This window comes from Chenopodium quinoa, unplaced genomic scaffold (assembly GCF_001683475.1).
Source record: "Chenopodium quinoa cultivar QQ74 unplaced genomic scaffold, ASM168347v1, whole genome shotgun sequence".
NCBI lineage: Eukaryota > Viridiplantae > Streptophyta > Magnoliopsida > Caryophyllales > Amaranthaceae > Chenopodium > Chenopodium quinoa.
Genome location: NW_018742966.1, coordinates 824013 through 890476, shown reverse-complemented (window position 1 = coordinate 890476; position 66464 = coordinate 824013). Strand labels below are relative to the sequence as shown.

At 36.7% G+C, this 66464-nt stretch overlaps 5 protein-coding genes and 1 pseudogene across 7 annotated transcripts; 4 read left to right on the top strand and 2 right to left on the bottom strand.

Moving 5' to 3' along the window:
- Positions 1–25360: 25360 nt before the first annotated feature.
- On the top strand, positions 25361–31911 carry LOC110728983 (serine/threonine-protein kinase Nek2-like). 2 transcript variants are annotated; one of them, XM_021908672.1, is made up of 15 exons: positions 25361–25557; positions 26617–26755; positions 26870–26936; positions 27245–27310; positions 27719–27765; positions 27877–27922; positions 28046–28126; positions 28226–28268; positions 28350–28399; positions 28486–28567; positions 28661–28710; positions 28946–29019; positions 29205–29256; positions 29925–30389; positions 30783–31911. In XM_021908672.1, exons 2-15 carry the CDS (start codon positions 26670–26672, stop codon positions 31395–31397), a joined length of 1824 nt encoding a protein of 607 aa, XP_021764364.1. In that variant the 5' UTR covers positions 25361–25557; positions 26617–26669; the 3' UTR covers positions 31398–31911. The 2 variants fall into 2 exon arrangements, with proteins under 2 accessions (XP_021764364.1, XP_021764365.1); XM_021908673.1 differs by lacking the exon at positions 25361–25557 and adding an exon at positions 25583–26405.
- Positions 31912–32151: 240 nt separating this feature from the next.
- Positions 32152–40123, top strand: LOC110728980. 2 transcript variants are annotated; one of them, XR_002512796.1, is made up of 4 exons: positions 32152–32655; positions 33866–35217; positions 35530–35599; positions 40101–40123. XR_002512796.1 is itself a non-coding variant. In XM_021908670.1 (2 exons), the coding sequence occupies exons 1-2, from the start codon at positions 32389–32391 to the stop codon at positions 34982–34984; spliced, it is 1386 nt and encodes a 461-aa protein (XP_021764362.1). In that variant the 5' UTR covers positions 32152–32388; the 3' UTR covers positions 34985–35464. The 2 variants fall into 2 exon arrangements, 1 of the variants encoding a protein (XP_021764362.1); XM_021908670.1 differs by lacking the exons at positions 35530–35599; positions 40101–40123 and having other exon boundaries at positions 33866–35464.
- Positions 38898–49161, top strand: LOC110728979 (VAN3-binding protein-like). The gene is made up of 7 exons (XM_021908669.1): positions 38898–39754; positions 40101–40247; positions 46339–46786; positions 47199–47417; positions 47503–47552; positions 48494–48548; positions 48722–49161. The coding sequence occupies exons 1-7, from the start codon at positions 39413–39415 to the stop codon at positions 48961–48963; spliced, it is 1503 nt and encodes a 500-aa protein (XP_021764361.1). The 5' UTR covers positions 38898–39412; the 3' UTR covers positions 48964–49161.
- LOC110728981 lies at positions 42663–45049 on the bottom strand (annotated as a pseudogene).
- Positions 49162–49808: 647 nt separating the features above from the next.
- On the bottom strand, positions 49809–52647 carry LOC110728982 (BI1-like protein). Its single transcript, XM_021908671.1, has 4 exons — positions 52103–52647; positions 51433–51546; positions 50462–50619; positions 49809–50368 (listed from the first exon to the last, which is right to left on the bottom strand). Exons 1-4 carry the CDS (start codon positions 52344–52346, stop codon positions 50162–50164), a joined length of 723 nt encoding a protein of 240 aa, XP_021764363.1. The 5' UTR covers positions 52347–52647; the 3' UTR covers positions 49809–50161.
- A 10670-nt stretch (positions 52648–63317) lies between these two features.
- On the top strand, positions 63318–64993 carry LOC110728901 (hevamine-A-like). The gene is made up of 2 exons (XM_021908567.1): positions 63318–63850; positions 64201–64993. The coding sequence occupies exons 1-2, from the start codon at positions 63393–63395 to the stop codon at positions 64625–64627; spliced, it is 885 nt and encodes a 294-aa protein (XP_021764259.1). The 5' UTR covers positions 63318–63392; the 3' UTR covers positions 64628–64993.
- The last annotated feature ends 1471 nt before the right edge of the window (positions 64994–66464 follow it).

Here is a 66464-nt window from a genome sequence, read left to right as displayed (position 1 = left end):
ATTTTTTTTGCGAGAAACTACCTTATAAAAAAAATGTTGTAAAAAACTACCTTATAAAAGCTAAATGTTGTAAGATACTACCCTTGGTCGGAAAGTGAGAGTTGACTTAATTTTTCCGGCGCTGACCTAATCATGTGCCGGTCACGTGACGTTTAATTCATCTTTCCCCATTTTTCCCTAATTTTCCCCGAGCCTATCCATATAATACCCAAGATGAATTAAATGTCATGTGACCGGCACATGACTTGGTCAACGCCGGAAAAATTTAGTCAACTCTCACTTTCCGACCAAGGGGTAGTATCTTACAACATTTAGCTTTTATAAGGTAGTTTGTTACAACCTTTTTTTTATAAGGTAGTTTCTCGCAAAAAAATTACTTTAAAAGATAGTTTCTCACAAAATGTCCTTTTTATTGTAATTTTTTAAACTTGCACTCCTTAATAGTACTTGTCCATATTTATTTTGACTTAATAAGCTTAACTTATCAAAATTTATATTTTATAAAAATAACTATTTGACCCTAATAAAATTGTCATATTTGCATTCTTTACCTACAATTTTTATCATTTTTTAATAACTGCAATTTTATCAATTGAAGTTGTAAAAGTGGACAAAAACTGATGATGTGATATTTCACTTAATCAAAATTGTCTCTAAGTAAGATTAACTTTGGATTTGAAATTATGTCTCAACTAATAAACAACAAAATTTTATAACTTTTTTTTTTTTATCTCGAATCCTAACTAATGTTGGCCACCCAAATATAAATAATACCTTAATTAATTATTTTACAGAATATCAATTTAAAAGACCGACAATAATCTACCAACTATATATGGAGTCATCCAGGGCAGCTAATAATTGGTTAGATGAAGGCACAAGGTTGCAAATTTGCAATGTATAATTGTGTAATTCTATAGTTATTTTCTCAGTGATTTAACTTAACATGGTTGTAGCAAAAACTTGTATAGTCCGTACATCATTATTCATTCTACTTTACAAAGATAAGGTTCTTCTTTGTTTGAAGTATTATTGCCCATTTGTAGGCCTGTAGCCCATAACAATAAAGGTATGTGCACATGCATAGTTAAAAAGTACAACCTCTGCTTCTTTTTATCTGTTTCGTTCAGAATAATTCATTAAATGTAAGATATTGTTGAATTTATCTCAGCATGCTTTAAGATAAATTAGTTGTTACTTAGTATATTTTGAGTATAAATTTTCTTTTAGGTATCTCATTGTAATAAAGGTTGTTTCGGGGTTTTTTGATGTGTCCTGCGGGAGAGTTACAATTCCAAGAATGCCCTTCGACGCCTGTGCCTGTAAAATCACGAAGACTCCTGGGGGTAGGAGCTCCGCCTCCGACGATCAAGTTAGTAAAGATACGGGAGGTAGAATGCACGTAATGTGGAAGTTACTTCTCGCGTAATGGGAGAATTCTGCAATTAATATTGCTCGGGGTAAGTGTTTTTCTTTTTGAGGAGTATTCAATGAGAACAACAAATGTTCCAGCCCCCCATTAATGAGGGTCCTTCCACTATTTATAGTGGGGAAGGGATGGTTTCCCTTTTAGGGTTTAGAGGACACGTGTCAGCAGAGGATTGGAGCACTGCTGACCAACGGCCGGATGCCACGTGTCACTAGGCCATTGGGCCACGTGTTTAGGGTATTTTTACCCCAAACATTTGCCCCTCACTGGTGCTGACGTGGCAGGGTGCCACGTGGCGCCGGTGAAAGGTTGGTTTTTTTTTTTTTTTTTTTTTTTTGAAGGATGGAAAAGCAGAAGGCGAAGAGTCACGACTTTTCACCTTCTGGGACAAATTCTATAAATAGGAGAAGATGTCCCCCGAGCTCTCATTTACAAACTTTGCCAAATTTCTGAAAATTTGAGAGCAGCCGGCAATTTGAGAGTTGAGAGCATTCGGAGTTGAGATTCGTTGGGAGCAACCGGTCTACAGACCGTCTGGGTCGTTGCAAGCTAGCCAGAGGTTTTCGAGAGGGTAATCAGAGAAACCCAGCCGGATTTTGAACCGCCTGCGTCTTCGCAAGCATCCCAAAGAATTTCCAGATTTTCTTCTAGGTACCGTCTCTATTCTTTCTAGCTTTTTCATGTATTTCCGTTTGAGTCTTTTACTCGCATTTTTGTTCATTGGTCCCATAAGTAGATGGACCCCTTATACCCATACCCGGAACCTAGCTGTGAACTCAGCCGGTTTATTAGTACGGCTGAGTCTAGAACTGGGTTTGCCGCCTCTGTTCTTTGGGACAACCCTTTTTCAACACCCATATCGACCGACTCTGTGTCTGTGCAGGACACAATGGCCAGAATCCGGTCTACTGCCAGAGATCCCAACTACAGAAGTGGGAGCTCAGATGAGCAGCCGCCTGAGGTCCCAGCTTCAGGCGGTGAAGTAGAGCAAGGAGAGGTAGAGCAGAGAGGCTCACCCGGGGGCGCTCCTAGCACCCCGGGTGATAGCATTTTAAACGAAGAGAGTGCTCCCCTCCAGGAGACCAGAGAGCAGGTAGGCTCTGATGAGGAGGTCTCCAACTCCCCAGCCGGCTCTGATGCCGGTCACGTTCAAAGTAGCAGTAGCAGCTACTTAACCGAATCTGAGGATAGCGAGGAGGCGGAGAGGCCTTCTTGGGACAATAGGAACGATCCTCTCATGATCGCCGTCTCCTCTAAGGACCGCGAGCTCATGCGGGCTGCGCTGCCAGATTTTATCAAACGGCGGCCGCTGGGGGGTGACTATTCAATAAAAATCCCGGCTGCTCTGGGAACAATATGGTGGGAGGATGGACAACCGAACGCGAACGCTTGGTTCGGGTGCTACGAGGCGGCCTTCGTGGCCGGAGTCCGCTTCCCTCTCCACGACACAATAAAAGCCATACTTAGGGGGTATGGCCTAGGTCTCTGGCAATTAACCCCCAACTCATGGGTAAATATTTTAGGGTATATCGCCGCCTGCGAGATGCAGGGCCTCAACCCCGGCTGGGAGGCGTTTGCCCACATGCATTACTTGAGTAGGAGCCCAGGCGGCTGGAGAGCCTGGTATACCTTGACCACCCAGCCCAAATACCTTATGACCTTGGACAAGCCATCCAAATGGTCGGACTGGAAGCACCGGTTCTACTTGGTTAAGGCCCCAACTACGGCAGAGAACAGAGAATTCCGGATCTACAACCGGAAACCAGAACTCTTGGGGACCAAGTGCTGCCTGCCCCCTGTCCCGGAGGATGATAGAGAGACCATCCTTGACTCCGGGTTTTTTGAGTTAGTTCCTGACACCCTCTCATCCGGAGAGATAGTAAGGGTACCTAGAAACTGGGTGCCCAAACATGATTTTTTTAGGGACGAATGCTTCTTGTCCGCTTGTGGTCTAAGCAGCATGTTTAAAAAACGTATGTATTCGAAACTCAGCCGGTTTCTTTCGAACCGGATGCTTTTATTTCCTTGCTTATTTATTATTCTAACCGTGTGCCTTCCTCTGCAGAAGAAGCCAAGAAAATGCTGCCCACCGAGAAGACACCGGCTAGGTCGGCTGCCGACATCCGGAAAGCCAATCTCGAGAAAAAACTTGCTGCCCAGGCGGCGAAGAAGGTATAACCGTCTGATCCTTCTCGTTTATTTCAATCCTTTTATCCCATAACTTATATTTTTCTCGTTTACAGGACGGGAAGCAGATGCCCCGGTCCCTTCAAAAACAGGTCAGGCCTCCGCCGACCCAACAAGAGTCTGCATCCAAGGTGCAGAAGACAGCCGACCGGCAAACTACCGGCGGCAAATCAATAAAGGTCCCAGGCGGGCCTGGATCTGCGGATGTGCTTTCTGCCATCCCATTGAGGACCGCAACCGGTCCCTCTAAAGGCCGTTCGGGCCGCCAAGGTAACTTCGACCTTACACTGCTTGATCTGCCCATGCGGGTCAAGTCTTATTCACAGTCTCGATCGCAGCCGGGGGATTCTCCAATCAGCCGGCAATATATAGGCAGAGCATATGCGAGTTTCTCACCGTCTGTTTCTGGTGCAGATAATTCTCCCCGCTGGCCGGACGGGGCACAATATGCCCGGGCCATGCTGAAAGCCGTCCCCAGGGACGAGAAGGAGGCGATCCCTGGGATCAACTCCTTTAATGCCGACCGGGTGCTGGTCGACCTGGCCGACGTATGCTCCAACCACCATGCGGTAATTTTCTTGACGTGCATTTTTAAATATGCAGTATTAACCGGCTGTACTTTTGCAGGCTATGCTGCGCGTAGAGGGGCTCAAACGAGCTTATACCCGCAAGTCTGAGGAGGTAAGGAGAAGCAAACGGGCTGTTGATGACGCCCATAATGTTGCTGACTACTCTTTGTACATGCATGGCTGAGAATCTAAATCTATACGCATGGAACAGGCGGAGAAGACCAAGGCCCTCCAACAGCAGATTGATCAGCTGAAAAACCAAGTTGACCAACTGCAGGCGTCCCTGGATGATGCCAATAAAAAGTTGGAGGAACAGACAGAGCCCCTCCAACGGCTGAGCAAGGCGGAGACTGAAAATGGCCGCCTTGCCAAAGAGAATGAGCGCCTGCGCAAAGAGGCGGCTGCTGCCAATGAGAACTTCAAGGCCACCTTGGAGTCGGAGCAGGAGAGGCTCATTGAAGAGAATGAGCATGACTGTGCAAACCGGATGCAACGGGCGTTTTCCCTCATCCACCCGGAGGCGGACTTCACCGTCTGGGAACTCGCCTTCAAATATTCTGATCTTGCCATTCTGGCCGAGGAGGCGAATGAGCCGGGGCCCGGACCCTATGACGCTTGGGTTAGGGAGGAGATTGCGCGACGGCAGGCGGAGGCTGCTGAAGAGGAGGAAGTCGTTCCTGAAGCCGACGCAGCCGCTCACCCTGATCCAACCCAGAACCAACCGGAATAGGACCGGTTCACTGTTCGTCTGGAGTAGCAACTACTTCCCGGCCTGCGCGCCTTGTATTATCTTGTAATAGCACCGGATGAGATGGGCTAAGCTGTAATAATTTTTATTTTGAATATTAACATTTTCACCGGCTGAGCCGGCTTTTGAATGCTTTTTATGTTTCTGCACTTCAATACTAGAATTCTTGTTATTTTTTTTTTGTACATATTTCTGCGAGGATAACCAAATGAACCCCGCCGGTAACACTACCGCTTGGGTCTTCGCCAACTAGGCGAAGAAATTTACTAGGGTTGCCAAGAAGACCCCACCGGGAACACTGCCGTCTGGGTCTTCGCAAACTAGGCGAAGAAATTTGCAAGGGTTGCCAAGAAGACCCCACCGGTAACACTGCCGTCTGGGTCTTCGCAAACTAGGCGAAGAAATTTGCAAGGGTTGCCAAGAAGGCCCCACCGGTAACACTGCCGTCTGGGTCTTCGCAAACTAGGCGAAGAAATTTGCAAGGGTTGCCAAGAAGACCCCACCGGTAACACTGCCGTCTGGGTCTTCGCAAACTAGGCGAAGAAATTTGCAAGGGTTGCCAAGAAGACCCCACCGGTAACACTGCCGTCTGGGTCTTCGCAAACTAGGCGAAGAAAATTCGACCCAAAACCAAACCGGATGGCGTCTGGGTAATTGCCCCTGGATAGCGGTCTGGGTCTTTGCAAGCCAGGCGACTATCCATATGATATAGCTCGAATATACACTAAGTGTCAACATTAGATTCGGGAGCCAGTCGGTTTATACTGAATTACCGGTCGGGACTTCGCAAAAGAATCACGCCAGATTAGGATGTCCATTCACCGGTTGGGCTTTTGCAAGCATACCCCTGAATGAATTATGGCCTAGACCAAATGTTTAGGCCTGCTCTTAGAGAGTCAGGCGGCGGTACTGAGTACCGGCTGTCCTTCCAAAAAGTGAGCCGGCTGCAAGTTTGGGGTTGCTAGCCTGCCCCTTTTTTTTGGTGCGAAGGATCGTCAGGCGGATTTGTCCGCCTGTGTGATCGCTTAGAACAATTTACCACCCAAATGGGAGATGTTCTCTTCGATGAATTCACCCGTATGGGTGTCACCGGATGAAAAAATTAGTTACTGGTGCCGCTTGTGGTAGGCACAAGACATGGCGGCTGTATACAAAATTGAATGTAATTCTCATTAATCATTTGAAAATTTTCAAAAGATGTACAATACTTAGAAGTAGTATTTTTTGAGGTTATCTACATTCCAAGTTCTAGGCAACTTTCTTCCGTCTGGAGTTTCCAGGCGGTAAGTGCCGTCTCGTACTTCTTCAAAGATCCGGTAGGGTCCCTCCCAATTTGGGGTTAATTTGCCTTGTTCATTGGCCCTACCGGTTGCCTCCATTTTGCGAAGCACAAAATCTCCTTCTTTCAAAGGTCTTTTACGAACCCGCTTGTTGTAGGCTCTAGTCATACGCAGACGGTAGATCTCATGACGCAAGGCAACATTCAACTTGACCGTTCGCCTGAGGACGGCCAACGGATGCAAAACAATGGGAAATTCCTTGGTCTCCCAACCAGGTCTTCAGGACAGGCGTTTCGAACTGCGGTCCGTTGTCGCTCTAATCGCTGAGTCAAGTAGGTCAAGCTGAGTCAAGTCAGAGAAAATAGTTGGAACCCCGAACCGGGTGATGACGTTTCTCCAGATGAAAGAAATCACGTCTTTCGTTTTAATCCCTTTTACCGCCTCTGCCTCAACCCATTTGGTGAAGTAGTCTACTGCTACAAGAATGTAGCGGCGGCCGCCTGACGCGGGCGTATAAGGTCCCAAAATGTCCATGCCCCATTTAGCAAACGGAACCGGATTATGGATTGCCGTGAGTTCTGTTGCCGGTTGATGTATCAACTTAGCGAATTTTTGGCACTTGTCGCATCTCTTTACTAGATCCATGGCATCCGCTTCAAGAGTGGGCCAGAAGTACCCTTGCCGTCTGGTTCTTCTTGCCAGGGACCTGCCGCCAATATGCGAGGCACAAAACCCCGCGTGCAGATCTTCCAAAACTTCTCTCCCCCTATCCGGGGTTACACATTTCAAAAACGGCTGCAGGTATCCCTTCCGGAGGAGTTCCCCTTGATGCATAACAAAACTTGAAGCACGCTTCTTGAGCGCTGATGCTTCTGAAGGGTCATCCGGCAAGGTACCATCCGTCAAAAAGGACCAGATGGGATCCATCCAGGTAGCAGTTCTGTCCAAGACTCCAATGGGATCATTCTGAATACTTCGTTTTTCAATGACTTCCCAAAAGACCGTCCTAGGAGCATCACCGGAGGCTGATGATGCCAACTTTGAGAGGGCATCCGCCTGATTGTTTTCAGACCGGGGCACCTGTCGCGGACGAAATTCATCGAAGGACCCAGCCTCCTCTTTGACCGCCTGCAAATATTTGATCATAGCCGGATGGGTGGCTTCGTAGTCACCAAGGTATTGGCTAACGATCAGCTTTGAATCTGAGCAGGCGTCGACCTTTCTTGCACCGGCTGCCTTACACATGCGCAATCCGGCTAGCAGGGCTTCATACTCTGCCTCATTGTTGGAGGCTTGGAACTTAAACCGTAGTGCATATTCAAACTTATCCCCTTCCGGGGAATGACAGATAACACCTGCACCACAGCCGTTCACCGTAGAGCTGCCGTCTACAAATAACTTCCAGACCTGATCAGGGTTTTCCGGGTGCACCGGCCTAGTCATCTCGACAATAAAGTCGGCAAACGCCTGACCTTTCACTGCCCGCCTGGGTTCAAAAGTTATCTCAAGGCCTTGTATTTCAACAGCCCACTTGATCATTCTGCTGGATGACTCTATAGCAGTCATCGTACGCTTGAGCGGCTGATCTGTGTATACCACAACCGGATGTGCCAAAAAATAAGGCTTCAACCGCTTGACTGCTACGAATAAGGCCAACCCAAATTTTTCGATCATGGGGTACCGGAGCTCAGCATTTTTTAAGACATGGCTGATGAAGTACACCGGCAGCTGAATGCCGTCTCCCTCAGCGAGGAGAACGGCACTAAGGGCGTGATCAGAGACGGCTAGGTACATGTACAGAACCTCCCGGGGTAGGGGGCTCACTAGCCTTGGCAAAGAATGCAAGTGCTGCTTAAGCCTCTGGAATGCCGCCTCTGCTTCTTCACCCCATTCAAACCTTGACCTCTTCCTGATTGCCTGAAAGAAATAGAGGCACTTGTCACCTGACCGGCTGAGGAACCTCCCCAATGCCGCCAGACAACCGGTCAACTTCTGGACTTCTTTTACAGTGCGGGGAGACTTCATGTCAATTACCGCCTGTATTTTTTCCGGATTAGCTTCGATGCCTCTTTGGTCAATCAAGAATCCGAGAAACTTCCCAGACTCAACACCAAATACGCATTTCTTTGGGTTAAGCATGACCCGGTGCCGCCTGAGTGTGGTGAAGGTTTCTCGCAGGTCTGCTAGGTGATCCGTCTGTAGCTTGGATTTGACTATCATGTCATCGATATACGCCTCTACATTCCTGCCAATCTGGTTGATAAAAACGGTGTTTATCATGCGCTGGAATGTAGCCGGTGCATTCTTCAACCCAAACGGCATCACCGTATAGCAGAATAACCCCTGATCAGTGACAAAAGCCGTCTTCTCCTGATCTTTCTTCCAGAGAGGTATTTGATGGAAGCCGGAATAAGCATCCATAAAGCTCATTAACGCATGGCCGGCTGTTGAGTCGACTAGGCTGTCAATCTTTGGAAGCGGGTAGCTATCTTTTGGGCATGCTTTGTTCAGATCTGTGTAATCCACACACATCCGCCAAGTACCGTTCGGCTTCTTTACTAGAACGACATTTGCCACCCAATCCGGGTAGTAGCATTGCCTAATGAATCCAGCATCCAACAGCTTTTTGACCTCAGCCGCTGCCGCTTGAGATCTTTCTCCACCATGATCCCTCTTTTTCTGCCTAACCGGCTGCTTTTTGGGATCTACGGCTAGCTTGTGGACAGCAAGATCCGGGCTGACGCCTGGCATCTCTTCCACTTCAAAGGTAAAGATGTCTTTGAATTCCTTCAGCAGCTGGAGCAAACCTTCTCCCAACCGTTCGAAGGCTACCGTCCCGACCTTGACTGTTCTTTCAGGACGGCTGTCATCTAGGATGACATCAAGGCAGTCACCAGCCGGCTGAGGTCGTTGGTCATCTGACCTTTTCCCCGGCTAGTGATTGCTATTTCTCCTTTTTGACGGGTGCCAGTTGGTCCGCCTTTCTTTTCATACCGGCTGCCCTTGGAGCCGGGACTGCTGGGTCGCAGTTATCAATATCTATGGGCTCGCCCTGGCCGGCTGCACCCATAGTTGTCTTGACGTCAGAGAGATAGCACTCTCTTGCCGTCTTCTGGTCCCCGCTTAGGGCATCGACTGTACCATCATCCTTTTGAAATTTGACCAACATGAGGGACGGGATGATGACAGCCTTAGATGCGTTGAGGGTAGGACGACCAAATATCATGTTGTAGGCGGACAGCTCCTCCACAACTAAAAACTTGACTATCATGTGGCGTCCTTGCCCCTTTTCACCCAGCCGGATCGGAAGATCTATGCTTCCGACCGGATGCACTACTCCACCCCCAAAACCGACTAGTGGGTGAGGAGCCTGGTGCATGTTACCGGATGTGTACTTGAGCTTGGTCAAGCACTGATAACTGATTAGGTCAGACGAGCTCCCGGTGTCTATTAGGATCCGGCCAACCTTCTGGTTGGCAACCTTGCATTCGATGACGATGGGGTCATCATGAGGCCGCCTGACCTTGCCCCGGTCCTTTTCAGAAATAAGGACCTCAGGGAAGATGTCTTTCGACGCCTGGCCCTCATCCACTGAGTTGACCAGCTTCCTGATGTTGTCTTTGGTGCCCCGAATGGTGGGACCCCCTCCGGCAAAACCGCCTGCTATGGTGAAGATGGTCTCTTCATCCGTCTCGGAGTTTGCTGGGCCGGTTTTTGCCGCCTGCCCTTTCTTGGCCTGGGTATTACCCTTAGCCTTGGGTAGATAGGATTTTAGGGCCCCCTCATCTGCCAGACGGTCCAATAGCCGCCTGAGGCTATAGCAGCCATTGGTGTCGTGGCCAACATCCTCGTGGTATTGGCAATACTTGCTCTTGTCCCGTTTATTCACGGGGCTTTTCATTTCAGCCGGTTTGTCGAGAGACATCCGGTCTTTGATTTCCAGGAGGATGGTGGAGCAATCTTTTGTGAACTCGTATTTGGGGACATATGGTTCTGACTTCCGCCTGATCTTCTGGGCCGGCTGTCCTGATCGGTCAGCTGCCCAGACCCCTTTTCTCTTTTCTTCCTTTCTTGCCGGCTGATGCTGTTGCCGGCTCTCTTTTTTGTCAGACTTTTTATAATCTAACGGCTGCTTGACAGCACAAAGCTCCGTCGCCTGTATATAGGCTTCAGCTTCAATTAACGCCTCTTGGAGGGTAGCAACCCTCTTCCGGACGAGGTCAAACTTAAAGGTCGACCTATCCTTCAGACCTCGAAAGAAGTCTGTATAGGCCACTTCGTCTGATAGTCCTGGAATCTGAATTCTCATCAGATTGAACCGTCTGACGTACGACCGGAGGCCCTCCCGGTCGCCCTGCTGTATTGCCCCTAGGTCGAGGCTAGTCTTTTTGGCAGGAATATTCATTGAGAAATTTGACGTAAACAAGTACGCCAAAGTTCGAAAGCTGTTGATGCAACCGGCTGGTAGGTTACCAAACCACCGCTGGGCTATGCCCTTGAGGGTAGCCGGGAAGCATCGACACCAGACGACATCATCTAACCCCTGGAGGTACATGAGGTTAGAGTAGGCCATTAGATGGTCTTCTGGGTTGGTGGTGCCATCATAGGCCCCCACCAAAACATTCTTGATCTTAGGCGGCTGTGCCGCCTGGGTTATCTCTGGTGAGAACGCCGTTGGCTGTTCCCCCAAATTTAGCAGGCACAGCTGCCAGTCCGTGGGTTGGAACGGCTGCTGCGCTTGCCCACCGAAAAGACCCGGTGACATGAAAGGGGATCCACCCAACCCATTCGGTGTGCCGAATAGGCCAGGCTGGATCACTTTGAGTCCAGACCGGGCAGAAGCTTCGCCCGTCTGGCTCCTAAGGTTCGTTCCCGTACGCCTGTGTGAGACGTCATGGAAACTGTCCGGGAAGGTCGACGTTGAGGCCGACGCAGACGCCTGACCTCGCTTCTCTTGGAGAAATGTGCGGGCGTCTGAGAATGTTTTCTTGGAGCCATCCGGCTGTACGTGCCGGATGGCCTTTCGCAGCTCCCCTTGAGGAAAACGGAGTCTGCTTGGATCAAACCTTAAGCCCTCCCCCTCCTTTGGCTTGGGATGAGGGGTAGGAACTCGTTCTTTGACCGCCTTCTTTCTAGAAGGCTTCTTGGCCGACTGACCCTTCTTTGGAGTAGCTGACCGGATGAGGCTCTTGATCTCACCCTTGAAACTATTCATGAAAGACATGAGTTCGTTTCTTGTAACGGGGGCTGAGCCCTCCACCGTTTGGGCAATTCCAGCCGGTTGCCCGGCTGGGTTGTTGGGAGCATCTTGGCTGATTTCCCGTTCTCTTCTATCTTTAGCACGAGGGTGCTTCGTTCTGAAAGACCCATCCGGGGCCACATATGTTTCAATTTCGTCGCCACTTTCATGGTCCGTCTGGACCTCAGGCTCGACCACAGGCCGTTTGCCCTGATTCGGTGACACAGTATCAGAAGTCATCTTAGAAGTACTCTCCCCACAGACGGCGCCAAATGTTTCGGGGTTTTTTGATGTGTCCTGCGGGAGAGTTACAATTCCAAGAATGCCCTTCGACGCCTGTGCCTGCAAAATCACGAAGACTCCTGGGGGTAGGAGCTCCGCCTCCGACGATCAAGTTAGTAAAGATACGGGAGGTAGAATGCACGTAACGTGGAAGTTACTTCTCGCGTAATGGGAGAATTCTGCAATTAATATTGCTCGGGGTAAGTGTTTTTGTTTTTGAGGAGTATTCAATGAGAACAACAAATGTTCCAGCCCCCCATTAATGAGGGTCCTTCCACTATTTATAGTGGGGAAGGGATGGTTTCCCTTTTAGGGTTTAGAGGACACGTGTCAGCAGAGGATTGGAGCACTGCTGACCAACGGCCGGATGCCACGTGTCACTAGGCCATTGGGCCACGTGTTTAGGGTATTTTTACCCCAAACAAAGGTCATTATGTTTTATGTGAAATCCATGGAAAAACTTGCTTCTTGAATATACTTTCTCATTCTATCATTGTATGTCCTCTAAATTTTTTGCTTCTATGTTTGCTATAGTCGATTCTTAAAATTGGGATGACGCAAACAAAAAAAAAAAAAACTAGCTTTAGAAGGCTCTATCTCAAAACCAATTGGTATTTGACTGATCAACTACTCATGAGCAAAGCCTTAACAACTGTTTTAATATGATTCCTCAATTTTGTATTGTCCTTCTAATTCAAATTACCATAGATGTGAGTCCAAGTAAATTTAATTAAATCATGCAAATGAATATAATCCTTGTGATTTTTTTTTTTTGAGAGTATTCAAGTGAAATAAATAAATAACCTTGAAATAGTGAGCTAATTTGAGGTTAAATAATACGAAATACTTCCTCCAATTCATGTTAGATTCCACTTCACGCTTATCATGACACATTAACAGTACACATGCATAATTCTTTTTTTTTTCTTTTTTTTATGTGGATGTGATTCAAATTACTCGTATTAACCATCATCACTTAATTTTTGAAGAATATCGGTAGAAAATTATTTTATAATTACATTTTACAAATTTTGTGGAAGAAAATCTTCAAGGGACCGAGTTGACATTGTGATAGATAATCAGATATGGAATAAAAAGAATGTAACAGCTTATTGTCCACACACTAGAGTCTAGAGTAGTGATCAATGATAAATTGATAATTGATAAATGTTCTTTTTGCGTTGTTTGTTTGATATCCATTAAAAATAATGGGATTTCACATGTATTGATACATAGAATTGAAGTATATAGGACTAATGAGGGAATTAGGAGTGCTATAAATAATGCAACAAGTCAATGTATACAGAAAGTAGCAAACACAGATGATACAATACTATTGCCGATTGCGCAAGCATTTTGGTGGCTAATGGGCCAATGGCTACAGTGACTAAATAGTTTGCCAATCATAAGTTTATACTTCTTCCTCCACTCTTTTCTATTCCCTCCACTTTTAAATATTTGATCCTCTTTTATTTTCGACGTTTTTAAATACTTGTTCTACTATCTCCGTTACATATTATTTGCAACGATTAGACATTTTTCCTCTCAACTATTTGGAAAGTTTTTACAATATTTAATTTATTTTTCTCAACTAATGAATCCAATAATATAAACCATATCTTATTAATTTCATATTCTCTATCCTCCAATTCTCTCAACTAATTTTGTTTTTTTCAATTATTTATTCTTTCACCTACCCCACTATCTCCATATTTTATTATTTTCTTCAAATTCCCCTAAAACTCCGCGCATGAAAAAATGGAGCAAGCATTTAAAAAGGGAGGGAGTAGTTGTCATATCTTGATTTTTGACACCATTTAATTTGTTTATTTTGACTATATTTTGTGATTTATATCTACAAAAATATAGTCATTTAAAATTGTTAAAATTTTATCAAATTTATTATATTTCAACCTTTTCAACAACTTTTGTGTGAATTTGGTCACACCGTGTGGTCAGTTGACACACACTAAGTAATCCCCAACCGGCGAATAATCCCTGGCCGATCGAGTAACCCCTAATCGGCTTAGTAATCTCTGACTGAGTGAGTTACCTTTGACCGGGTAATCCATTATCGACTGAGTAACCCCTAACCGACTTAATAGCACCAGACTAAGTAACCCCTAACCGACTTAGTAACTCCAGACCAAGTAACCCTTATAGCACTGATAAAATAACCTCTATAATGACTGATCATACAGTATGACCAGTCACATATAAAAGTTTGTGCAACCTTATATCTTAAATTGACAAATGAAATTGTCAACTACAAAGGAATAGAAGAAGATAAAGCACAAATTTTATTACCCTTATAAACTTTGCTTGGTTACACTGTTTCGACGACCCACCAGATAATGTATTTTATTATTTTAAATAATAAATAATATAAGTTTTACAAAACGTGTCTATATCATATTGGGGTGCATCTTTAATCCCAAAACATGGGTGTGCCCACACACCCACATTTAGTGAATGAATTTTCTTAACTGACCTTAATAATATTGAATAGTGTTGGTTTGAAATTGTATTGTTAGGGTTAGGCAATGCATGCCAAGTAGGAATATTGTTTAAAATTTTTAACAAGGAACTATGCTTGAACAATAATTAAGTCTTTGTCTTGCAACATACATGGGTTAATTTCGTCCTGGCCTATGGGGCGATCGGATAGTATCCACAGAGAAATTGAAGTTTTTTTAGAATCTAGGTATCTAGGCAACAAGTGAGTGTCAATTTTTAGTCATGCGTCACTCATCCACTGAAGATTCATTAAGTCCTATTAAAATAGAAACATTGATAATATGAGAAGAAACTCTCTACCAATAACTATTTTTGTCAAACATGACAATAACAAGCGTAATTGGTACTTTTTAGGCTTCACGCCTTAACACAAGCATTGTAATAATGAAAGGTCTGATCTAAATAGCACCAACAAACACTATTAGTACTTTTAAAGTTTTAAACCTCATGTTGATACAATATTCATGTCAAAGTGAGGTCTAATAATACTGTTAGTGGACCAACTTAATCAAAAATTTAACCTGATGGTTAAGGTCCATAAATATGTTTTATACCTTATTACGCCCCTATACTGGCTCTGATACCATATTAAAGAACCAACTCAACCATAAATTTAAATTAACGATTGAGAGTTTAATGCCATGTTAAAGGACTAACTCAACCATAAGCGGCATATGTTATTGTCATGTTTAACAAGATCGAATATGTAGGTATTGAATTATAGAATCCATCTGCATGGGTAATCAATGTTGAATTTCACTAAGCTTCACATAATACAAAAGTTAATTATTTTACTACCGTTTTCAGTTAATCGATCTGAGCCTAATGTTAAAAATCACGAGAAAACTAGGTATGGGTGAGTTTACCGACAATGATCTTCTTGGCTTTGCACACTCGATCAAAGATATATAGCTAATCATGACTTGAGGATTGTGTATTATATAATCTGACATACTTTGCATTGTTTACACACTTATTTTGTCATATTTATTTTATTCTAACCCAGCTAATTTGTTTAAATCTATTAGAACCTTTGAAATACATTTTGCCTAAATTTAACGGAGTTTGTCTAAATTTATATAGATGAGTTAAAATATTTAAATTTATTTTTCGAAATAATTTATAGCCAGTAGAACGAAACGGAATCGTTCTTAATTTTACACCTAAACTCACAAGTTTGTCCAAAATTTGGCTTCTATTTCTTTCATGAAAAATTGGATCTCACCATCTCACTAAGTGCCAACCGTTAAATCAAAATTTTGAGAAGAAAAAGTGTCCCATCCCTAATTGAAAGCAACTACCACCTTCTTGGCCATCATATAACAGGTTCACATGGCGTTACTATATTTGTATACGTACCTCCATTTTCCCTTTACCATATCAAGAAATTATATATAAACATGATTAAGTTCCCTAATCAACGTATAATCAAAGTCAAATCATATTACATACCTAAATTGTTTGCTACCTAGCTTTCCGTTATTTGACGGTTGCTTTTACTAGTGCTTTGCTCATAAGGAGTAATGTACATGTGTATTGGTTGATAATATAATAACATAACAATATAACATGCATGTATTTCGGCCTACTTGAGAAGTTGTACGTGATTGTGATGGATGTCTTTTCTTTGTAAGGTTGTAACCAAAACAAAGTTTACAAACTCGACCTTAACCGAGCCGATTCAATGGTGTTTGAATGTACACTAGATTATATACTCAGATTAATGGCGGACCATTATCTGAGAATTATTAATTTATTTATTTTCAATTATAGCAATTCAATGTAATTTTGGACCTGTGTACAACCCTATTACGTACTATTACGACCCAATTATTATACTTAAAATTTTGTATGCCGAGTAGTCAATGCAAGCGCGGAGTACATCCATCTATCTTACAGTCTTACTCATCTAGTCAGGATAAAAGGATATTGTACGTGGACGACCCTACCATTAATAAACGAGTCGTTGGTTTGAAAAGGTCGGCGTTTTAGATAAGTCGATCTTAGTAATTAGTATGGTGCTACTGCTGACTGCTGCGGGTGCGCTCATGAAGATGCGATGCACTGCATGCATACACGAAAATGTTATCCGTTTCATAGGCCACGTATGTAACATGTGGACGTACGGCGTGTAAAATATAACTTCGTATTTGTAGTTTAATTTGGGGCTGTAAGATAGCATATGGTCTTTCATGCAATCATAATGCATATCAATGAGGCTCTCAATTGAACTGATGCCAAAAAAAAAAAAAAAAAAAAAAAAAAAAAAAAAAAATCATTCATCATCACTATTTTAATTAATTATTTTTTTTACAAAAGATTTAATTAGTTTGTTGTGTTTGTTAGATTATGTAAATAATCTAGTGTATATTATTAGTTGTAATTTACTAATGTATCCTTAGCCCTAACCTTAGTATTATCTTGTATATATACTAATGTTTAATCAATGAGAAGGAACAACAAATATTCTCACATTCTCTCATGGTATCACTTGTATATATTATATATACTAATAATGTTTAATCAATGAGAAGGCACACAAAATATTCTCACATACATTCTCTCAGTGTTAAGTGTTATGTGTTCCGGGTCAGCTCCAGTAACTTGTAACAGGGGTCGGTAAAGGCTTATCGTCCAACTGAGTGCCTACACAGTCAATGTGGATTAACTAGTCTGGGGATTTATATGGGGATAACCGCTTCGATAATAATAAATACAGTAATAAGGTAATATGAGTAAGAAAGAGTATTAGAGAGAGCCTAGAGTGTCAAAAAAGAAAGAGTATTAGAGAGAGCCTAGAGAGAGAGTGTGTTCTAGAGAAAGGTTTAGAGAAATAAATAAACTTTAAAAATGAATGGTGCTTGGTATTTATAAGAAGATAACCAAGCCGGTGTCATGTGTTGGTCCACGTAGCTAGCATGTCAAATGGGTGGTGGGTATCCACATGGTCGGAAGCAGCTCGTCACATGGCAAGCGTTGCACGCTAATATGGGTAATATGCCAGTATGAAGGTGATTTAAAAGGCAAGATCCAACCCGATTTTACCGTAATCATATCCGTACCATTACCATCCCATACATTATGGTCACACAGTCATGCGTGTATTATTTGATAATCAATTGTTGATTATTATTAAACATGTTCATGCAAGATAAAGTTTACTACTAAGCAACGAACACTTAATTATTAAGGAGTGTCATACTTTTTAGGCTTAATTCAACCATTTTTAATAACCAACTTAACCAAAAGCTTAATTTTATGGTTGAATCCCAAAATTAAATTATATACTCTATCAATAAGTTTGTTTAGTCCTTTAATTACGTATCCACTTAACCCCGGCCCCTCTAACTGAATTGGGTAAAATGAAGACAAATTTGACTTATGAGTCATGACATGTAAACAATTCATTTGTGAGGTCTTTCGTTGGCAAATTGCAAATAATAACTTGCATTGACCGAGTAGGATTATGTCAAATCTCAAATTTATAAACCACCACTAGTAGTAGTATGTAGCAAGCAAGATACAAAAGACCTAAAATGAATGAAAATAAAATACGTTCCATTTTGTACTTCTTTGTACATTTACATTTTACCCTAACTAATAATACGAACAATATGCTAATTGTCTCCTTATTATTATTTTATTTATTTTGGTAGGTCAATATATACACAAATTGTTATTGGCTTATTGCCACACACTGAGTTGAGGACCACGAAAACATCACATGGAAAAAGGGGGATGAAAAGTTTTCAAGCTTTTCTTCACCATGGTGTTACTTGTTAGGTCCATTGCCCAAATCTCTTTTCCAAGAAAAGCCAAAGAATGAAATGAAAATGAAACCCATGTTTTCATGCTTCCTTTTCAATTCGTTTCCTTCAAGTAGCTCTTTAAACCCACTATCTAGCTAGTCCATTCATTTCAATTTTGTTAAAAAGGAGCATGAAACAAAATAATCGAATATACTGAAATTTTTGAAATTTTCAAATGTCAAAGATATATATACATCACCTTTTGTCTGTTGCTATAAATTACAATGATTTGACCACATAAGTTGTCAGTATATTAAAAAAAACACGCTATATATATTATGTATAAATTATAATTATGTTGTTATTATTTTACTCAACATACGTACAAATTTGAAACATCATCACCCTTGAAGTAGTTAATTAATACTTCTCATTATTACCGAAGTTTTACATTGTATGCCTAATAACATAATATAAAAGTGTAAAACTCAACTTGTTATATATAGCTTAAAATCAAAACGGAGAAAGTCAAATCAACCCTAATTTAATTAACCTTACTCATCAACAATATAATAATGACAATCACTTTTAAAACTCACTTTATATTTGAAAAGCTTTCCACCACAAAACCTTATGTAATTTGTACTTTGCTTCTGAAACTCTCTTCCTCCTTAGCAAGGTTTAGTGGTGTATGGGGTGACCACAATCAAAACATTTTCGGCCTTAATATTTCATGTCGAAATTGTGGTATATATGTTGTAGGGTACGACCCTAACAGTCCATTAATCACTTTATTGTATATTATGTGATGAGTTTAAAATAATACAAGTAATTAATAAATACTCGTATTGTTGTACATTTTAAAAGTAATGGTTACTATGTTTTGACAAAATAAAAAAAAAATGCCAAATAATAGAAGTGGTAGTGAGGTAGTAGTGATCTAATACAATTTGGAAGATGAAAGGTCACATCTTAAGTCACTTATATGCATAAATCGTGAAGTCCAAATAGGAAAAAGATGTGCATGACCATATATAGCTCATAGAGTCATAGGTGGTCCGTGGTCGGTTGCTCCAATCATTGCTAGTTAAAAGAGGCTTGAGCCAAAAAGAGATCGAGGACTGGTTGATTCAAAATTCCAATTAGAGAGAGCGTTAGAGGGTTGAAAAAAATATAAAGGTTTGAACATTATTGAACCTAAAAGACTAATTTTGAAAACGTTGATCGAAGGAGTTTTTTTTTTTTAAAAAAAAAAAATCTATTAATATAATTCTTAATTATTACTTTTGTATGCAATAAATTGACTGGAAAATATGGAGTATAAATTATTTAAAATATATTTCTATACAAACAATTAATACGATTATTGATATAGGAAAAACTATGGGAAAATACTAGTTAATCAATTTGATGAACAAAATTTGTTTATCAAATAGCAAAATTGTAAATAAATCAACAATTTGCATTATATATGGGTCCTAATGTTATCAATTTATTTATAAAAATGTCATGATAACTGGATACATATGTTGTTTTATTTATTATTTTATCATTTGATAAGCAAATTTTATTCATCAAATTGATTAACTAAGAGTCTAGGACTACCTTAAAAACTATGAGGTTTTTTTTTAAAAAAAAAAAAAATTACAAATGAGAAAATTAAATGCCCTCCACTAGATATAATGAGAAGAGTATTTTGGAATGATCATTGCCTTAAAGACCAACCACCACCTTGTGGTGTGGATTGATTTTGTATGGATATCATTCTAGGCGACTTTATTGGATCAACATTTACTTACAGAAAAATATTGGGCCTTTTGACTCCGGACAATGTGTTTGAAAAGCTTTACCCAAGGTATTAGCGGTCCAAATCTCCTTTTCTTTATTACCAGGACCGCTAGTCCAAGTATCCCAAGCCCAATCCTCTTTCTTTAGACTTTAGCTACAATGTTATTAGGGGTGCTTATCGAGCGAGTCGATCACGAGTTGAGGGGTGCTCGTCTCAACTCGGAAACTTTTTACATGTGCTCAACTCGTGCTCGCTAAAGTTTCGAGCAAATAAACCTGCTCGACTCGTGCTCGTTAAAATATATATATGAATTAGAGGTGATCACTGGACAGGCTAGGTCTGTAAAAAAAAATATTAGCCCATAACTCGGACCGGGCGGGGTCGGGCCAAGTTTCGGGCCAGAAAATGTGTCTCCAAACCCCTCCATACTAGTGGGGTCGTGCTGACTTTTTGGGCCAATTTCAGGCCGGACCAAAAATATCAAGCAAAAAGTGCATAAAAGTGTTGTTCCAAGCCTACCAATTTTTGTAAAAATTTGGGCTGGAAAATTCTGCACAAAACCAGCCCAAACTCGGGCCGAGCTCTATGTAATCAGAAAGACTTGCGTGGACCTGATCCACAATAATATTATTGTGGACTCGAGATTTATACACATGCAACTGACATTATATTGAACATAGTGACATTCATTTTTAACATAGTAACCTTTATTAAAAATTGTATAACGTTTAATATTATTGTGAAATTGAATACGACGTTATGACCCTAATTTTAACATAATGACCTTTTTTATTCATATTGACTGGTATATAAAATATTTATCAAATAACATGTATATTATCAAAATGACTTTTATTTCAACACATAGTGACCTTATTTTTATTATAGTGACTTTTTTTTTATTAATAAAACAACTATAATTTCTCTAATTTTAGTGGTCCATGATAAATTAGTGCGAACCAGGTTCATTTAAGAATTAAATGCTATGCGATCAGGTCTAGGATGAATGTTAATAATGGTGAAAATTAAAGACGAAGTTTGTCTTTTTTTTTTTTTTTTTTTTTTTGGTGATCAAGACAACATTTTAGGTAAGATAAACACACAGGAATAGAACAAGCAACAAGATTACCTACAAATAAAATCAAGATTAAAATATAATATTATATGATTATTTGAAAACTCATTAACCACATCAACATTAGTGATTAGTGAAAACCGAAAAGTCTAGCATATATAATTGATCGATAGTCAATCAAAAACTCCAATTTCCCTAAAATTATTGACAACCAATATATTATCATTTCAAAAATCTAATCTTCCTACCTTCCAAATATTATCATTAGATTTGATTAATAAGTTGGCGTAATCGACGGATGGTGACTCTCAAATGTGTGGTGTGCCTATATCCATAATCAAGGCGAAAAGCATGTTGATTGAAAAGATTGGAAATTCCTTTCACAGTATGACAATATACCAACCATTAATATTACTACTAGATTATTATAGTACTATTAATATTAGTAGCTGAAATTATTAATTCTTTAAATAGTAATTAATTAAACATCCAACCGTGTGGCACCAACCCTAGCTAGATAATTGAGATACCCAAATAACCTTCCTTTACAATGTCCCATCTTTAAGGGACTATTCTAATTTTCCATGCATCTTCCTTTGTATGTTCACCTGCCGTCAATCGGAGAAATTTGTGCTTGGCCAAGGGATAGCTAAATACTACCTTCGTTAACTTATAGTTGTAACTTTGCAATATTTTATATCTCACAAATAATACCCCAAAGTTACAACTAAAAGTTAACGGAGGTAGTAATAGCTACTCCTTAATTTTGGATAGAGCATGCCTATATATGGCGATATGTCTCAATGATCAATCCCTTGGTCCTCTAAGGAGATCGAGCATTCACCCTTATATATCTTATATATTTCCTAGTCCAGAGGGTATAAATTTGATACCGCTTACTTCTATTACATTTTAGATAGGATAGGATCGGACATTCAGATGAGCTAATAATGTAACTCACCTTATATCTTAGAATTACAATATACTTAGATAGAGTTGTTTGTTTTTCAAATGATTTTGGGCACCTAAAATAGCTAGTATACTATTTTTTGGCACACAAGAATCAATATGGTTGAATATATTTACGTACTATTATTATGTCTCAAATTGGATAAAGACATCTTACCCCATTTTATTAATTTGCATGATATTTCTTTGTTGATCATTTATTACCATGATGTTGTTCATCTGTTCATGGGATTATGGTGTTTGAAGAAAATAGTGGACACTAGTAGAAGTTGCCCTAGCGTTGGTATGAGGTTGACATAATATCATAATTAAGCATGTACTAATTCGAATATTGTGAGTAGTTGTGGAGGATATATTATCGGGACCTTAATTAACTTTTAAGTACTTGTACTTTGTGTACATGATATTCAATTCAGTCAACTTGATTATTTAGGTGCATAATTCAAATACAACCATAAATGATTTTTTTTTTATTATTTTTTTTATTATTATTATTATTATTATTATTATTATTATTATTATTATTTTTTATTTATTTTGTTTTCAATTTTATATATACATAAAATGCACTATCAAGCGGTGCGTTTAAATTTAACCTTTCTAAAACATGTTGGGTTGTAACTTGCTTGTCAAACTAATAATTTTATCCGTAAAATGTCAATGAATGTTCGTTGAAGCTTACTCTGAGACCATATACGAGTACTTGATTAGGTAGAAAGATTACTGAAATCATATCATGATAATATAAAGGAGCATTTTGAGGGTAAGAATTCCCTTACCCTTATCCACATGGACCACTTAGGGCCGGTTCTTTTCAGCTTAATTTTAGTTCTTTTCAGTTCAGTTCACTTCAACTCCTAATTTCGTTCTCTCATAAACAGTTCAGTTCACTTTAGTAAATCAACACTTACCTTGCTACTCAACACTCACCTAGCTATTGTATGGGTAATCAACACAAACACTCCCTAACGACTAGAATATGGATTCAAAAATTAGCAATTTTTTCGAAAAAATTATCTCACAAAGTATATGTAGAATAATAATAATTAAGGACTAAATATTTCGATCTACTATTCTGTATTAATTAATTAATTTTTTGAAAATATTGTATTACAAACTGGATCATCCTTAATTTGTCATAATCAAATCTGATATTGTCTGAGTAGCTTAAGTGTCTACTTCAAAGTTAAAAGGATACCAAATGCCTTAGGGTTTTAATATTTGATTATCTACTACTTGCATGAATTGTGTCCACATCTTATAAAATTCAACAAGTGTTTTAGTTTTTCATTAGTCATTACATATATACATACAAACAATGAAACAATAATACAGTGCACGAGTGCTTAATGTCTTTTCCTCATTTTATTATTATGTGACGCACCTCAATTATTTTTAGTACTTGAAAAAATAAAATACATAAAGCTTATGAAAAAGTGTCCAACCACCTTAATAGTATTTACGAAAAAATTACAATAGTTTTCAAATGGAAAAGCATGCATGAACATAGTAAACCCATACTTATTTTGCTTATCATCGTTTGCTGACTTTTCTTTCTAAGTTAGGGTTTGTTTTAATTGACTGAATTGAAGTGAACATAATATTTTATGAGAAAAAGAAATTAAGAATTAAAGTGAACTGAAAATAAATTGAAGAGAACATACATACTCTCTCTTTCAAAAAAAGAGCAAGTGTGTACTAGGACGTAATTGGTACCAGCTAAGAAGAAAAATAACACCTTAAACCTTATCACTTTAGCTCAATCGTGTTTATCCCCAACTAACTCCATGCACACTATTACATAAAGTTTGTTGAATTTAGATTTTGGCCGGTAAATATCCATAGTCGTTAAATCTTCATTCATGTATTATTGCTCTTAGAACGTACAAATACTACATATGTACAATTTTTCATTTGACAAAATTCATTACTCATTTTTACATGCACAGGGATAATTGTTGACTCTTTTTAAAACTACCATACATGGGCGAGATTCAAGATCAGGGCTAGCAATCCTTGACCCTACTCCATACCCTAATTTGAAGTTATTGAGAGAAGCCCAAACCTGACCCAAATTGAACCTGATCCAACAAATTTGACCTGATTTGACTCAAATTTCATATTTCGTAATAATATTAATTAAGTTTTATACTGTTTTAAGTTTTGATGTCAACATATATACTAAAATATCTCTCTCCTCTTTTTTCCTCCTTTCTTTCTCCAAAACCCTAACCTCCATTGTTGAATTTTGAAGGGGCTTCCATCGATTTTAATCGGTGGAAAGCCCCCATCCTTGTTTCTTTATTGTTTTTTTTAGGTTTATACTAATGCTTCCTCCTTTTGGGAGGAACTTTTCTCCCTAGAAAGAAAGGGTTTCCGATCTCCTTCGAAAGACAAGGGTTTTTCAACCTCCTTCGAAAGACAAGGTTTATCTCCTCTTTTCGATGGAGAAATCTCTTAGTTTTAAATCAATGGTAGCAGATCTAATGGATTGTCGTGAAATTATTTCGTTGGTGAAAAAGTTATCAAGTTTTCGAATACGAACAGATGAATCAGAAGGAAAACATCCTCACGACTACAAAGGATCGTTAGATTGTCTCTCCAACAAGGCTGTAATTTTCAGCGATATAAGCGGGAGATGTTCCGCAGTACAAGATCTACTCGACGATCGTAGTTTTTATGAAGGAAAATTCTATTTGATTCAATATCTTATGGATTTGTTAACGTCGAATCTCTATTGTAGATGTCGTATGACTTTTAATTAATGAAATATTTTTGCTATTAAAAAAAAAAGTTTTATATTGTTTCTGATATTTTTAAGCATAATTCGAAATTAACCCAATTTGACCTGAACCCAACTTGACCTGAACGCAACATTTTTGATATTTTTAAGCATATGACCTGAACCCAACTTGCTAACCTGAATCGCCACCCTTACCCAAGACCAACTATCATATAGTTATTTCTACTAATCAATAATCAATCAAATGTAGTCAGTTAATCAACTTTCCAAGGTGCAAACATCTATCCTTATTCCTTAGTCAAATTAAGCCAACTACATACACATACAATCATATCATCACATAAACATACAACATCACAACATAAAGATACCATCTTCCTAACTTCTTAACACAAAAGTATCTTTTTAACTTAAAAAACCTTAAAATTTCCTCATTACCCACCACCATTCCAAGTGCTAAGCTACCGACAAAGCATGGAATTTTATCCTAAGTTTTATATTATCCTCTAACCTCCTTGAAAGTGCTCATATATAAATTCCCAAATACTTTAAAACATTTATTAGCAATTAAACACTAACTACTATTAGTAATAAATTAATTTAGCAATTAATCAAATCACGTGGCATAAATTGATTAGTTAACCTCCAAAGCACGGGGATCTTCCCATTTTCCAACAGTATTTTTAATTTTTATTTTTTTTAATTATATATTGCTTTACTTCTTCTCCTGTCTTTTTCAGGATTCTCTTCTTCTCTTCTTCCCCACTCTCTCTTTTGACTCCCCCATTTTTTCACTTCTTCTCTTTTTCTTTTTTTTGAAGTTTGAATTTCTAATTTCTATAACTTTTTTTTTGTCACTTTGTTTATTTTAAATAAATTTTCTGGTTCAATTTTTATCTCTTTCTCATTTATACTTGTTGAAGAGCGGGAAAAAGAAGAGAACTAAGAGATCTGTTTTAGCCAAGAATGCTCCATTTTCAGGTACTCTTCTCTACCTATTTTTTATTTTCTAAAGTTTTGGTTTTTTTTGGTTTTATTGCTAAAATTGTATGCAATGCAGTTTAGTTTTCCTGGTTAATTTCTGGGTTTATGAAGTTTTGGGGTTTAAGTGGATTTTTTAACTTTTTTTTTTTTTTGGGGTTTTGGGGTCTGGGTTTTGTTTCTTGTGTTAAAATGTTTAATGGGTACTTTATTAATTTTGGCTTTGAGTATATTTCTGGTAATAGAAACCCAAAATTTGAGGGAAAATTGTATTTATTACTTTCTTTTAATTGAAGAAGATGGGTTTAAGTTGCTTAGTAAGATGGAAAAGGGTGATTTTATATTTTTATTTTTATGTGGGTGAATAACTCAATAATGCTTGTTTAGCATGTGTTGTAGAAACCCAATTGTTGAAAGCACATTTTATTGATTTTAGTGAGTTTTTTTGTTAGCTAATTTTGTGCTAGGGTTTTAGCCAATGTTATGATTTATGACTAATTGAAACTTTGTATTATGCATTAATGTGGTATATTAAGAGGATTAGTCACTTTCATATCCTGTTTTAGTTTGAACTTTAGCACTTCTGGGAGGCTTATTAAAGAGCCTGAAATTAAGAAATTGTTTCTCTTTTACTTCACTTTGTTGGTATGAAAGATTTCACTTAGCTTTCTACAGTACCTGCTAAAAACTCTTGTGACAAGGGATGCTATAATTTTTATTTATTTATATCCATGCAACTGCTTGTCAAACAAGTTCGAGGCTGACTGTTGGTGTTAAGAATTCTAGTAATTAAGTTTGGGAGTGTTCTGGCCTCTTTGTTACCAGTAATGTTTAGTAATATGTGTCATGTATGTGATAGTTGCTGCAGGTCTAAGCTTAGATGCAATAGGAATCATTTATAGAATGCTAATGTTATTGATTATTTGATTTAAAGGCTGTTAATAACAGTCAAATCCGAAACTGTGCAACTGCCTTTTGAATTCTTGCCGCCTTGCTCTTTACTTTTCATCTTTATGATTCCAGGGAATGTAATTTATGTTGGCTTGTTTTATATTGTAGGATTAGAATTTGTTCCTGAAGTTGTCTGAACTTAAGAGTTACCGGTGGTAGAAATGGATCAGTATGAGGTACTAGAACAAATCGGCAAGGGTGCCTTTGGTTCAGCCCTTCTTGTGCGACACAAACTCGAGAAAAAGAAGTGAGTGCATTCCTTTACTATGTGCTTTGAATATTCAGTTTTAAGTTTCTAGTGATGCAAGGTCTATGGCCTATTTTGGCTATTATCTTAATCTTATGGCCATACTCTTCCTAGGTATGTCCTGAAGAAGATCCGACTTGCTCGTCAGACTGACAGAACTCGCAGGTCTGCCCATCAAGAGGTCAGTTCTAGATGTGCATTTTTCAGACTACTGATCAGATATATTATTCAGGCATAATTTAAAGCTTTCATGCCAGAGTTAAAATATGACGAATAGGTGCAGTATAAAGATGTTAGTCTATTTTCATTACGTATGGATTATGAAGTGCGGCTATTGACAATATTCCATGGCTTCATTGAGTGAATGGGACAAGTGGCTTCTTTTTCAATAAAATTTGGAGTATTGTATAATCCCCTTGATTGTTCCTGAAAACAGGCTATTCACTTTCTCCCTAATGACTAGTATGTTATGTGTCTTATGATATGCAGATGGAGCTGATTTCTAAAATAAGGAATCCATTCATCGTGGAGTATAAAGATTCATGGGTGGAGAGGGTAAGTAGTTCCCTTTTTGATAGCTTTATAAAAGGTCTCTTAAGTATATCAATCATTTTCATGCCTAAACCATATTGTATTTATAATTCTCTCAATTTTCTATGGTATCCATTGGATAATGGCTGTTGAATTGGCTAGAACATTGTCTGACTATTTCTTGAAATTCTATTCTAATTTGCTTCTGGGATTGTAACTTGTAACTACCATCTGCATTTTGGCACTGAAAACTTAATTGTTATTGAAGTGCTAACGTGGCATGATAAGTACATTTAGTGCAGAAGTGCCACCTTACTGTATAATGTGAGAGAAAGCCAGCTCCGTCTTTCTTATCACAGGGTTTTGTGCTATAGTTGTTCATGTTGTGTATACTCGTAGTAATTCTGATAATTTTTCTATGCTTGATCACAGGGTTGCTATGTCTGCATTATTATTGGTTATTGTGAAGGAGGTGACATGTAAGTTATCCTGCTTTTCTTTTATACGTGCCTGTGCTGCACTGCTGTTAAATTGTTTGCCTGTTGGCGTTCAGTTTGTAATCTGTGGTTTTTGTCTTGCTGTGCTTGTAGGGCAGGTGCCCTTAAGAAAGCTAACTGCACTCATTTCTCTGAAGAGGTAAGTACTAAGTAGTTAGCTACAGTTTAAGTTTCTTCTGCTTTGATCATCACTTAAAATTTTCCAGACTTGATCTTATTTATGTGGCTACTTATTTTATCTTAAAATATTGAGCTCTTGTAGAAACTTTGCAAGTGGCTGGTTCAGCTTCTAATGGCGCTTGATTACTTGCATATGCACCATATTCTGCATCGAGATGTTAAGGTGAGGCAGGCTTTTTTTTTTTTTTTGCCTAGATCTAAGCCATGTGTCTGTCATAATTATAGGTCTTCTCACATGATCCTTGTTCTTTTCTTGCCACAGTTGTCAAATATATTTTTGACGAAAGAGCAAGACATTCGTCTTGGTAAGATTGTGTCTAAATCAACTCTTGTATTATAACATGTATTAATGCTATATATATTAACATTTAAACTGATGCACGCAGGTGATTTTGGTCTAGCTAAACTGTTAACTTCAGATGATCTTGCTTCGTCTGTAAGTAGTTTTTTTATCGATTGGTAACTCGAGAATTTAATGTTTTAAATGTGTCTGACTCCTTGGTTTACCTGTTTCAATTTTAGGTGGTTGGAACTCCTAGCTATATGTGTCCTGAGCTTCTCGCTGATATACCTTATGGCTCAAAGTCTGACATCTGGTCATTAGGTCTGTTAATCTGTTAAAGCCTACCTGACACTTCGATTTTTCTATTCCCTCCTATTTGTTGGGTGATCGCAATTTGTCATGTGTCATTTTCAGGCTGCTGTATCTATGAAATGGCTGCTTTGAGACCCGCATTTAAGGCCTTTGTAAGTTGCTTGTATCCATTTTCCAGCACTGATTTATGTAGTTTTGGATGGCATCATATTTGCGCCTCTGAAAGATTCATTTAGAGTCTATGTTATAAATATATAAAACCTTCTTTAGGTGTTATCTCACCTAGACATTTTTATGAAGTTTTTTCCATTTGTGTATTTGTTCTCTTGCATTTGTGGTTCTGCACTTAATATTTTTGAGTAAATTTGTTTTAATCTTGTTGTGCAGGACATGCAAGCACTGATTAACAAAATAAATAGGTCGATTGTTTCCCCGCTTCCGACTATGTATTCTGGTCGATTGTAAGTGCTTTTTTTGCAGTATGTGAAAACTTTCATGTGTGTTATGAGTTGCACACTTGTACAGTAGGAAATATTTGCTTAAGGGCTTGCCTTTGTTCCTTTTTTTTTTTAATTTTTGTTTTTGGCTGTGTAAGGTATATTTAGCTATGGTTTTTCTCATTTCACTGTATCATCTCATTTTGCAGTAGGGGTCTTGTTAAGACGATGCTGAGGAAAAACCCTGAACTTCGGCCCAGTGTATGAATTCTCTTCTTTTTTAGTTTCATACTTACATTGCTGCATGCCACTTTGCTCTAATAATATACTCCCTCCGTTTTTAAATACTTGCTCCATTTCTATTTTTTGCACTATTCATTTGTCCTACTTTGACTAATGTTTGTGATTTATACATAAGAAAAAATATAGTCTTGTGGGTACTTGTTGAAATCATCTCAATGAATAGATTATTAATTTTCAATTGTTGGAATTTATACTTATTGATAATTAAAGATATTAGTGATCAAAGATTAGCATCGACATGCATGTCCAAGAGAAATGGAGCAAGTATTTACAAACGGAGGGAGTACTTCTCACTATGGCTCAGTAAGCTTTAGGTGAAAATAAAGTTGATTAAAATCAGTAACTTCATTTCAGAAATATGTTAGTGAATTGAGAAAAAAAAAAATTCAGGTTCTATACTTTATTCAATAAATATCACTTCATCAGCAAAAATGAATTTTTACATGTAAAACTGTGAAATTATTTTAGCTACATAGGTCTTGCAATCATTTAAATTACAAGTTGAAACAATTTATGTCCTTGCATCTGAATTTCAATCAATACTCTGATTACAGCTTTTTTTCCCCCCTATCAGCACATTGGCTATAATTATTTGATGTGGATATGGTTTGGCTTCACTGTTTCAGGCTACTGAACTGCTCAGGCATCCTCATCTTCAGCCATACGTTTTCAAAATAAATCTAAAGTTTGGGAGCCTCAGAAGAAACACCTTACCAACATCCTATTATGACAATCCAAGGAAAACCAGATTTCTCGAAGCGGAAGAGATTCCAAAGCGTGTTGACAGACAGAACAGAAGATTGTCATACAGTAATGACCGAACCCAGAATCCCAGCATTTCTGGAGCTGAACCAGACTCCCCGTATTCTATCAGACAGCAACAGGAATTTTCTACTTATATGAATCGAAAGCTGGAGGAAATGTCCATTGGTAGCTCACACAAGGAGATAGGTGTTGATAAGCCAATAGTTGGCAAAGCGTCTACTGTGGCAAAAACCCCTAGGTTCTCAACGCCTTCAAAAGGTTCTTCTGCCTTCAGGAGGTTGTCAACACCCTCTAAGATGTCCACAAATGCATCCAGTCGTTCATCTGTAAGTTCATTTAAGCCATTACTATTCAGTTTAATAGGCCACATCTTTGTTTTGGGACATGCCATAACAATAGACCACTTATCTAAAATTTCTCAAGTGAATTTTATGTTGCCCATACAAAGATACGTAATTCTAAAATTTTAAATATAAAGTGAGCTGAAAAACTTGCATGGAGAAAGATGCTTGTGGAATTTCAATTCAATTGAAGTTATAGAAAAATTCAACCGATCAATGGTTGTCCTTTAGAATTGGGATGAAAGAACTAGGGGGTTGTACATTGATATCATTTCCCCCTGATAAAATCTTTCTGATGGGCCGTGTTAGTACGTGTTTCTCTTGCTAGTATGTATTTGGCACCATTAAACTCTAAGCTTTGAATTCTTAAATGTGCAGCTTCCCATGTCGCATACTCCGACGACCAATTATTCGAGATCAACACGTAGAGTTTCCCCGCCGCTTTCAGTCTCAAGCAACAAGGCAGCAGACTATGAGACTCAATATAAATCCAAGACAGGATTTCTTCACGGTGTTGAGTCTCCTGATGTATCTGTCAATGCCCCACGTATTGACAAGATGGCCGAGTTCCCATTAGCATCTTCTGAGAGCCCACTTTACCCTGTAAATAGAACCTCATCAACTTCTGCTCAGTGCTCTTCCACCTCCCCAAAGGCCGCTGATCGCTCAATGATGAAGGACAAGTGTACAGTCCAGATCATAGACAGAGCCTTGGACAAGCCAAGTATGGCCAATGAAATTTCAGAGCATAATCAAGTCAGTGGTTTATCCAGCAAATCATCATCAGACTCTAGGCAACGGCGGTTTGATACCACCTCATATCAACAACGTGCTGAAGCATTAGAAGGTTTGCTTGAGTTTAGTGCCCGACTATTACAGCAGGGAAGACATGATGAGCTTAGTGTACTCCTGAAGCCGTTCGGTCCTGAAAAAGTATCTCCAAGAGAAACTGCTATATGGTTAGCTAAAAGCATCAAAGAGACTGGAACCTAGCTATGGTACTAACTTTCTTCCACAACTAGTCCCTTGTATATTGGCTAGCAATGTTAGTTTAAAATTGTGTGAACTAGTGAATCTAGGCCCTAGGATCAAAATCCTTGGATGGGATTTTTGATTTGTTAAGGAGGCTTGAAGCTGTAGTTTAGAGTTGCAGCCGTTTCTAATTTTGTTAATCCCCGAGATAACCATTGCAGGTGCTACATGCACTTGTATAATGTAGTAATGTGATTCTAACAAGTTAGTTCTTTTAAGGATATGGGTTCTAAGATGTGAATTTTCCGGAGAGTAATGCCGTAATGGTATGTTAGTATCAGTTTTTTCTTCCTCGTCTCCTTGAGAAAGAGATGCTTCTAGAATGGAAAGAGGTTTCTGGAAGAGTGGAATGTAGATTATGCGAGTTTTACATGTCTCTCAATCTCAAATGTAATACAATTGTTTGGATTTTGCATGTAAATTTTTTGCATAAACTTGATACTAAAGCACAAGATAGGGCACCGTTTCTTCTAAATCATACTGAGTATGCTAGGTTGGTCGTCATGGTTGAGGAAATACTAATACGATATAGTAAACGCTATGCTATTGTATGCTAAGTACTCCTACATGTCTACAACTACACACATGACGGAAACACCTTATAATCACTCTTTTACTCTGTAGTCATTAATCATACATAACAATCAATGAGTAAATTTATGAACAATTTAATTACCATGACATAAAAACTAATTTAACAATTAGATTATATTTTAAAACACGAGTGGCCCCATCACTTCTCTAGCTATTAAATTTCTAATAATCACAACATTCAAAAATCTACTACCTAAAAAGAACCCTAAAATTAACCCTTTATTTTTTTTTTACGGGAAAGCTTTTACTTATAGCGGGAAATGCTTAATTGACTTTGAATCTTATTAAGAACCCTAAAATTCAAATTTCTGAAAACGTCAACTTTAGGAGAGAGAAAGAAGAATTTGCAGAGACTTCAATGGAGGATAAGAAGATAGAAGTTCTAGAACCCTACCAACTCCATTACTCTGATCTTCTCAAACTTTCATCTTCATCTTCATCATCGATTGAAATCGAACAGTTTGAATCAGTCACGAGAGCAGTAATGGAAGCCCTAGGGCCCACTGGTCCAGGTCTTCTCACCATTACAGGAGTTCCAAATGTTGCGGAACTCCGCAATTACCTGCTCCCTCGCGCACGAGATCTCTCCTTCCTTCATCATCGTCATCGCAATCGCATTCTCAAGGTCTTATTTATTAATTTTAAAAGTTGTTATCATTTATTTGCAATTTTGCTGAAATTAGTGTGAATTATGAATGATGAGACTTGTTCTGATTGATTTATTGTGATTAATTGTATATAGTGAATGATTTTAATCATTTAATTGGTAAAAAGGTTTTTAATTTGGAAGAGCATAATTGTTCTTTTTTGGAGTGTTTAAATTGTCATAATTGCTGATGAAAATTATGAATTTTGCGAATCGTGTGGTAGAGGATACTCGAGAAATATTGATGAAATTCCAAATTTAAGCTGTTAGAAATGGCAGGAATTAAGTGATAATTGACCTTGGATAACTTCATATTTATGGAGAAATGTTGATAGGTATTGATGTTATGGGGAATGGGGAATTGTTGATTGGTAAGATTGATAGTTATGGCATTGGAATTTAAGATGTTGATTGATTTAATCTGGAAATTAAGTTATAGGATAATTTTGAATGATAAAATTGATAGTATGTCAGTGAAATTTTAGCTATTGATTAATTTATTTCTTCAGGAATTTTGATTGGTCATGTTGAAATATATTGAGAAATGCTGATAGTAGGTGTCAAAGATGTTTGTCTAGTGTTGAATGAACAATGCTAAGGAAATGGCATGATGGTGCCCAAAATGGCAAAAGATATGAGATATCTATTGGTCAGTTGTTCTTAACGAGGTTGGAATTGGTGTGCTATGATGCACTGTTAAACATAACTTTGGTTGAGAATTTGAGATATATGGGAGCTCCTCGCAATGACATGTGAAAATATCGCAATTTTTGCAGACCCTTTACTCATTAAGTCATACTGCTTTATGTATTGCTTAATGGCTTCTTTATTAGATTTTTTTAGCGAGTTTCTTCATTTGTTAATTTTGGAAAAACATACTTAGGAGTGTCTTGTACAACCTGAGCCTTGAGGGATGATAGGCAGTGGCACATCCCATATACCGGAGAAATTTGGAGTGATATTAGAATTTTATTGAATAATAAGGATATTGTATTTTTGGATATAAACCCATTAGAATGTATTATTTTGTCCACTCTCCAGTCTCCAAGATGGTTTACCGTTCCTTGTATACAACACTATAACATGTACTTAATAATTGCCTTGATCTTTTCAGCAGTTGTCTTCTAGATGTTTTTCATACCTGTCTCCCATACTGTACTGTTGACTTGTAATTAAAGAGAAATGGCAGGATCATGGCTTAGGGAGCGATGTTCCATTGAAGAATTTGGATAGATGTGTCTCATCATTTGCTATGCAGCTGAAATATGGGCATAAATTGGATATGAGTAAGTTGAGCCATGTATGTTCTGAGGGCCTCCAGAAGCACAATGTGGGTGAAGAAAATATTGATGCTGATGAGTATGTCAAATCAATGAATGATCACTTCAAGGATCTTGGTTGTAGCTTTAGGGAACTTGGGTTATGTATGATGGACCTGGGACTTCGTGTAGCACGGATTTGTGATAAGGCAATTGGTGGGAAGACATTGGAGAATAGCTTGGTAGAGTCAGGGACAGCAAAGGGTCGTCTCATTCACTATCACTCTTTTCTGGATACTTGTATAATCAAAGAATCTGGGAGAAGCCAGGGGTCTGTGAAAGGACAACAAAAATCTGTACCAAAGAGCATTCATTTCAAGGATGAAAAGAGGTTGTGTAGGAGTGAGGAAATGCATAGAGATGGTGATAGAAGGGCATGCAAGAAACACTCTGATCTTTGGCAACAGTGGCACTATGACTATGGTACCTTCACTGTTCTTACTAGTCCAAAGTTCATCAAACTAAAACGCTGCCACACAGAAAAAGGGGACGATGATTGCAAGAAATTCAGTGGGTTAGAATTCTCGTCACCCAGTGGGAATACTTATATGCAGATATTTCATCCAAAAAAGAACAGTATTTGTGCTATAAAGGCTCCTCCTGAGAGTTTCATTCTTCAGGTGGGGGAATCAGCTGATATTTTGTCAAGACATAAGCTCCAGGCAACTCTTCACTCAGTATCACGGCCAGTAGAGCTAGAAAACTTGAGCAGGGAAACTTTTGTTGTTTTTTTGCATCCTGCGTGGAATAAGGTTTTTGATATTTCAGATTATCCAGTGGAGCAGCTAACATTAAATAATCAGAAGGGGAATCATGGGGAGAGGCCTCAACCTCAAGGCGAAGGAGAGCTTGAGAAACTTACACAAGAGATTCACAGAATCATCCCCCCACTCTCTGCACGGCTAAAGGATGGGATGACATTTGCTGAATTCTCCCGCGAAACAACCAAGCAATACTATGGTGGTAGTGGCTTACAATCAAACAGATGAGGGTCGCGAAGTAGTGAGATTGCATTTGACTGCCATATGCATTGTATTCTTGTTGTGGTTGCTCTACTTGCTCTGGTGTTGAGGAAGCATCTGCAGAGGAATTCTATCTTATTTGAGGATTCTGCTATCCATGTATAAGTTCAATTGACAAAGTTCTTTACTGAAGAATGTTGCAGTTTTACTGTACATCTACTCTCTAGTCTCGACCAAACCACATGAAGCTTCCTAGAAAGGTAGCTATCTAATTTCCTGTAGATTGATTTAGGGCTGTAAATTTTTAACCTGCAGAAGGATTATTCTCTTTGAAGCAACATTAATGGCATTTGTCTATGTCATAATTTATTCCCTTGTCCATTCATTCTGATGATTATTGAATGACCAAATCATCTTGCATTTGTTGTTGTAAAGTGTTATGGAACTTGAAATTCTTGTTAATTATTGTGAAGAAGACGTTTGAACTTCTGTAATGTATGAAATGATTTCAGACCACCTCAGATGTAATTTTTTAGCATTGAGGAGGCTCTTAAATTTCTTATTTTTGGCAGGGTGAATAAAATTGACGCATGCTTTGCCTACAATCACAACATGATCATTTCTCTATGAAATCCTGACAAGGTAATGGAATCTTTCTCGCATGCGACTTTAAGCTTTGATTTAAGCCCTTTGGTTTCATCATTTCAGTGAATTCAATGTTTGAAGAGTGATTTTGAATGTTTTGGTTTACTATGGTGGAGTGTGGGATAGACTTTTAAATATAGAACTTAATAGCAATCATGGATCTGGAATTTTCATTAAATTGTTCAGTAGTTTGTTGAAATAGTAACAAAATTCTTGTTGAGCTAAATCTAATTACATATGTTCAAACTTCTAAGTGTAAACAGTTTCCCTTTTAAGATATTCTCATTAGTTTGACCTATAACATGTCTTAGTACTTGTTTTGATAGCGTCATTTTAGAGTACGGATCTAAATCATTGTGGAAATGGGGGAGAATATGATTAAGATCAGGAAAATTAATAATAAAAAGGTGAACAAAATCCTTGTTGTTTTTTTACTTTGCACTTTTAGTTATTGCCCTTCTTAATAAGACTCATTTTCTGAAGTATAGCTATTATAGGTACACCAATTAATTGACCCATTGCATAAAAAGAGAGGAGGAAGGGGGGGGGGGTTATATATGTGGCAGCTTCACCCCCAAACACTTTAAGAAAAGTACGTATCACGGATGACATCTGGGAGTTCCATCTTTAAAACTTAAGATCAAACTCAAGCTTTTAAAATCTTACTTTCTAAGGTGGACTGTTTGTTGTCCACCTTTGCTAGGATTTTTCTCTCTTCACCTTTACAGCCACAACTTTATGTAGGACTAGTAGTTTTATCATTGGTAATTAGTAGATCATAGTTTTTCACTTAGTTGTTTAATCATGAATGTGGATTATATTCATTACTCTGCCCTTCCTTCTGGGTTACACTTGAATACTCCATTATGATCATACAGTATGGTGTTATTCATTCCGAATTTCAACCCAGAATATTACTCTCCCGATTCTTCGTTTTCGGACAATCAAGTATGACATAACACTTTAGATTAGGCTTGATCCTTGCATCCACTCAGTAATATTGATCTGTGTTAATTTAGCTAATAACATTCTGTTTCTCCCCCAAACAAATGTAGTGGGAATCTTCTCGAGTCCAAGTTTTTTCAAAGTAAATGGGAGGAAACAACAGGGGAAAGGGGGGTAAAGTAGAGAAATTATTGGTTAGCTAGCTATTTGCATGGCTGATGACTTGTTGAAGAGATCAACCACATTCATGAAAATGAAATATGATTTAAACTTTTCCTCAGTATAGGCAAAGGGAATAAAGGGTTTTCTTCCTCTGAATTGTTGCAGGAGTCCCAACTTATTAAGGTCCCCCTCTTTGATATTTTTTCAACATTTTTTATGTATAAAAGAGAAGCATTTTTTGGCATTAAAATATATTTCATTATTTCTTTTTAATTACATACAACTCATTACATGGGATCTATATATTCTGGCTAAGGTATTCATGTCTTACACGGGTAAGTGTCCAAGGGTCTAACATGGGTATTTTGTGAAGTTTTTCCATGTTTTTGACCTAAAATGAAGTGCCAAGTGTCCCATCCATGTTAGAGTGTCGAATGTATAACAATGATACTTGATGTAAAATGAAGCGCTTGAGTAACATATCATGGGTAGCTAGTTAAGGAGATTAGAGAGGGTAATCCGTGGTAAAGCTATTTTAAATATTTCATTTTCCCCTTATAATTTCTTCCTTAAATTGTGTCCGTATGATGAGTTACAAGTAAATAGTACTCCGTAACTATTTTTGTTGATACTTGTTGTCATCAAGTGAGGCTTAACTTTGTGTGGAGTAGGAGATGATGAAGTTTTACAGTTGCAAACTGCAAAGGTATCAAAAGGGCACGCTTCTGTGCTGAAGTTCATCTTCTCAGTTATATTTCAGCCTTTATTTTATAATTGAATAGTACCCCAAAATGGTTTTAGATTAAGGGGCAATGTTGGCTTGGTCTGACCTTCAAAAAGGAAAGGTCCTTTTGTCAGTCTACGATGTTGCCAATTCCTGTAGATGTTGCGACACCCATCAATTCATTTTTACGATCATTCTAAGTTTTGATACCATTCAGTTTACTTGTGGAATGTTATGTTTGTATACTTTCTTGGTTCATCGCTGTAATGTCATTTGGATTTGAAATTCAAGTGTGACTACGTGGTCTACGTCAACTAGAAACTAGATTCAGTGATGGGATTTTTTTTTCATTGATGTGAGGTAGGAATCACTTCCAAGATTTGCGTAGAATTATAAACCTACCTTCTAGGAAGTGTGTAAACTTAAAATTATCAACCAATCATTTGCATTAATTAGCATATGTTTCCTTTATCACACTTTTTTTTTATTCTTTTTTAATAAGGTTCAAAGAAGTTTCACTATTATTCGATAATAGCACGTAGTGGACACATTCCTTATAGTTAGCCTAAGCGGAAAAAACTAAAATATCCACGACTTGCTTAGGACTACAATTAAACTATCCTTAGTCGAACACCAAATGTACCATACATGGCACCTGAACAATTTCTTTTATTACAAACTTAGCACTCTTAAAAATCAGTAGGCAAGCCTCTTATCCATGGAATGCGAATGTGCGCAAGAATGATTTTGCAAAAACCCTATTCCGTACTTTATTGGGTTCATGATAGTTGATTATGACTTGACCCCAATAATCAGTATTTAAAGATCCAAGAATTTGGTAGTGAGGATGATTGTGTAGTATTCTTAAGGAACATTGGATTTTGTCTATACTTGCAGTACAAGAGGACCACCATAGTCCATAGGACATAAGCTTACTGTTAAAAGTGAGCTGAACAAAGGCATCAGTAATCAGCTTAATGCACCTTTGACTGTAACCCCAACTCAATTGTGTCGAAACACCCCATCCCCATATCTAGCCCCGTTGTCATTGCGATACGTTCATTCACAAAGGATACTCTTAACAAGAAAGTACCAAGTATTTTCTTTTTTACCCTCACTTTCTCCTAAGGTTATTGGAATAGTATAAGAAATATGTTTTTGAGTAAGGTAAAAAAGTTAAGGTAAATTGTAGACTTATGAAAAATGGCTTGCACCAAATTATTTGAATAGATTTGAATTGTACTTGAAATAAGAAATACTGATTTTGATTGAATGAAGATTTCTTATCCAAATTTATGTAGCATGAAATTTCACATTTATACTATTGATTGATTTATCATAAAAGTAAAATAAAGTCGAATGAGTCACAAAGACAATACAAATTACAAATAGGGTCGAGAGATTTGAACATGTAACCTATTGTATACATGTCCTTTAGTCTTAACTAATAGGTCAAAACCTCATTGGCCTCATTATTTGAATTATAACTCAAACTGAATTTACTTGATCTAAACAATACTTAGTGTTTGTTCTCTTCAGCTTAATTTCAGTTCAATTCAGTTTCTAATTTCCTTCTTTTATAGCAATTCATTTCAGCTCTATTCAGATGAGTTCAACTCAGCTCCAATCATTTCAGTTTAGTTCAGCTCGGTTTAGTGAATCAAAACAGACACTTATTGAGTTTTTTTTTTTCATCTCTTTAATAAAATAATATCATCTCGCCTCTTATATGTTTTTTCCTCCCATAAAGTCACTCATTTTCATTGAGAAAAAAAAAAAATACTCTAGTAAAGTTTTGAAGCCAAGGCCATTGCAAAATCTCCCATAAAGAAATAAGCAGCACAAATAAAAAAAGAAAGGGAAAAAGTAACCACCCTAGTCCCTGGTAAGGCCACAGTAGTATAAAAGAGTAAACAAACCCATATTTAAGAAAGAAAAACAAATCAGAGAGAAACCTAAGAAAAGCATCCCCTGAAAAAATGGAGGATACAAACCCAATGCTAATGACCAAAGAATCCAATTACAACAACAATGATAACAATAAGCTACCAGAAAGTCCAAGGTTACCGATGGAATTTCTGTCAAGATCATGGAGTTTACCTGCTCTTCAACTCTCAAAAGCTCTTTCTCTCTCTCTTCCTTCTTTAGTCTCCAAAACTGTTGCTCCCTGTAATACCCCTCCTATCTTTGAAGAAGAACATCATTCTCTAGTTTTTCCTGCTGAACAAGATGATCAAAAGAGGCTTATTTCTGGGAATTCTTTCTCTTTTGCTTCTTCTGCTACTTCTCAGCTTGTTCTTGAGCGCATCATGTCTCAATCTGTAAGTTTTTTCTGTCAAAATTGCCAAATTGCATTTTTATTTTTTGGGTTGTTAGAATTAATTCATTTTTGTAGGATTTTTCTAAGAATGCTTAACAAACAAACAAACTTTTGCATAAAAAAGACTATTTTTCATGCAAAGTTTACATTTATTTATATTTGGACTTTTTCATGAAATTAATTCAGAAAAAGACTGTTTTTTCATGGGGTCTAATTGATTTTGCTCACACACTTGAAGATTTGTTTTACCCTTTTTTCACTTTAATAGTTTTAAATTTAAAGGGTATATATGCTTTTATGGTATAGTTTTTGAATGTTGTATGTTTGTGTCATTGTGTGTGTTGCAGGAAGTGTCACCAATGACATCAGGAAGGCCTTCATGTAGTGAGCCACCAAATGGAATTGGAGGCCAAAGTTTCTCTGCTTCTTCTCTTACTCCTGAAATGTTTGACAGCCCTACTGATCCTATTTCTCCTCCTGTGGATTTTGACAAGGTATTGTTTCCTCAGTCTTGGATGAGTCTAGTGTTGTTTTAATTGCGACATTAAATATGCACCTTATGGATGAGTCGAGTATTGTTTTAATCTATTGTGAGACATTAAAAATACGACTAGTTTTAAAACCTAAATACTACCTCCGTTACAGGTTATATGCAACGATTTGACATAAAGCAGAGAGGGAAAATGTCTAATCGTTGCACATAACTGTAACGGAGGTAGTATTATAAAAGACATGCCGATAATACATACTATGTGACCTTTTTGCCTTCTAGGAATTATTTTTTTGACTTGTTAAAATATTGTGTGATGTGAACTTTTTCTGTTTTGCTTCCAAGTACCATTGTCTAAACATTAAACATGCTTAAGTTGTACTTAAAGACACTTAACATTTCACATACTTATTGCTTGATTTGAACTTATTATGAGATTTTGTTGAAAATTGATATGGTGGGACATCTAAAACTTCTAAAGTTGGTATCTAATGAAAGAGTATGAATACTTCACCCTCAAGAGTCTTTTTGCTTTTTAGATAAGATTGCCACTTAAAAGAAAATTCAAAAGAAATACTCTTAAAAGTTGATGGTTTTGACTAATTTCAAACTATAAGTAACAAAGAGCATGTTAAAGTATATAGTATTACTACTCCCTGAGTTGGAATTATTTACTATGTATGTGTTCATGTTATGAGTTTAAGACGTATGTTAAAGACCATAAATAATCAAATAGGGACGGAACACAAAAGGAGTATTGTAGTATTTCTATACAACCTCATATTAGTAAGAGAGATTTAAACCCGGCTTGAAACTAATGACTCAACTCAACCTTTATCCGAACTTTATACATTATATGTAGGGAGTACAGGATTAACATTGTTTACAATAAACTTATGTCAGGAAAACCCAGTTTAAAGTTCATCTTTGCCTTAAATTTCACTCAAAACTAAAACCAAGATTATTAATTATAGTTAGTTCTAGCTAAAAACAGATTTAGGCTAGAGAGAAACAGAGAAGACAGCAATGACCTGCAGAGAGTAGAGAGATGTCAGCTTTGTTTCCTGAGGCTTCTCCATTCTCCCAAATTTGACGCTTACTTTTTAGGTTGTCCTCTATTCAATGGGTCTATCAGTTATGATTGTTGTTATTGTTAGTACGCTTTTTTTACAGTAATATGGAGATATTGCTTTTGTTTCTTTCAATGCTAACTTTATTTTTTTTCCCAATATTATAGAGTAGGTCTTTCTATAGCATTGTTTAGTGATTGTAACTTTTTTATCCTTTTCCTTCTTTACCATAGGCCCCTCTAATTGGTTTGGGTAAAATCAATTTTTTCTTAGATTCTGAACCCTTAACTTGGTTCTGTATTGCATGGTCTTGTATACTCACTCCGTGCAATGTAGCTCCAAGAAATTACTGTACTGTTAGCTACTCACCCATGGGTTGCATTGAGTAAATTGATACGAGTACTCTCTCCATCTCGAAAAGTTAGTAACTCGCGTAAAGAGAGGGTTTCTTTGGGTGTAAATTATTTTTCGGCAAAATGATTTTCTATTGTTTGGTTTGTAAAGGAGATCCTAGTTGATATTTCTTTCCCTTTTGTAAGGAAGAAGGCTTGTTTCCCTCTCATCTTTACTCCCCCTTTTTGCCTTCTTCCATCCATCTCAACCTTTTGCTTCGTTTTTCGTTTTTTTTTCTCTACTACTTCAATTTTAAAGAACCAAACGAAGGAGAATTAATTTGCAATTGTATGTTTGCTAAGAAAATTTTCAATTCGAAATCACTTTTATCGTAGATGTTCTCTATTAAACCGGAGTCAAGGTATAAAGAAGACAAATTTTTCTAAAGGGAGGCAGAGTGTGGACAAATTGGCACATCATTATTCTTATGACTCTAAATGATTTAGTGCTCTTTTTTACTACTTAATTAGGGTTAAATTCTTTGTTTAAACTTGCTTTTACTTTGAACTATTGTTTATTATTGCTGCATTCAAACTGAATACGAGGAAAAGGATTCTCAAAAGGGTAAGAAAGGAGACAGAGAAGGAAAACTGGAAAAGTAGAGTGACCAATCTTTTTCCTTGTTTGGCTCATTTTTTACGTGGTAAAAGGATTTCCCTCCCTTTTTTGACTAATCTTTGCTTTTAAAAATTTTACAAAGGGAAAAAAGCCAATAATAAGACAATAAATAGTACCAGCCTTTCTTTTTCTTTATAAAGAATTCTAACATGTTTCATGAGGTGGCCTTGAGGTCTATACTCTATAAGCGGTTTTTGGGATTTGTAGGTTTTGAATATCACCTATTAGAGTTTTTAATTTTACTAATCATTAGAACTAAAATCCCCAATATCTAGATTGATCACCCTTTCTTGATTATTTATCACATTCTTTCCGGATAAAGAGACCAATTTTACACCTTTATTATAATTTAGAGTCCATTTTATTAATTTCGAAAACTTGCACACAATAAGAAGTCCAAGTTCAAACATACCATTTAGGATAGAACTAAACAATTTGATATTGATCACTTGCTACCTAAAGCTCTAGACTTGAGCCAGTCCAAAGCATCACCAAAGACAAGCTCAACATTCTCCTCAGACTCACCAACTAGCTGATGCCACATACCCGGATAGATCTTCAGTGTCTTGTCCTTGCTAGAGGCGCGTTGATACAACTCCTCTACGCATGCTGGGTCACATACAACGTCGTCTCCACCATGAATGATCAGCAGTGGAATATCCACTTCTTCAAATCTTCCTTGAACCTCCCTGCATATCCTCATCAGCTCATATGCCGTGGCAGCGTGTGGCTTCCCCATGTACCTCTTTGGGCTCGCGATTGCTAGCTTACGCTTCCATTCCACCTTAAGGATACATTAGACATTAGACCAACGTGTGGGGAGCACGAAACATATAAGGACAATTAGAGTTTTCCAGTAAATAAAAGTGAATAAGCAGGTTTAAGTATCTTTATTGACTATATAATGAGAGCTTGTTGTACTAAAGTCAATAGAGATGACCTACATATTAATGAATGTGGGTACTCCAACTAGATCATCCGTCCATTTTGGATTTTTTTTTCTTTTTTTATTTACCAAGCAATACTCTAGCTTTAATTTTTTTTTTTTTGGGTGCATGATTAACTTGGTTTACACTCACTTCAACTAAACTAGTTAGTCCTTAATTTTTATTAACTTATAAAACTTATTTCTCCTATAACATTTGAAAATAAGGTGAACAAATATGATTGTAATTGGAAATGACTAATGTTTTTATTTGTTTATCAATTTTAAATTGGTTTTTACAATTGTTATATACTACATATTAGTATACATTGTATTTGAAATTGAAAGTACTATAATTGTTAGGCCCTGTTTGATTCACCTTAATTTTGCTGAACTGAAATTATTTTTACTGAACTGAACTTATTTTTACTGAACTGAAATTATTTTTACTGAACTTGAATTATTTTTACTGATTTTATATTATAATTCTTCTTTAAGAAAACGAAATTTTATTCAACTGAACTTATTTTTACTGAACTGAAATTATTTTTACATAACTGAAATTATTTTTACTGGTGAAGAGATTAGGGTCTTACTCTGCATATCAATATTAATTAATTATGATTACATATGAACTGCAATATGGCCTTCAAAAAAAATAAAAAAAGAACTGCAATATGTAATTTATGTCCTACAAGTTTTATAATTATTTTTTTTTTTTAATTTTAAAACCAGTTTTATAATTAATTAATAACAAACACCCAAACAAAAAAAAATTACAAGAAATTAGACAGAGGGTGAATGAGAAGTTCCAAACCTTAAAGGACACATCAGGAATAGAACCACGAGTAGGAACCACGCGCCAAGTAGGCAAAACCGTAGCAGCTAACCCAAGAAGATGTTCCAAAGGCCAAGGTGGCTTAAACTTTTGACTAATCCCACACATAGCCCCATTCAACACTAACCCATCAAACCCCCCACCACTCTCCCCCCTACGCGCTTCTTCCTCAACGCAATCAACAACGCGATCGCCCCACCAAGCGATTCCGCATACATAAACGACCTCAACCCCGGCGTGTGTCTCTCACGAAACGCATCAAAGAACGAAATGCAATCATCAACCACGGGTTCGATATCGGGGATGTGAGCCACGTACCCATCAAGCGCGTCGGAGTAGCCGTGGCCTTGGTGGTCAATGGCGCAAACAATAAAACCGGCTTTGGCGAAATGGATGGAGGTGAGTTGGACGGTCCAGCTTGACTCGCCAGTGTAACCATGGACGACGCAGATTAACCCAAGTTTTTCACCGTGAAGTGGGGTCCACCATTGGGTGAAAAGCTTCATGCCTCGGGAGTTGGTGATGTACTCGGATGAGTGGCTCACTGAGTGCTTTGCGTAGAACTCTTCCGGTGAAAGTGAGCCAAAAGGGCTCTTCTCGTTCGCTTCTGCGATTGGGTGCACCATTTTTTTTTTCTTAGCTCTTTTTTTTTTTTTTTTTCCTGAAAGAATTTTCGCCTTTTTTATTTATATATATAACAGTGTATGTACAGTAAATGTAATTAATATAAAAATTAAATAACAGTTAATTGGTGCCAATTAAAAGTCTTAATAAGATCAACCAACCAAGGTAGTTGGGGAAATATTGTTGGGTTTAGTTTTTTTTAGCTGAAATGTTTCTCTTTCTTACTAGATCTATAGGTGAAATTTTAGCATGTTTTGAATGGTCGTTATTTTTACAGTCCATATTTTACTGTCAGCTTTTTTACTCTTTCCTGGATGCACTAATTGTAGGAAGTCTGTGCAAGACTGCAAGGTACTTGTAGCATATCACTGACTGGTTTTCTGATAATTGACTTGTGAAAGTTACCATGTCCCCATATTTTACCCTTTTCACAAGGTGAATTCCAAATGGGGTCTAGTGTATAATTAAAATTGTACTCTGTATTCATTAGTTTTGAAGTGTAAAGTGTGTAATATCCTGTATTTGTGTGTTTACGAATTGATAAACTCTAAAATAAACAAATAAACGAGTTTGTGACAATCATTGTGGGATGGACTGATTAAGTGCAACCATTTCATTATTTGAGCGTAAGATCTGCATAGGTTTTTGTTAAACAGACGCAATTCATTCGTACTACACAAAACTAAGTTACTAACATCCCCCTTTCATGTAATTTCATTATCTGAGTAGGTGAGAAATGATTTTGACATGATCAATCTAGAAAATCACCCCAAGTGCCCAACTGAAAACTATCTATTTATTGTGTTATTTAATGTAGGCCATTATTTTTTGTCTGTTTTTGGGATCTTGGCAGTGTAGTTTAGTAGTGCTTCTCTCATTAGTCTTGGCTTTTAGGTAATGTGCAAATTTGAAAATTTTAAAATCCAATCTTCATTTGAACAATTTCTGCTATCTTTGCTACAAAAGGATTTTTTTTTTTTTTCTATGGTAAATAGAAAGTGACACATTCTCAAACCAAGAAAAAAGTGAAAGAAAACTTGCCCTTCAATTTTTGATGTTACAGACTCATATCCAAAGAGCTTTTATAAGACCTTTAACAAAGCTTGCTATAAAGGAAATTAGTATGTGACTAGCATGTGATGCCTCCTCCCCTACTCCCTCCCTCCCTTCCCCTAAAGGCCAATAAAAAAGCACTTAGCCTAATATACGGATGTACTAGACTTTACTAGCATCATAAATGAGCTTGCTTAGTACCTGTTCCATAACTTCCATTACATGCCATGGACATTTTGAGTTTTTGTATTTTATGCTTGATGCCATAGGTTATGTCTTGAGTACTTCGTATTAAAAACGAACAAATGCTATAAACTTGATCATTTCATTTTGTTTTTGGTAATATTCTGAAAATGAAGCTAAGGGCTGCGTTGTATCATGTACAGAGAGGACAACCTGATTGTTTAAAGAGTAACTAGGAAGTGCAAGTGTAGGACAATCCACTTTGACTTGTTTCTTGTATCTACTCCCTTTGCTACTTAAAATTTGAGAAATTCCATTACTAGAATTATGTACTGAAAATTGTTTAGTTTATTTAACCTTGTGACTACTTGTTTACAATCAATGTTTGCAGTATCTGAATAACAGTAGTACCCCACAACCTCTTTTACCTCCCATCCGTGTGGGTCCTAGAAGTGGTGGTACCACTCCTTGTGCTGGTGGTTCTGTTGGGGGTAAGACAGTAGGAAGGTGGCTGAAGGAGAGGCGTGAGAAAAAGAAAGAGGAGCTGCGAGTGCACAATGCACAACTCCATGCAGCAATTTCCGTGGCTGCAGTTGCTGCAGCTGTGGCAGCAACTGCGGCTGCAACTGCTGCAGCATCTGGATCATCTGGGAAGGATGAACAGGCAGAGCAGACTGACATGGCAATGGCTTCAGCTGCTACTTTGGTGGCTGCACGGTGTGTGGAGGCTGCTGAGGCAATGGGAGCAGAGAGAGAACAGTTGGCTACTGTAATTAGTTCTGCTGTTAATGTTCAATCCCATGGCGATATCATGACTCTCACTGCTGCTGCTGCAACAGGTTAGAGTGTTTCTGTTCTTTATTCCTACAAATTCAGTTAATTCATTTCTCAGTATTGGAGTGTAGCTTGGAAAATGAGATTATATGTGTGGGAAATTGATGTGATCATGTAATAGCTATTGACAAATTGAAGTAATTACTGATGGATTGCAATATCAAATTTGCTAAAATCAATGCCACGGAAAATTAATGGAATGTATATAATTAATTTAGGAAGTCATTTTGTCATCCAAGGCCTATTATTTTGAGATGGCCTAAAAAAAATTGGCTTCCTAGTTAGGATCAAGGGAGTATTACCTTGTAGCAACGATATTTTTTTTATATAACATTAGAAAGAGTGTATGCGTAGAAGTGCATATTATATGAGGAGATTGCTTTTTACAAATCATGACATGCTATATGCATAATGCAGCTTTAAGAGGGGCAGCAACTCTGAAGGCAAGGACAATGAAAGAAGTATGTAATATAGCAGCAGTCTTACCCGTCGAGAAAGGTATAAAAGGTGAGAATAGGCACAGTCGAAATGGTAGCTACAATGGCGAGCCTGATCTGCAAGGTGAAAACTTTCTTGGTTTATGCAATGAAGAACTACTTGCCAGGGGCTCCGAGCTTCTCAAACGCACTCGAACTGGTAATTTCAGCTTCTCTGGCTAGATTTAATCAAAGCTTATCAGTAATTAAAGTTATTGATTGAATTATTTCATTTGTTTTACCAGGTGATCTTCACTGGAAAGTTGTCTCAGTATACATCGACAAAACAGGCCAGGTTAAATTCTTTCAAAACCCGCACTTATTGAAAATACTATAGTGCACCCGGGTGCACCATGCACATGGTGTACCCGGAAAGAACATTAGGTGTATTTTAAAGAACATGGGAAAAAAAAAGAACATACTAGCGTTAGAAAAAGAACATGCTAGTTTTTGAAAAAAAACATGCATACTAGTGTTTGAAAAAGAACATACTTGTGTTTGGCAAAAGAACATGTTTGTGTTTGACAAACATACATACGTAGTATATATGTTTGATAACATGCTTTTCAATAATACAAAATATGTTCTTTTTGGTTCGTATGTTCTTTGAATTTGGCTCGTATTTTTTTAATTTTTTTTTTTTTTGAAAGATGGCTCGTATGTTCTTTAAGATAATGAATTCTTTAACGTATGTTCTTTAACGTATATTCTTTAACTTATGTTCTTTAACGTATGTTCTTTAACGTATATTCTTTAACTTATGTTCTTTAACGTATGTTCTTTAACTTATGTTCTTTTAACATATGTTATTTTAAATTTTGAAATTTAATTTTAAAATGAAATCTTGAATTATTTTTAGTTGAAAATAATTTTAGAGAGAGAAAATTAAAATTATTATGGAAAGTTAAAATCTTTGGAGAGAGAAAAACTATTTTTGGGAAACTGAAATCTTTGGTAGAGAATTTTTACGTTAATATGTTATTTTTCATGAAATTTAATAAAGTTTTCATCATGTTCTTTGTGTAATGTCTTTATGTTCTTTAGTAATGCATGTTCTTTGTTAAAACCAAACATGTTCTTTTTCAAGAAACTAAATGTTCTTTTTCATACACCTAATGTTCTTTCCGCCTTTCTTTTGTTTAACCGGGTGCACCAACCATACTTTGCGCACTTATGGCTGTCCATTTTCTTCCACTTGTTAGTCATTTTCCTAATCGTGTTTCTATTCTCATGCAGGTTGTGCTCAAAATGAAGAGTAGACATGTAACAGGAATTACCAAGAAGAAAAAAAGTACTTCACCCTCCTTTTTCTCCCTATTTGTGCTCTGCATATTCCTCTATGATTAAAATTTATTGCAGAAGTCAACACTGAATTTTTATAGTACTGGTAAATGGTGTCTTCTGAATTTAGATGTCTAGTGAATCACTAATTAATGATGAGATTTATTGTGTGATTTATGACAGAGATACTGATGGAAGTTTGCAAAGACTTGCCAGTATGGCCAGAGAGGAGGTCCATTGAATCTGGAGGAGAAAAACGACGTTACTTTGGGCTAAAGACAGCCACACACAGAGTAATCGAGTTTGAGTGTAAGAGTCAGCAGGAGTACGATGTATGGACTCAGGGTGTCTCAAGGCTGCTCTCCTTGGTCAATGAAAAGAAGAAAACCAATGCGTGTCCAAGAAACAATATTTACTGGAATTAGACGAATGGACTTAAAGTATGAGAGCTAATACAGATAGAGTAAGCTATTTTGGTCAGATCTTTTTTGCTTCGTTTTGTTGATATGGTGTTCATAATGTATGAAGGCTTTAAGTGAATTAAGTGTTGTGGGAAGGCAAGGATGAATTTTGAGGTACCCTTAGCTCTTTATAAATCCTATGTAGCTAAAGCTTCAAATATAGTCTCTGTCCATATTTTGATGTTTGTCTCAAGTTACACAGCACCATGAGCAACTCACATGTGAGCTTGAGTTGACTGCTGCCTTTTGTAGCTCAAATTTCTCAAGCTTAATTGAGCTTTAAATTCGACTTCAAGGGACATTATATATATATAGAATATATATTACACGGTTATACCTAGTACAAGTGCTTAGATTTATTCACATTATTAAATACTTATGTGAAGTATGTATTGTAGTAATCCTCATCCTTAATAACACGATAATCTAACACTATGGAGTATATATAGAAGCTACTCCGTCCCCAAATGTTCTTCCCATTTAGACTGTGCACGTTTATTAAAGAAACACTTTAATTATAAACATTTGTTTATTAGTGAAAAATATAATAATTGAATATTAATAATCTATTAGAGCAATATAGAAGAATCTTACTTTACGAAGGCAAGAAACATTACGCCTAGTTCAAGGCAAGTAATCAACAAGTATAAGGTTTTTCTAACTAGCCTAGAACTAGGCATAATGTTCCTGCAGCTAGTTGTTCCTCTCTTATATTTCACAATCTGCAAGCATATCATACAATAATTGGGAATTCTTCATCAGAAATCTTAGTCAGCTGGAAGGAAATTTCTGCAGTCGATTAGTTTGAGTAAAAGCATAAAAAACACACAATACTAGGCTGCTAGCAATTGTCCAACAGCGTTTCCCTTTCAGTGACACCATCTACCAAATCTGGCATTACCAACATCGACAAAATACATCCTTTATTAACGCCCTTTCCTTAGTAAAGGCCTAAAAATAACACAATGCATCAAAAAGACAAGATGAACTTGCTTCACAATTGAATGCATTTTATACAACATAAAATGACAACAGTATAAATTGGAAAAGAAATTCGTGTACAATTTTTCTCCTGCTAGAATAACAAAATAGCTATGTACTTACAAAGTGGTTAACATTTTTTTTTAATAGGCACAATGGCAAAAGTTTAAAGTTCTCTCGCCTAACTGTCAGCAGCTCTGAAAACTGTCAGCAGAGAAAGGAAGAGGTTGATAATGTCGAGATACAATGCCACAGCAGCCCATATATACTCATCATAGGTGTATCGCTTGATGAGGTTGTCTGTGTCATAAACAATGTAGCCACAGAAGATGATGGATGCCACACAACCATAGATCATCACACCAATCTTGCCCAATGGAAAGAATATCTGTAATTATAGAATATAGCATTTTCAGAATGTTGAACAAACAAACATTGGATCACATGCAATAAGCTATTTAGAAGGTAAAGAGCATTCTACCTGAATCAAAGAGAATATGATCAGCACAATCAAAGCCCCGAACAAGAAGGGACCAAGGAAATTGAAGTCATGGCCTCTCTTTGCTGCCCAGAATGTGTACGCAGTGAGACTTAGAACCACTGCAGTCGTCAAAATCACAGACTCCAAAATAACTTTCCCTGTCCATTTTAGAAGTTTTAGTGAGCTTCAGCATGCCAAGTTAGGCTAGTTTCTTGCATCACAATATCACATGCAATGACTTATTCAGAAAGTAAGTTTGCCACAACCAGAACAAATTGCCAAACAGAATTTAGATAAAAAAGACAATAACTTGGACGAACCAGCAACAAACATAAGTCTGGTAAAAGGTTGGCAGCTAACACATTCAATCACGGTCTCTAGCATTAAACTCTGTCCCATGGAAACCTCCTATATTTTTTATGTCATCACTTGTTTCAATGCACACTTTATAAGACCAGAACGACCATAGATGGTATTATCTTTAACCAAACAAGCTCGCAAATAATAACCAACAACAAACCACACATACTGTACTTTATAAGCGTAAGCATTGCTAGGAATCCAGGATACCATGCCAAAACATCGGTTTACATGTTATAGCACCAGCAAGTTAAGTTTGAACAGTTAGCTACCGAGATATGAATTCATTCACTTGGACAATAATAAGTAGCAATGTGACTATGTGAGGGTATATATGCTGTCTACATGTTCATCTAATTGAAAATTTCATTTTTACTGTCCCAAAATCCCAGTATCAGATTCTCAAAACTGTGCAATGGAGTACATTGAACCATTAAGACAGCAAAGAATAATTAATAATGGTTGCTTGCAAGAAAGTCATCCATGATTACCACAAATTTAACCTATTACAGATACTCAAACAAAGGCAAGGATTTGATCAGAAAACCCACAATCACATCAAGGAAAACTATTATAAATGAAACGATACGAAATGGGTGAGGAAAACTTACCACTAGTGAATGCACATGTCAGCCCAATGGAAAAGGCAAGCGAGATAGTAAAGATCCCAAGCAGCAAATAATTCACCGGGTGACTTTGATGATAGTAGTACAATGGACATAGCACTGCAACACAATAATCAAACCAATTAGCCACACCATGAAAGTCTTAACATTCTAAACAGTTCTTCAACAAAAAAAGTCACAATAAATTGAGTAATTAATTTGATAAAATCATCATAATAATCACATTCCCAACCAAACCATCAACTAAAATTCACACTATATCAATTAAAACAAGCAATCATATAGCAAAATCATCAAAATAAGCGCATTTCCAACTTAGAGTAACATAAGATACATAATTATCATACAATTCCCCACCCAATTCATCTGCAACAAAGTTACTAAAAATGCTAATCAACCCACGAATCATTATCCAACAATTAGTCTAGCATTCCAACGAAATATAAGAAATGATGCCAATTCCTTTAATAACTCAACCAAAGCCAAATCAAAAATTAACAGCAATTAACCCAATTCAATCCCCCAACAAAAAAATCAAAAGAACCCCAGAAAAATTAAACAAATACCCAGTTCAATTCACCAACAATACAACCAAATTACAATAAAAATCACAAACATCGCAGAAAACCAATAAAAGGGATTGAACAAAAATTACCAATAAAAGGGGTAATGATGAGAATGATATAACAAGCAAGACCACCACTACTAGAAGTAAAGAAATGAGCAATTGGTTTATACGAAACAACAATAGCACCAACAACAATGGTAGCAAGCAATTGTACTGCGATAATTGAGTAAACTTTTCGAATAAAACTCCATCGAAGTCTTGGGTCTTCAAGCATCACAGGATAAAGTTGTGTTGATCCTCCTTCAAGATCATTTTTCCCAGATTGCCACATGATTTCTAAGTTTCTTGCTTGTTTTTAATGAGAGAGAAAATCAGGGGGTTTAATCGGGTTTTCCTGGGTAATTGGGTTTGTGTTTTCCTGTAAAAAGAGAGAGAATTTGGTGGGTTTTAAGGAGAGAGAAAGCGAAACGAAAGTTCTTGTGATTTGTGAAGGCGGTGTTAGGGGAGGATCATGAGGTGGAAGAATCTGGAAATGTGCGTTTAAAAATGAAATTAAAAATTGAAGTCAAGATAAAATGAAATTCTAGGATTTTCTTTCAAAGGTTGGAACTTTCAAGATGGCTAAAAGCTACGAGTAATCCATTATCCATATACAACTATATAAGTATCATTATTGCAATATTGCAAATTGCAAAATTGGATTGTTGCAAGTATACGACATGCGGACATGGTACATCATTGATTATGACTTTTGAGAGTGGGCATGTATTTTCTTTTTTAAGGTAAGGAAAATACGCGTATTCTATACTAGGAGATCTTTTCATACAAGGGACACATGTAAATGTAATAAATATAACGAAGTGAGAAATTAGCGGGCTAGATACTTTAAAAGTAGGGAGAAATTTAGGTGAATCTCCACCTTTAAAATGTTAAGATGTAAACTTGACCACTAAAACAAGTTATACTTGATCATATTTATTTTTGAAAGTGAGGGATAGCTGAAGTGGTAAGAGTTTCCCTCCCGATTTGAGGAGATTTTGGAATCGATTCTCACCCCGCCCTTGTGGCTATTTAAACACCGAATATATATATATATATATATATATATATATATATATATATATATATATATATATATATATATATATATATATATATATATATATATATATATATATATATATATATATATATATATATATATATATATATATTAATGGAAATTAAAAGAACGAGTATTATTTAATAGACGTTACTTAGCATTGTACTCCCTTTTTTTAATGTATCATTTTATGTGGTTTTTTTTAAAAAAAAAATTTTAAATGCATCACTTATATATTTAGTAGCTTTATATTATATGTAATATGTTTATTATATCTCTCTTCTCTAAAACTACATACGAGTAAAGCTGTCAAAAGTTGATCCGACCCGAAATACCGACTCAAACCTGATTATTAACCGACCTATCTGAACCCGAAAAAATGGTGACCCAAACCCGACCTGACACCAACCCTAGACCCGAGTATGTGAGACCCGAACCCGAACATAAATTGACCTGAAAATGACCCGACCCGAATGTAACCCGTAAATTATTGCCCTGAACCGAACCCGACTTGAACCGAAATTGACCCAAACTCGTTTTACCCGTCAAAATCCGATTTTAACCCGACTTGTTACTAACCTGACCTGAATTCAACCCGACCCGAATTTAACCCAACCTGTTACAAGCCCGACCCGAAATCAACACGACTTGTTATTGACCTGATCCTAATTCAACCTGACTTGTTATTGACCGACACGGATTTTACCAGAGCTATTACTAACCCGACCAAAAAATTCAGCGCGATTGGTTACTAACCCGACTTGTTATTACCCGACCTAAATTCAACCCAAATTGTTCCTGACCTGATTTCAAATCACCTTAAATGCAATTTAGACCACCTTATTATTGTTGATAGATCAAAGCATTTTGTCTAGAGAGACCAAGTCAGTCCAGCAAAAGAAAGGAACATCATCCTCAAATTTAAGAGTTAAATATAGTAAATACGTAGTATTTGTTGTATGGTCAAAGGAGATAATTATCTTCCTAAATTATAAAATATAGTTCTCTAGTATATTGCCATATATATTATAGTCAAAGGAAAAAATTAGCTTGATAAAAATGATAAAAATTAGCTTCACTAACTTAAGCCTACCACGAACATTTATGAAAACAAATAATGATCATATATGGTTCCAAACGCCATTAAATGACCTCGAGATGCATACTCTAAAATTTCAATACTTTTCAACACTGGGCCCCGAATCCTACAAAATTTCTCAAAAAACGTGGATATTAAGCTTTCAATTTTGAAAATTTTGACTTTATTTTCGCCCGAAAATAAAAATTGCCGAATTTTAAACCATGATCCCTAATATCGTCCGGGAGACCCATTGGGTGGGTGGAACCATCCAATTTGCCTGTAAACGACCAATTTATCGGTTTACAATATGGATCGATTTCATCAACTCAACCCTACCACGAACATTTATGACAACAAATAATGATCATATATGGTTCCAAACAGCATTATATGACCCCAAGATATATCCCCTAAAATTTCAAGACTTTTTGACATTTGGCCCCGAAACCTCTAAAATTTCTTAAAAAGCGTGGATATAGTCTTCAATTTTAGAATTTTTTGACTTTTTTTCCCCCGGAAATAAAAATTGACGAAATGTTTACCATGGTCCCTAATACTCTCCGGGATTCCAATTGGGTTGGTGGAACCATCCAATTTGCCTTTAAACAGCCAATTTAATTACCGGTTTACAACTTGCACGGATTTCATTAACTCAAGCCTACTACGAACATTTATGACAACATATAATGATCATATATGGTTCAAAACGGCACTATATGACCCCGAGATGTATCCCCTAAAATATTAATACTTTTCTACACTGGGACTCGAAACCTCAAAAAGTTCTCAAAAAGCGTGGATATTAGCCTTTAATTTTGAACTTTTTTTATTTTTTTTCGCCCGAAATAAAAATTTCCGAAAAGTTTCCCATGGCTCCTAATACCCTCCGGGAGTCCAATTAGGTGGATGGAACTATCCAATTTGCTTTTAAACGATCAATTTATCGGTTTACAACTTGCACCGATTTCATTCATTCAAGCATACCACGAACATTTATGACAACAAATGATGATCATAAATGGTTCCAAATGACATTATATGACCTCGAGATGTATCCCATAGAATTTCAAAATTTTTTGGCACCGGGCCCCGAAACTTCCAAAATTTGTCAAAAAAGTGTAGATATTAACCTTCATTTTTGGAATTTTTTGACTTTTTTTTCGCCCGGAAATAAAAAAATTTCCGAAATGTTTACCATGGTCCTTAATACCCTCCGGAAGTCCAATTGGGTGTGTAGAACTATTCAATTTGCTTTTAAACGACCATTTTACCGGTTTACAACTTGAATCAATTTACCGGTTTACATACATCGCCCAATTTAATTAACTTGCAACGTACCCGACTTGAACCGAAATTGACTCAAACCCATTTTAACCCGTCAAAACCCGAATTTAACCCGACTTGTTACTAACCTGACTTGAATTCAATCCGACCCGTTCCTAACTCAACCCGAATTTAACCCAACCTGTTACAAACCCGACCCGAAATCAACCCGACTTGTTACTGGACTGACCCAAATTAATCCGACTTGTTATTGACCCGACCCTAATTTTACCATACCTATTACTTACCCAACCTAAAAATTCAACCCGATCTATTACTAAGCTGACTCGAAATTAACACGACTTGTTATTGACCCGACCTAAATTCAACCCAATTTGTTCCTAACCCGATTTCACATCACCTTAAATACAAATTAAACCATATTATTATATATTGTTGATCAAAGCATTTTGTCTAGCTTGGGAGACCAAGTCGGTCTAGGCCAGCAAAAGAAAGGAGCATCATCCTCAAATTTAAGAGTTAAATATAGTATATATTTGTTGTATGGTCAAAGGAGATAATTATCTTCCTAAATTATATACTATAGTTCCCTAATATATTGCCATATATATTATAGTCAAAGGAAATAATTAGCTTGATAAAAATGATAATTATCTATTTATAGTTAGTTGAACCCGAATATGATGACCTGACTTGGAAATGACCCGAACTGATTATAACCTGCAAATTATTGACTTGAACATAACCCGACTTGAATCCGAGAATGACCCGACTTGGAAATGACCCATTCTGATTATAACCCGCAAATTATTGACTTGAACCGAACCGGACTTGAACCTGAGAATGGCCCGACTTGAAAATGACCCGACCTGATTATAATTCGCAAATTATCGACTTGAACCGAACCCGACTCAAACCCGAGAATGACCCGACCTGATTCTAACCCGCAAATTATTAACTTGAACCGAACCCGACTCGAAACCGAGAATTACCGTAACCCGTTTTAACCCGTGAAAACCCGAATTAAACCGACCTATTGTTCACCCGATCGAATGTAAACCGACCTGTTATTAACCCGACCTAAACCCGACCCAAACCCGATAAGAAGTATGACTCGACGTGACCCGACTCAAGCATGACCCAACCCAAACCCGACCTGTGTAGATTATGGAATTAATCTGAATTGACCCGACCCGAGTTGACCCGCCCACTCTTACCCGACCCGTTTACCCGAATTAACAACTCTACATACAAGTACAAAATATTTTATCATTTCTCTATTTTTCATGTTTCCTACTTTAATGATTAAAAGACTCACAATTTCACATACTATCTCTTTTATGATCCGCAATGTATTATTATCAAAATTAATTAATCATCACTTATATATCCCACTTACACAATATAAAATTATAGGCTTAGAGCATATAAACACTCCTAAAACTCCATATTAATGCAAGTGATGCATTTAAAAAATGAGGAGGGATTGTTTAATGATATCCAAACGTTACCGGTCTTACGACCACCATTATCATTAACCGCTACCTAAATAAATACCTGACTGAACATTTTTTTGTTTAATACACCATCCGTTTTAGAATGATGTTCCTATTGATCTACTCATCAAGACGAATCAAACTAGATCCAACATGACTATATTTGTTCTTATAGATTAAGAGAAATTTAGAACATTTTTTTTTAAAAGGTCAAAGATTCCAAACAAAAATATCATTGTATAGCGGAGGGAGTAATGCATGTATACATACTAGAAATTTCTTGCTTTATCTAAGATTCTAAGAATAGGGGGAAACACAGTTGTAGAATGTCTTAGAATTGGAAGATGACAGTCCTAACAATAAGATTAGCTGAGTAAAGGAAGAAGGAGAACATGGAAACCAAATGAGGTTGAGATTTTGATCTTTGTTTAATGTAAGTGTTTCTTGGTTTTGACACCGCTTGAAAATATGCATTTCACAATTTCATTGAAAATATTTTACATCAAATCAATAGGGTGTACACCTTTTGATCTTTAAGTTCCTTACACCTTAAGTTCTTTAATATTGTCAGTTATAAAGAAAACTTGCACGTCAAAGTGGAATCATAATGCAACTGAACCCTGTGGGCTTAAGTACTCCGTATGTGAATCTTTTCAATGCAAATTCATGCAGGGTATTCAATATAAAATTAATTACCCTTTCAAAATAACACTCCTACGAGGCTACGACTAGTTTATTACAAGTGCAAGATTACAACTTTACATTATCAAGTCTATGCCCCTACACATTGAATTTAATCTTTTCAACTTACTTTGGTGGGAGCCTGGGAGTAGGGGTGAGCAAGACCGGGTACCCGGTCATATTTGTAATACCCGGATCCGGAACCGGTTATAACCGGGTCCCAAGAATTGGAACTGGTCCCGGAACCGGTTAATACCGGATCCAAATTTTTTGGAACTGGTCCCGGACCCGGTAGGAACCGGTTCCAAAACCGGGTACCCGGTATTATTCAACGTAGTAAAATACTGTTTTTTTCTTTATAATTGTTATATAATATATTATTATATATAATGGAATTTTGCAGGCTAGTTATATTAACATAATAATATACCTAAATTAGTTTTGGAGGCTAGCAAAATACAAATATTTCAAAATACAAATATTACAAACTAATAAGCCAAAAAGTACCAATTCAACAACCTAAAATATACATACAACAAACTTCAACAATGCTGCAAAGTCCAAACATCCAAACATAACCAAAACAACTACTTAAATAAAAGTTCAGAAAAAAAAAAGGGAAGAAAAGGAAGGGCAGCAACAGGCAGCAGCTGAGCACACCATCAGCAGGCAGCAGCTGAGCACACCATCAGCCAGCAACAAGACCAGCAGCAAGTCAGCAACCATCTAAGCAACGGAGAAAGACAGCATACAGCAGACAACAAAGCAAAGAGGCAGCAGCCAACAAGGAAGCACAAATTCCCTATAAACAAAAGCCAAAATGTCCTTAGAATATTTGTCATTTGATATCTTTTCATACAATATAATTAAGAATACAATTATACAAACCTTTGTCACATCAATTATTTCCAACAAATTCATTAACTTGTGTGATGCCAGTGTCACTACCATCCAATTCTAAAAAAAAACAGTAAACAATATAAGTAATAAACTTAGAGAAATAAAATAGATAAATATACAAAATAATAGAAGTATTAGTGTATTACCTTCTTCATATTTTTGAACATCCTCAAGGAAGCGCTCAATATCAATGCATACATTTGACGCCCTTAACCAATCTTGAGTACAAACTAAAGCTTCCACCATATTTGGCCCCAAACTACTACGAAATTGATCAAGTATGCGACCCGATGTACTAAATGCGGATTCACTAGAAACCGTAGAAATTGGTATAGCCAAAATGTCCTTAGCCAATGTTGACAATACTTTGTATTTGTCACTTTTTTCTTTCCACCAACCCAAAATATCAAACATTTCCCCTTCAACCCTTCTCTCCCGAGCTTCTTCAAGATAATAATCCAATTCACTTTTTTCAACAATAAAATCACTTTCTTCCTCATCAAAATCATCATAAAACTTTTTCATTTGCTCACTATTTGAAGAGCTCAAGTTTTCAGAACCATTATCCACATTGGCAACATTAATATTACGATTATTCTTGGAAGAGGAAGAAGCAATAATAGCATCATAATGGTTAAATAACTTCTGAACATTGTCATACAAATTGTCACAAATAACATCGACTTTGGCAAAGTCGTTAGGATAAAGTTTTTTAAAAGAATACTTCAAAAACCTAAGCTTATATCGAGGATCTAAAACAACCGCAACTAACATCATGATATTAGTTTTACCGAGATCCCCATAATACTTATCAAACTTTTCCCTCATTTGTCTACCCATAATACGAATATCCATATTTGTAGAGTTTTCCCATTCTATCAAACAACTTAACACCTCCAAAACCTCGTGAAAATACAAGTTTGTAGTAACATATAAACTACCCGACATTTTCTTTGTAGACTCATAAAATAATTTCAAACACAAAGACAACACTTTAGCATTTACCCAATCTTCTTGTGTAGGTACTCCATCCTTGAGTTCCCTACTAAAATCAGGATCATCTTCCGCAAACCTATTAAAAGCTTTTTCAAATTTCAATGCGGTTTCAAGCATGAGAAAGGTAGAATTCCATCTAGTTGCCACATCAAGACAAACTGAACCTTTACAAGAAACTTTAACCAACATAGAAGAGTGTGCAAACAATTTAGCTCTAGAAGGTGAACTCCTCACATATCTAACAGCAGCACGAATTCGAGCAATCGAAGACTTCACACTAGATAAACCATCTTTCACAATCAAATTTAGAACATGACAAGCACATCTCATATGAAAAAATGAACCCTCCAAAACAAGTTTATCATGAAAATGTGTTTTCAAATATCCAACCGCCACATCATTTGAACTAGCATTATCAACAGTTAAAGAAAACAATCGATCCTCAATCTCCCATTTAAGAATACATGCCTCCACAACTTTTCCAATTTCCTTACCTTTATGACTATCCATTAATTGAAAATTTAAAATTCTTTTATGCAACTTCCAATTATCATCAATAAAATGAGCAGTCAAACAAAGATAATTAAAATTTTGAATGGAGGTCCAACAATCAGTTGTTAGTGACACTCTCGATTTCAAACACCCAATTAATTTCTTTAATTTTCCACTTTCACAAACAAATATATTCTTCACATCTCTTGCAACTGTAAAACGTGAAGGTATATGAAATTGAGGTACAGCAACACTACAAAAATACCTAAAACCTTCACGCTCAACAATAGAAAATGGTTGTTCATCAACAATAACCATTCTTGCCAAACCAAGTCTACAAGCAGTTTCATCAAATTTCCAATTAGAGACTATAGTAGCATCAGATTCAGGAGACTTGTAAACAGAAATGAGTTTTTGCTTTTTGTCTACATTTGGAGGGTATTTTGAACATGCACCAAGGTGTTTCTTTAATGAAGAAGTTCCATTATTAGTATTACCTGTTAGCATTTTCTCACAATATTTGCATTTGACTTGAACAATTTTTTTGGTTACTGGATCTCTAAAATCCCAAAAATGGTTCCAGTATTCAGACTTCCTCTTGTCACCAACCTTGGTTGATTTGGTTGTTGCATTCTCGTTTCCAACCTCACTTTCATCATCCATAGGGACTGACGAATTGTCGGTATTGCTCATAGTTCTGAAATAGGAACAAATTAAACTTTAATAAGACATAAACATTACACAAAGTGAGAGTGATTATATGCATTACACAAATACATACAACAGTCAGAACTGATATTGTCTCACTCACATAAACACAAAGAAAGAAAGGAGAGACAATATGCACAGATCCTAGTACATCATCTTCATGAAGAATACAAAAAGGAATTGGAACTTAATAAAGAAAAAATGGTAATTAATCTTATGAAAAGAAGGTTCCTTTAGTTGTTGAAACACTTTCTCCTCTATAAAAACCTTTTAAACAAGCAGAATTCTACATAGAAATCCAACTGTAGTTCCTGCACATGCATCACCATCTACATCTTTCTCCACAACTACAAATTTCAGAAAAGACCAGCTCAATAAAACAAGAAATAGATCTGAAAATCTGAAAAAACAAGGTAAACCAATATCATGATAACTAGATTAAAAAAAAAAAAAAAAAAACACTATTGCAAAGATGCAAGGTGAATGTGATCAGAAGATGGGATTGTAGTGTAGTGTAGTATGATTTTTTTATTTAATCATTCAGTCAGGAAAAAAATTCAACAAAAAATTTTTGAACTTTGGGAAATATCTCCTCTAAAGCAATTTTTCCACTAATCCATCGCAAGTGGTAAAAGCCAAAAGATAGAACATTGAGTTATTGACTCTGTTTCTTCCAATGTTTTTAACTCTATCAGGGAGAATGCAAGCAGCAAACATAACATCATTAAAACGAAACCCCAGTGTACCCACCTCATGTACTGAGATCAACACCACAATGTTAACAGCCAAACAACAACTTCTATAAAAGCAATGACTGAACTAAACATGTACAGCAACTAAAAATGGTACCCACCAATTAATACTCAATAAGAATCTATTCAAACACCCAGAAATTGCAGAAAAAGACTATAAGTGCAGTCAATTTGTACCAATTCATTGATTTCAGCATATTAAACACTCGTAACACCCTCAGAAATTGAAGAAAATAAAAATTAAAATTAACATAAACACTCTAACTATCTCCAAAGAAAATGCAAGCAGCAATAAACAGTACCAGAGATCTACATATGCAAGATGAAACAAAAAGCAAACAAAGTGAGAAAAATACTTACGAAAGAGACAGTCGTTCGGTGGCTTGATGAGAACGAAAGAGAGGATGAGATTTTGAGTACCAAGAGAAAAATACTTACGAAAGAAGACCGAGAATCAGTGAATTGATGAGAACGAAAGAAGACAAGATGAGATTTTCAGAGGAGAACAGAGAAGATTGAGAATGAACAGAGAAGATTGAGAATGAACAGAGAAGAACAAAACCCTAGCAAAAATGAATTCAATGAAATGAGGAGGCTTAGTGGCTGACAGAAACCCTAGCAGAAATGAATTGGATGAAATGGGCCTAATGTTGTATTGGACTGTGGATTGTTGGGTTTTTTAAAAAAAAAATAATTTTTTATAACTAAATCAGTACCGGTTCCGGGTACCCGGATTGTCTGGATCCGGGACCGGGTACCCGGAACTGGAATTGGTTTAAACCGGGTACCCAGTGGGTACCGGGTCCGAAATTTTAGGACCCGGTCCCGGAACCGGTTACAACCGGGTCCGACATTTTGGACCCGGTCCCGGAACCGGTGGGACCAGTTCCGGGTCCGGACCCGGTGGGACCAGTTCCGGGTCCGGACCCGGCGGATCCTAACCGGTTCCGGGTCCGGTACCGGGTACCCTGGGTCTTTGCTCACCCCTACCTGGGAGTATGTATTAATTAAGCTAGTAAGGGTTTGTTCTCATACGTTTATTTTCAGTTCAGTCTAGTTCATCTCTAATAAATTCAGTTCAATTCAGTTCATCTCCTAATTTCCTTCTCTTATGAAATATTCATTTCAGTTCAGTTCAGCTAAGTTCGGTCAGTGAGAGCATGCCTAAGTCATTAGGTATAGCCAACAAAACCCTGCTCTTTTACACGTGGTATAACTCGACACGATCTAATGTCATCTTTACTACTGTATTAAAACCTAATTATGCAAGGTAAAAAACTCTTGTTATAACTGGCCCAACACGTACAACACAATCATCTCCTTTTTAAACACAGTAAACATAAAGATCAAATAAAGTAGATTACTAAAGCTAAATATATACTGTATATTTGATATTTAAATAAGCTGTAATAGCTACTAGCTAGCTTAGTATTATCAAAAAATTATTCCTCAATTTATAGCCTAGCTAATCAATGGCTACTAGCCAATAGCCGATTAGCCGTTGATTATTGAATTCAAATTTCGGAAAGACATGAATAGTTTAACAATCACAACCAGTTTAATTTGCTGTATTTTGAAAATGCATGGTATTGAAATATCCGCTAAATTCCGTTGAACTTGAGCAATAGATTTCATAAACTGGCCTTTCTCAATCTATGTACATACACAAGTACTATAATTTACAGCATGAAGCCGTGTGTTTTATTATTACAAGCTATAATTGCACGTCGTTTAATATAATGTGTCTTGCTTAGAGTACGTACAAAGCCATGAATCGATCATAATTCTTGAACTCTATAAATATGATCGCTTATTGAGCTTAAAATGTACCAAGACACAAAAATATACACATATATCTCTTATTAAAAAAAATCACATACACAAAATGACTACAAAAGTCCTGTTTGTTTCTTTCCTTGTCCTAGTCCTAGCGATTGATGCCGCCTATGGGGGTAGCATTCCGATCTATTGGGGCCAAGGTCGTGAGAGTACTCTCAGCCAAGCATGCTCGTCCAAGTTATATTCACATGTTAACATAGCCTTTCTTAGTAAGTTTGGCAAAGGAAGAACTCCTATGCTAGATCTAGCTACACATTGCAATCCATCAACAGGTGGTTGCAGATTCCTAAGTAATGAAATCAAGTATTGTCAATCGATTGGGGTAAAGGTCTTACTCTCAATAGGTGGTAATGGTGCGGATTACACCTTGAACTCTCCAAATGAAGCTAAAGACCTAGCAAATTATTTGTGGAACAATTTCTTGGGAGGCTACTCTCGTACACGACCATTTGATAATGTTGTGCTTGATGGGATCGACTTTTATATTCAAAGCGGATCAACAAAGTAAGAATCACAGTAACAAATTATAATTTTTTTTTTTCTAAATTGAATCAATTACGACTTATTAAAAGTGTTTCTTGTTTTTTTTTTTTTTTTTTTTTATATATATATATTTTTTATTACAACTAAATAATTTATACAATCTATTACATACACCTCAAATAGAAAGTGAGGGATATGATAGCTAGCTCAAATGATTAGAGTTTCCCTCCTGATTTCAGGAAATCTAGAATCGATTCTCATCACCTATCCTTTGTGGCTCTCTAAACACCCGAAAAAAAAAAAAACATACATCAAATAATACATATTACCTTTACTCCTTTATATCTAAAATATAGTTTGTATTGATGCAGATATTATGACATATTGGCGCGTTACTTGGCTGCCTACAACACAAAATCTCCAAGAAAGGTGTACCTAAGTGCAGCTCCTCAATGCCTCATCCCAGATAAGCATCTAGATGCTGCCTTAAACACGGGCCTTTTCGACTACATTTGGGTCCGATTCTTTAACAATCCTTCATGTGAGTACACTGCTGGGAATAAGAAAAACTTCTTTAAGACATGGAATTATTGGACATCAATCAAAACAAGAAATGTGTTCTTAGGGTTGCCTGCATCCACTAAAGCCGCCGACACCGGGTTTATTCCGGTAGATGTACTAAAGTCACAAGTGCTTCCTGTTATTAAGAAATCTCCCAAGTATGGAGGTGTGATGCTTTGGTCAAGGTATTGGGATCAAATTGAAAAATACAGTCCTTCCATTAAATACTACGTTTGATGAATTTGTGAATGCTCACAAATTTATCAAGAAACGTTACGTTACTCATGAATAAGCTAAAAGGATGTGTGTACGTAATTTAATTACGTGCATGTTTATTTAATGTTGTTGTTTTCATTTTATGTATGCATGTAATTAATTTAACAGAAATAAAGAATTAAAGAGGGTGTAATTATAAAATGGGAGGAGAGAATAGAAACACTTCTCAATTTCTCTTCTCTTGGTATTAGTTTATGTCAACATAGGCTTGGTAAAATAGCCTATATAAAATTATGTATGTATTTCAAGTAAGATTAATAAAACTCAATACAAGTATTTCTCTTTTATATGGAGTACACTTCATGATATATTGTATTAGAGTATCTCTCAAAAAAAAAAAAAAAAAAAGTGTATTAGAGTATACATTACTGTGTAACTTTCCGTGTGTATATCATAACACTTAATTATATTAGCAAATATATATTAATGCACTTCATACTTCATATTAAACTTGCATAGACAATAAATAGTTGTGATTTGTTTAACTAGATGCGGTGGTAGTGATACTTTATTTAGTTGTGAAATTGACTTGTGATAGTATACATGTGTATGAGTATGCTTTGTCAATTAACTCTAATTTAATAAGTAATTGACTAACATTGTATACCATTAGTCAAATAGTTTGAGCCGTTGAGGGCCTTGAGGCCCCCCTATAAGTTTAAGATGAACAAAATTTCTCCAACGGCACAAAACCACCGTTTGACAAAAAGCCTCTAACGGCTGTATTAATGGTTGGACTTTTTGTTCATGCACTTAATGATTTTGTTGGGTTGTGTGCGTTCTGCTGACCAGTCTATGGGCCCAGTGACTTAGACCCTTTAAGAGACAAGCCCGGTTTAAATAAAGCAAATGAAAAATAAACCTCCACTACCAAATCGCAAAGAGTACACCAAATATATATATATATATATAAAAGAAAAAAAAAAAAAAAACTTGGTTTCAAACTCTCAATTCATGCACTTGTACTAAGAGTACATTAGTGACTATGCTTAGTGACATTATATTTATTCATGGTCCATGGTTGAAATAGAGTAGCAAAAGAAGAGTTTGGATAAATTTGCTCATTTTCTACAAAGGAGCAAAACATGTGCTCATCTTTAATGAATTAGCAATAAATGATGTCTTATTTTACAAATCAAGCATACTTACCAATGAAATAGGAGAGCAAAAAATTGAGAAACTTATACCTCAAATTGCTCGTTTAGCTATTTTATCTCACAATATTGAAGATTATTTAACAACGAAAAAGAAGAAAAAACTTAAAAGAGAAAAAGGTGCATAAAAATAACAACATTTTAACCCTAAAATGAAAACTATCATTATGCAAAAATAGTAAATGGATTTTGAAATTAAAAAGAGAAATAGAACATAAATCTTATGTGTGTTTAGACTGAACAAATTATAAAATAAGAGTAACATGAATTTAGAGAGATATTATGAATCATATGAATTCATAAATTTAGAGAGAAAATAAGTATGATAAATCCAGAGAATAAAAGAAAAGAGGGAAATTGAGTCTTGTTATAAAAATGTGCCAAAAAAATAAAAAAAATAAATTACTTATATTATATAGTACAAACGGTCAAATGGAAATAACTTATTTCAAGGTTTATTTATTTTTGGCAATGGGCAGGATAATATTTGCATATTTTGTGCAAATGAGTAAAAATTTCGTGTATATGAGCAAATATGATTATACTATAACCTTGCTCAATTCATTTGATCATACTATAGACTGATGGAAGATTTATTTTATTTTATTTTTTGAAAAAATAGCTATTAAGGATTCTCAGTTTAT

Bases quoted from the DNA above. Each gene is read 5' to 3' on its own strand.
- LOC110728983 (XM_021908672.1), top strand. From the start codon at position 26,670: ATGGATCAGTATGAGGTACTAGAACAAATCGGCAAGGGTGCCTTTGGT. The intron at 26,937-27,244 runs GTCAGTTCTAGA...TATGATATGCAG, and splicing joins GCAGGTCTGCCCATCAAGAG to ATGGAGCTGATTTCTAAAAT. The intron at 27,766-27,876 runs GTAAGTTATCCT...CTGTGCTTGTAG, and splicing joins TATTGTGAAGGAGGTGACAT to GGCAGGTGCCCTTAAGAAAG.
- LOC110728980 (XM_021908670.1), top strand. From the start codon at position 32,389: ATGGAGGATAAGAAGATAGAAGTTCTAGAACCCTACCAACTCCATTAC. The intron at 32,656-33,865 runs GTCTTATTTATT...GAGAAATGGCAG, and splicing joins ATCGCAATCGCATTCTCAAG to GATCATGGCTTAGGGAGCGA.
- LOC110728901 (XM_021908567.1), top strand. From the start codon at position 63,393: ATGACTACAAAAGTCCTGTTTGTTTCTTTCCTTGTCCTAGTCCTAGCG. The intron at 63,851-64,200 runs GTAAGAATCACA...GTATTGATGCAG, and splicing joins ATTCAAAGCGGATCAACAAA to ATATTATGACATATTGGCGC.
- LOC110728982 (XM_021908671.1), bottom strand. From the start codon at position 52,346: ATGTGGCAATCTGGGAAAAATGATCTTGAAGGAGGATCAACACAACTT. The intron at 51,547-52,102 runs GTAATTTTTGTT...ATTGTGTTGCAG, and splicing joins CATCATTACCCCTTTTATTG to TGCTATGTCCATTGTACTAC. The intron at 50,620-51,432 runs GTAAGTTTTCCT...TAAAATGGACAG, and splicing joins GACATGTGCATTCACTAGTG to GGAAAGTTATTTTGGAGTCT.
- LOC110728979 (XM_021908669.1), top strand. From the start codon at position 39,413: ATGGAGGATACAAACCCAATGCTAATGACCAAAGAATCCAATTACAAC. The intron at 40,248-46,338 runs GTATTGTTTCCT...CAATGTTTGCAG, and splicing joins CTCCTGTGGATTTTGACAAG to TATCTGAATAACAGTAGTAC. The intron at 48,549-48,721 runs GTACTTCACCCT...GATTTATGACAG, and splicing joins AATTACCAAGAAGAAAAAAA to AGATACTGATGGAAGTTTGC.